The following is a 72,089-nucleotide window of genomic DNA, read 5'->3' as shown; positions in this document are numbered from 1 at the left end:
ATCCATTTCCAAAATTTCAACAATCTTACACAGATCTCAAATCATCACATTTCAGAGATTATACTTTGACTAAGATATAACCCCAAAGCCCTAGAATTCCACAATACATAGATCTCATATTGTTACATTACACACATTAGACAATGTCACTACTAGGATTTAACTGCAAAATCCTATATTTTCATTTTCAACAAACACTTAATAGATTTTAGATTGTTATATCACGCATACTAAACAATTTTAAACTTCACTAGGGTTTAGCTATAACACCCTACATTTCCAAACATCAACATCCTAGAATCTCAGACAAGGACTTCCATTGAATCTTCACACTCATGACCATAAATGACTAAGTCAACACCTATCTAGGAAATCATAACCATACATAAGCATATCTATGTCCAATATCATAAATACATTTGACCTAGACCAACCTGGGACTTCAACCAAAAAGGACATATCCATATAAGCCTTGATTCCATCATCATGCAAATATACATTTCATATCATGTGTTAATAAAACCCAACTTCACAACAATATAAAATAAGAGATAGACACACAAACATATTGATTATATTAGTGTTTGATGAGACAACACACACATACCAAGTAAATCAACTCTAAGACAATATAAGGGTCTTGCTCACACATTCCACCAAACCCTAATGAGCTAGGGTACCAATGTAGAACACACATTCCACCAAACCCTGATGAGCTAGGGTTCCAATGTGGAAACATAGCACACCCTATATTACCAAAACTTCAAAGATTCCAGGATTTTAGATCTTATCATTCCATCCTAACAAGTTAAGATTTCTTGATCATACCAAAATCCCAAACATGAAATCATCAATAAAGTCTTCAACTAGCATTTCACAATATCCTTAAGTAGTTTAGGGTTTCAAATATTCACATTAGCATACCCTTCGGTTAGGGTGTTCCAGAACATTTCTAGGGTTCTACATAGTCAATCAAGAATATGAAGGGGGTGGGTATATTTATCAAGAGATGAATCACCCAAACAAGAATCACTTGTCTTGAGAGATCCTCCTTGCAGTTGTTTTCATAATCAAGACAACAGAGGGAGAAAGGTGATTAGTATTTAATATAATCAAAACTAAATGAGTACATGAGCCCAAAACTGAAAATACATGAGATAGTTATCTTTGATATTTGTTGGGAGCTCCCTCCAAAAATTAAGGGAAACCTATAAAGAATAGAGAAATGTCTTTTCCAAAAGTATGTTAAAAGCCTATAAATTCTAAAACATATAAAACAAGTTATGTAAATCAAATGACTTAATAGCGTAAGTCCCTAATGTCAGATTCTTCAAGCTTGAATTTATTTGAGTCTCCTTCGTTAGTAAAGTTGGCTTGATCTCTTCTTCTCTTCTTATTCTTAGGATTCTCAGGAAAATCACTTTTGTAGTGACCCTTCTTATGACATTGATAGCACTCTGTCTTAGACATGTCAACTTTCTTCCTCGATCCCTTCGATCTCTTTCCTTTATGATGAGGAACATAAGCATTTGATACTCCTTCAGGATTGGCAACCATTGAGATCCTTAATTCTTCTTAACTACATGTAGTCCATAATTCTTCAAAGGTGGGAGCTACTTTCCAACTGTTGAGACCTGAAGCAAATGCACTCCAAGAGGGTGGAAATCCTAATATAGCAATGATCACCAATTATTTGTTTGGAACAATCTCATCGATGGCCACAATATCATCGTTGAGTCTAGATATCTTCATAAAGAAGGCTGCCACAATATCTTCCTTTGTCATATTTGTATTCCTCGGCTCATTCTTCAAACTTGGTACTTGACCAATGTTCTTAATGGTGAACATATTCGACAAGGCTTCATACATCTCCTGAGCATGATCGATGTTAGCTATGAATGGGACATATTTTATTTTATCCCTTCTACCATTAGATTCATAGCCACCAATTCTAGATCCCTAAATTTCGCTTTGTCAACATCACTGGCTTCTTTTGTAGGCTTCTTTACATTTCCTTTAACCAAGTCTAGCACCTTGTTCTTCTCAAGGATTAGGTCAATCCTCTTCTTCCAAGATTTGAAGTTAGATGCTCCTTCAAGCTTGTTCTCGCCCTTGATTGAGTTAGACATCTTTGAATGTAATAGACTCCTTCCCTGAGATAGTGCCTATGAATGGATATGCCTTTTTCTTCTTTCTTCACCAAAGCTCTGATACCATGTTGGAAAATAAAAAAGGCAATAAAGATTTTCTTGATCTTGATAATTACTTGTGATGTTTCTTATTATTATGATTCTTTATATCTTCTTTCTTTAGTTCATCAAGCAATTACCAAAAGCAACAACACATAAAACAATGAACACAAGATGTAGGCACATGCCAGGGCAAAACCCCCTTTGAGGGGAAAACCCAGTCAAAGTAATTCTTCCTTTCAATAGTATTCTTTGAGACTCTTCACCCTAGACCAAGACCAGACCTTCCCTCCACACCAAGTCAGCCTCCAGAAGATTGACCTCTTCCCAACAACTTCGACTATGTAGCAACTTGCAATAGCTAACAACTTCCAGTAGCAGTCCAACTTGAAGACTTTGATCTCCCAATACAAATCACAAAACAAAGAGAGAGCACCACCAAAATTTTGATTTTCCTTGACTCAGACTCACCCAAATTCGCATTCACTTCAGCTTCCTAGCAATAGAATTTCCCATCTACCCACTTAACACTTCTGCTCAGTAGAGAGAATTCGAGCTTGATGAGAAGTGACAATCCAAATGAATTCGATGTGCTTCCTTTTATAGGTTCCTTGTGGGGTCGAATAGGGTATTAGGCTGACTTGAACTTCCCTTAGGCCGACATGGTGTGGAGGTTCCATAATTCATATTTGACTCATTACTAAAACTTTTTACATGATTCAAAAGCCCAAGAAGGGTCTCTTTAAATGTACAATAACTCTATAGACTCAGAATAAATCCTAGAAGTCAATGAGGACTTTGACCTAAAACATGGTGACCCAAGCATGAAACCCATGCTTTAATAAGTCACAATAATAATAATAATAATTCTTTTCTTTATTCTTTTGACAAGTACATTACATAATGACTCAAGTACATTATTGAATACCGAACATAGTTACTTTTTCCAACAAGTGATACCAATGCAGTTGTACCAATAGAAAAGCCCTGGAAATTTTGACATCATTTTTCAATTTCAAATCCTTCATGCATAATAACATTGGGAAAAGGATATAAAAATCATACATTCACACAACTAGTCGAGTAAGAAGAAATGCATCAATCACACCTTGCCAACGACGACTGTAGTGTATCCAGTTGCATCAAAGACATCTGTCCTTTCACAGATCATATGCCTCGTGTTGGCCAACTTAGCAATTCCACTACCATTTTCACTGATGGGTCCATATGCATTGATGGCCAATCCAATTGCAATTGTGCTAAACATGCCCAAAGCAACTACTACAATGCCATGCATAGTAGCCAAACTAAAACTTAAAAAAAAATGCTTACTACAATTAAAAATATATATATATATATATAAGAATAATAACATATTTGTATCCCAAATCCAACCCAAATATAACATTAGTTGTTTCTCCAATCCTACATGAATCAACAACATCTTGGACAAGGCTGCAATGCAAATACAATATAGGCCATCAACAATTTATATAAAAAAATGTCAAAGAAAAGATGGAATTATGCATTGAGTTAATTTCTTACCTATAAGTATTACTTGTGTAGTACTTAGGACCACGTGCTTTGAAATGGTTTAAGAGTCCACATGGTCAAATCTAGTTGGAAACTACCAGCCTTCGTATAATCCATATTCCAGAAGAGGTGGAATGTTAACGTAACAACGGATAATAACGAATGGCAAGAGCTAACGGGCATACTATAGGGCATTAAATGCCCGGCTACATGCACCCCCGTTAGCTCTTTAACACGCGCACGTATTTTTTATTTATCTATCACCGCGCGCGCGTGTTAAAGAGCTAACGGGGGCGCATGTAGCCGGGCATTTAATGCCCTATAGTATGCCCGTTAGCTCTTGCCAAAACGAATTACAAGAAAGTACTAGAAAACAACAAATTTAAGTTAATCGGCCGGCGTCATAAGACTGAAATTGCTTATAATATCCTAATGCTAGAGTATGGTGGCGTTAAGTTGATACCTATATGCATTCTTCGCTTGTGATTTTGATACCCACATTTGATGGACAGACGATCGTACAGTAAAACTAACAACTCATGGCACATTAAAAAAAATTAATAGCTCCCGACGTTACTCTTCCACCCCATCCACGGCACAAATTTCCAACTTGACGTTAGCCCCAGATATCCCAAAAAACCAGAAAAATTAAAAATCCCTAGGTTTAATGTCAACCTAACATTTTTTAATTATGTATGTGGACGAATGCATGCTATATGTCCACAAAGGCCATAGTAAGTTAAGTTTTTTTTTTTTTTTAATTAATACATATTACTCATTTAATTTATATAGTTGTGCCACTTACCTAAAATGGACTAAAATCAAGTAAATACCTAATAGATGTAAATATCTATCTCATGCCACATGAGTAAGTAAAATCAATTTACTCAAGAAGGTAGGGAAGGATTAGTTCTTGGGGCATAAGACTTACCTCATTGTACTCTTGGGTGATATGAGTTTGAATCAAGAGTACAAAATATTTTCATATAATATTAAAAATTAATAATTAATAATTAACAAAACATGTAGTATGGTTGCTTAGTAATGATTAAAAGAAAAGAAAATAATGAAATCTTTGTAAATAGTAAAAATGTCTTAATGCTTATCATTAATTTAAAATCAAGTTAAATTATAATGAAGAATTATGATTTAAAAAAAAAAGTTTAATTATGATAAATCAAGGAATTACAAAGGGATGGAGTTTTGCGGTGCGCGTTGGTTGTGGTCTTGCAGTGATGGTTTACAATTGGATCTAAAGGAATATTGTGGGTGCTAGATACCTTTATAAAATGACAGGACTATAGGCTAAGTTTGGTATCAAGTTTGCAGTTTGTTTTCACCATGTTTATGCTAGCAATTTATGAAAAGTTTATGGTTGAGGTGATAGAAAAATGGTGGATGAGGTGGATTTTTTGTTCGGTCACAATGATTATGCTCCCATATGGACATAGATGCCACCTCATTCTCATAATATGGAGGGTTGGGGGATAACTGGTGCTTCATATTTGGGAGTTAACGTTTCTCTTCAAACTCATGAGGAAATAATGCCAATTGCCTGTCTTTTCCCCTCTAGCTCCTGTAAAAATAGAGTAAGGGGCCATCTCTAGTGTTAGGGTCATAGTTTTTGCTATGTTTTAGCATATCATAACTAATTTCATGTAAATATTTGTTCACAAATGTTCCTCTGGATACATATTTTGGGGGCACCCTTTCAGAGGATTTCCATGGTTTTAAGCAGGTCCTTAATGAGGCAGTGGTGGGTAATATCATTTTTTTCCAATCAAGAATTTATTTTGAGGGTAATATTGAAGAAGGGTTTGGCTATGGGGGTGAACATAAGGTGAGACAATATTCATCCAAGGGTTTTTCTCTAAGGTTTGAAGGGTTTCATTCAAGAAGACCATCTAACTACTTGATTTCTCTAGAAGAGGAAAATGGAAGGTATGTGGAACAAGAAGGGGCTCATGTCGAACATGTGTAAACCTTAAAAGCTCAAGCAAGCCTAGAGGGACAACATCAACCTGAGAAGAAATAGAAAAAAGGAAAGTGTGCGAAGAAGTGCAGTTAGGGGAAGTTATGGAGACATCCAAGAGGGTGGTAGTGGGTTGAGAGGATGGAAATTTTTGGTGGAGCTCTTGCAAGAGTGGACTGAAAAGGATTGGGGGAAGGAGTTGAATGAGCTCCCTAAGGTTAGTACTCTCTCACAAGGATGGTTTATGTTTAAATGAAATTATGTGGAAGTGGCCAATTGGGTTCTCGACAAAACATTATGCATTTATTCTTCACTAGTTCTAATGAAGAGATGGAACCCTCTTTTTGACACCAGCCAAGAGAAATTAGGCTATGCCTCTATGTGGGTAAGAATTCTTAGGTTTCCACCTCATATTTGGTCTTTAGACGTCTTCAAGATTACGGAAAATAAATTAGGATCATTTTGGAGGCTGATAGGTCATAGCAAATCAATAGAAAGATGGTCATTGCAAAGATATTGGTTAACCTAGATTCACATGAAGGGTTATATGTGGAACTAAATATTACATATCAATATTTTTCTCATAAGAAAATATTGGATTATAAAGAAATCCCCTTTTTATGTTATAGATGTCACAAACTGGGTCATGTTCTAAGGGATTTCCCTCTCCCATTTTTAGGAAAGAAAGGTTGAAAGGACCATTGTGAAGGGGAATTTGAGAGTGGGAAGGGGGAAGCCCCAGTAGATGTGTCTTCTGAGACTGCTCAACAAATTTAACAGCAAGATGAGCCAAAGCTTATGAAAATGAATGGGGAAGAAAATTTGAGTTGGGACAGGGTGACATTTTTTAGACAAGCCAACACTCAGGAGGGTGGCCCATCCTCCTCTAGACTATCTTCTCTAGGTATTTTCTCTTATCCTCTCCTCATTTCAAATCTCATTAGCTATTTTTGTTCATTTTCATTGGGTTTGGATCATTTATCATAGTCTCTTTCTTTATCAAGTATTGGCCCCTCCCAGCTATATTTAGGTTCTGTCTCCTATCCTATTCCTCTGCTCCTTCCTACTGCCTACCCCCAATACCTTCGCCGTCAAGGGATATGATGTTTTTCATCATATCCTCTAAGTCATTCAAGGGATATGACATCCTCCGAGTCATTCACATGATATAACCTTTAATACAATAGTAAGAAGAGGGACTTTGTTTCTATTATAGGGGGTTTAGATCCTTCCTCCTCGATCAAGTCTGGGGGCATATCTAGGGAAGAAAATCCAATATCTCAAGGGAAAAAATTTAAATCCAATTTCAATGCAATGCTGGCAGACAAAGGTCTATTGTTGGGGCGCCTAGAGTGACACAAGCCCTGAAATTTGTCCCCTAATGATTTTGCTCTATTTAAATTGTCAAGGTTTGGCTAGCCCCTTCAAAAATCATCCCTGAGGAGACTGATTCAATCTAAACACACTAATATTATATTCCAACAAGAAACTCTAGGGAATGGGGATTCAATTGTCAGGTTGCTGGAATATTTGTTACTAGGCTAATTGTTTTGTGGCATATGATGCAAAAGGGAGATCACGAGTCCTAGTTATTGGCTTTATAAAAATCTATCAAGATTCTTGGCTCCTGGGGATCGGATTTGGTTTTGGGAGTTGATATTTTTTTCTTATGAATTGGGGAAGGAGATAAAAGTGATTAACATTTATGAGCCTTTCCATGATAGGAATGCCTTCTAGGAAAGGTTGATGGCCTGTTCATATATGAAGGCTAAAAGTTTTGTGATAGGGGGAATTTGATTTTCTCTCTTGGTACCTCTAGAATATGCACCCCTCATGCTTATATAGGCCCCTCATCTAACTATTCCAATCATATTATGGAAGAACACAAATTGTGTGATGTGGAATTGATTAAGTATAAACCCTCCTGGAGAAATAGGAAAATGGATGAAGCGATGATAACCAGGAGGATTGATCAGTTCCTTATGGAAGAATATTTATTGGAAATGATCCCTCTTTTTCATCGGCGGGAAGGGGTGGAGGGTGAATTTGACCACCATTCAATTTTCCTTGAAGTGAAAGAGGGATTTAACAAACCAGGGAGCCAAAAATTCAACGTAACATGGTTAAAAAATGAATCTTTCTATAATTTGGTTCTTGAACATTGGATACCTTATAACTCTGACATGAATGTGCTTGTAGTGGATCAATTTTCCGGAAATATCAAAAGGGTGAAAAAGGATATGGTTGAGTAGTCTATCCTTAAAAGACAAAGGGAGGAGGAAGATCTTAAAGTTGTGAAGAAATATCTAGAGTGTCTGGAAGATCCTTGGGGGAGGGGGTTATTTTATAGAGGAATAAAAACATAGGATCATTTAAATAGAGGCTACCAAAAGGAGAATTCTGGATGAAAAGGACGAGACTTGGAGGCAAAAGAGTACAAAAATATGGTTGAAGAGTGTAGAGGAAAATACAAAGTTCTTTCAACAATTTGTCAAAGGTCGTCGATCTCACAATACTATATGGGATTTGGATGATCCAAATGGTGGTAGAGCTACAAAATTTAAAGGTCTTGCAACGATGGGAAAACAACTTTAGTAATCTTTATAACTCTCCCCCTGAAGTGACCATCACTAAAGTTATTTCATTGGATTAATATTTCCCTAGGTTCATGGGTGATGAATACAACCATTGCTTAATGAATCATATGTTTGAGGCTAAATTAAAAAATGTCCTCCATATTTTTTGGAAGCCTTGGTCCCAATGGATGGTCGATAAAATTCTTCACAAGGATATATGAAATATTAGGAGGAGATTATTAGGCCTTCGTGTTGTCATATTTAATACACATTTTTGATCTACAATACCTCATTGTTTTACCAAACTTTCGTGGTCTTCGTCATCATTTTGCATATTGTTGGACTAATTATCTTAAATTCAAGCATGACAAGCTAACTTTATTAATTTCCCTTGTTTTTCAATAATTTAAGAGGAATTATGGGAGATTTTTATTAATAATGGTTCACCCTGTGGTAGGTGAACATTAATAATTGGTCGTTAGTGCGTCAACAACTTGAGAAAGGACTAGACATGATCATATTTTAGCATGTAACAAATTTCTAACTTGATCTTACACTAGCAGTGCAGTTCCTGCTCCTATTTATAGTTCGACATATTGACACACTTCCAGGAGGAAATCGAGAACTTGGTTTTTGTCCACAACAATGTTTTCATGCTCCCATGTGAGTCAAAACATGCACAGGTCGTACGAATGGATTTCTAGAAAATAATTGATGTTTTAGCCAAAATTTGCAACAGTTTTCAAACAACCAACTTCCTCCTTGATTTGCATGCAGATGAGGGCAAATCTAAAAATTCTGGGGCATGGGATTTGTTCCTAGTATGAAAAATTGAGTAAGACACTGGTTGGTTTACAAAATTTTCTATGCTTTGGAAGATACGCAAGGATATTTGAGACCTATTTGTAAAAATAACACGATTTTCCCTATTTCTAAATTATGCCCAGATTTGAAGAAAATGAGAAAAATTATCAATTTCTTCTTGCACCAAGTCTATAATCTCTTCAATTATTTTGTGGTTGTTCCATACCTCCTTTTGATGACAAATTATTATGATAATTTTCCCATTTTTTCTGTACTTGATTTGGCTATGTAATTGTAAAATGTATAAAATCCAAGCCATGACCTGCACCAAGGAAACAATATTATTGAAGCGATATTATTGGATGAGGGTTGCTGGTTTAAACTCTGAGGAATCCTCCTTTTGGGTGTTGGACCTTGAGCATTCGACTCACGATGTAGACGACTGAGCAGTAATTCAATACAAAAAATTCTTGTGCCATGTTCTATGCTTTAATTTTATGTGTTTAATTTCACCTATATGATTTAATCTTTTTATAGCATGCATGAGTTGGTTGGTTGGCCCCACCAATCTAGCTCGTTTCCCTCCCTCCTGTGTATCCATTTAGTTAAGACATTGTTGATGGTGTTGGATTCCACCAAAATACAAGAAGTCTCCCCGATGTGAAGTCTGAATTAGACCTCACACCTTTTGAAGTGGGAGCCCCATCCAAAGTATCGATCCGACCACCATAAATTAAGGTTTTCCTTGGTTTCAATGGATAACATAAGAAAGTATGCACATAACCTTTGAAATCGGTAATCTGACACTGTGAAACACCAATTGCAATGTGTAAAAGGATACCTTCACAAAAGGGGAGACAAAAGTGTGTCTCTAGAAGGAATGTAATAGTACTATCCTAAGAGAGGCACACAAGAGTAGGAAAATATTCGTTAGTTATCTAGGGAAGTAGTTCACATATACACAATGATAATTAAAGCTAATACAACACACATCCAACAAGATAAGCACCAAAGCCAATGAAGTATTTCATTTTCTTTAGTACATATGAACATAACAATATATTGCAAACATCTAAAGAGTTTGTGATGACTCAATGAGATTCTGATAATTAAGTGAAATATGTAAGTACACAGTTATAATGGTTAGCCACTAGATCTAGTAGTGGAACATTAAGTCACTTCTTGCTTCTCCAAGGAATGATATTCTCTCCTATGCTAAGCTAGAGAAGCCAAAGCTAGCTCTCAAAAGTCTAAGCCTCGAAAAATCCCTTTGCTTGAGTTATAAGGTTTCTTTTATAACAAGGGGAATGACCTTTCATATCTCCTATGTCCCTTGAGCTACCCTCATGACTCTTGGACCCCTAAATGACGTTTGAACTTCTATTTGACTCTTTGATCCACATGTGACTTTGCATATTCCACATACGACTCTTGGACTTCCACACCTTTACATTTTGGCATTTTTATTTTGATAATACATTAATACATTCCACATCATGTGACAAGACACATTAACACATATGGCATTATGATGACACTTGTACAAGCCACAACTTGAAAATGATGACATGGAGCTTCATGATGATGTGGCAATGAAAAGCTGCCTCCCTTGTTGCTTTGAATTTGTCTTCTTTATGATATATATTTTCTTATTCTTCATTGTTACCCTATAAAGGGACTTGGATCAACAACGATACCTTCTGAGTTACCCTGCAATGTCTTCATTCTGTTGTAGTCTAGGATCTCTCCATGCCTTCATGATGGTTCTTCTTTATGCTTCTTCTCCTTGGTATCTTTGTTGAGCATCACCTTACCTTGTTGAGGAGGTACACCTGCCAATGAAGTTCACTCATGACAAGGAAAGATCATTCTAGAAATCATCTATTCTATCCCTAATTTTCTCATGGAAGAAGCTACTTGTGATGCACTTGTGTGAGGACTAAAAGGGAGAGGCTTCCTAGAATTATGTAGTTGTGCTCAGCAATGGCTGAAGAAGGCACCACTGCTCACTAAAAATGTGGCATGCACTATAGAGAGGGGCTCTTCAAGGTATAACGCAGTGGGAAAGTGCAAGCGATAATGTGATGAGCTTGCTAATTGAAACCTACGTAGTGTGCAATGTTGAAGGGACAAGGAGACAATGAAAGCACCATTGAAATTCACAATGCCTAAGGGAAGGCCTCATTGTGCACTAGAAATGTGACATGCACTAGGGAGGTAGGGGTTGGACTCAGTGACTACACAGTGAGAGAATCTAGTGGAAAAGGGTTGATGGCTTGCTAACTAAAATTGCAACAAGCACTATAACTGAGAGGAAGGCTTAAGGGAGAGTCTAATGATCTAGGAAAGGCTCCTAGATTGTCCACTAGAACTGCAACATGTGACAAGGAGGTAAGAAAAACAAGGCATGGCACAGTGAGGGGTTCCAGTCAGCAAATAAGGAGAGACTAGGGATTGTAACTGTGACATGCACAGTACTTGAGGGGAAGTCTCCTATGCTAACTGTAGTGGCTAACTATCCACTAGAAATGTGACCTGCACTAACTGGAAGGCTTAATAGAAGAGGATATTGTGTAGTTGGATGAGGAAAGCAATAGAAGTCAAGTCACTTTGCCCATGAAGTGTTCATTGCATTGTGAAGGGAGGACCTTTGCATTGTGTAATTTGATTTACAAGGGGAAGGAAGAGGTACTAGCTATAAACTAGAAGTTCTACATGCACTATGAAAGTAAGAATTGATTAAGGCTCAGTGTAGTCAGTCAGTACAAGAAACAAGGGTTAGGTCTATGCTTTGAAGGTTCTCAATGTGAAATCATACAAGCTAACCTTAAGAAAAACTCAGTGCACATGTCTGGGAGTAAGAAATATCATCAATTAGGCTTACATATAGGTTATTCTCATCACCTAGTGATAGGATCAATGCTATCATAACTTGCATTGGGCAAGAGGACCAAGAAGAGCTCCAGAATGGCTAAGTGTGGGACCAGTAGAGTAAGAGAGGGAAAAACATCTAAACGTGAATCAAACATGGATCATACACGTGAATTCCATCATACATGTGAATTGGATGAGTTTTTTTATGTTTGTAGGCATATTTGAAGATTCCAACAAAGTCATATCTTGAAACTAAGCCTCAAATTCGAATTTCCTCTTCAAACTCTTGAAGGTTGTAGGAAGATTTGAAATCATTATTCAAGCACATTTCATGGGGAATAATCATGGAAGGCTTTATAAGTGTCTTCTATCAAATATTTTAGAGATTTGTGAGAGGATATATAGAGATGTTACTTGCTAGATGTTAACACATGGTTGTAATCACATGATATATTTGTGGATCTCGGAGAGATATATGGATCTAAGAGAGATTTGTGGATCTATATTTTTTAATTAGTTATCTTAGTTTTCATATAAATAGGAGTGCTTTCTCCATTCAAAGGAGAGGAAGGGAGAAGAAATTTAGAATTTGTAATAAGAATATTTAAAGAGATCTTTGTAGCTATGTTTCTTCAAGCCTATTTCATTTAATATGTGATATTATTGTTGGGCATTGGATAATAAAGTGCTCCTTGTGTGTTTCGTGACATGGCCTAACCACCTCTCTTGGATCTGTTAACTCTGGCGATGCGTCTATTTATTAACACGTGCGGGTTTTGGTGTAATGACAATCGTGATTCCAACAAGTGGTATCATAGCTAAAGGTCTTGAGTTTGAATCACACTCGTCTCACGTTGGGGGGAAGATTTTTGAGCATTGGATGATCCAGTGCTCCCCGTGTGTTTCGTGACATGGCTTAACTGCCTCTCGTGGATCCGTTAACTCCGACGATGCATCTGTTTGCTAACACCTGCAAGTTTTGGTGTAACATCAATTATGATTTTAACAATTATTCTAATTTTCAACTTTTATTGTGCCCGTTGAACATTGGAGGGCCCCCTTTTCCAAACATGTTCAGTCTTTCCTTTCTTTGCTTATAGATGTAGATTTCAATCACTTTCATAGATTATATTTACATGCTTTCATAGAATAAGCTTATATACCTTCATATAAATATATTTCAAATGCTTTCTAGATTAAATTTACAAAGCTTTCATATATTAAATTTACTCACTTAAAGCCCACAACGCTTTGGTTCGATGGTGAAGGGTACACTGTTAAGGCATTCCATGCGATAGGTCACAGGTTCCAATCCCCTTGTGCGTACCGACTTACAAAAAAAAATTACTCACTTAAGTTTCAAATGCTTGTCATATTTTAAATTTCTATGCTTTCATAGATCGAATTTATATGCTTTCATAAACTAAGTTTCCATGCTTTCATAGATTAGATTTAATTACATTCATAGATTAAATTTGTAATGCTTTCCTAGATTAAATTTGCAAAGCATTCTTAGATTAATTTTCCAAATTTCCAATGCTTTCCTAGTTTAGATTTCCATTGCTTTGCTAGATTAAAATTTCCTTTCATATCAATTTACATTTGGTAGAATTAGAAATTGAATCCTTGCATATATTTTGATGTGCACTTCATAAGTTTACAAACCTAGATTGATAATTTAATGTAACATAATTTAAAACACAACTAAATTGGTCGATAATTGTTTAAAAAAACCTAGTTTTCCTCTATGACTTAGTAAGACTATCAAGCAACATATGCAATCAGGTCATATAATCTAGAAGTTTAACCTTGAGCTTCCTACATAAAACTCAAAACACTCAACCTTTTGAACTAGCTTATTAAATTAATGTGAAAACTATGTAATTAATATTAAATTAATATAAGAACTATGTAATTAGTAAAATCTAAAATTTAACATAGAAAATAACAAAATTAATTTAAAAACCAATAACAATGGCATCCTATCCTATATTTCAATGCATAACATTTTATGTCTTTAAATAGAGTGAGCTCTCATTAATATGTTTTTGTACACACCATAAAGAATTTTGTTAAGTTTTAAAGAGTTTTGTGAAATTGGAAAAATAAAGTTAGAATCAAATATTTTCTTACTTTACTTGTCTAAGAAATTTATGTTAAATATAAAATTTGAAAAAATCTATTAATAAAATTTAATATAAAATAATAATAATTTAATTTTTATAAAATTAAAATTTATTAACTTATTTAAAATTTCATAATTTTTATTTTTATTTATTTAATTATTTATTTAATAATTAATATATATGAAATGAAAATTGAAAAAAATGGTTTCATGTACTATTAAAATTAGTAACAAAATTGGTATGATAATATTAGATAACAGATAAGAGATTTTATACCAGTAGTTCAATTATAAAAATGAATTATGGTTCAACTTACCATTTTTAAAAAAGATAATCTTGAGGTAAATTACAAATTATTTATAATGAGATAAGTATTACTAATTAAAAATAATAATATTAAAAATTAAAAATTAAAAATTTATTAGTGTTATTTTTATTAATTAAAAGAAAAAAATAAGTTTGATTATGATAATGAATTATAATTAAAAAATTTAAATAGAAAAATTTTGGTAGATTTATAAGTGTATATATCATGTTGTTTGGTATGAAAATTAATTTTTAATTTGATTTTGTTTTTTTCCTTTTAATTATTATTATTGATTTTTTTTTAATATAGATATAGCAACAACACATAGTACAAGACTTTTTTATTCATAATTTTGATGTCATAAGGTACAATGCTTTACTATGTAGGGAGTTGATACACTCCATAAAATATTTGTGATTTTTGGGGGGATAAATCTAATATCCAATTCCTAGCTCTTTCTCATACTATGAACATAACAACTACTCCTCCAAATCCAATCCTCACTTCTATCTTCAATGCAAAAAATGATATTTTTTATTTACATGACTTAATCATTCCACTTTAACATGATTGCTCTTACTAGTACTATTATTTTCTCTCATAAGGTTTATCTTTTGATTGCTATATCTATTTAAAGGACAACCCCATAAGCACTTATTCCTTTGAAATGAAGTTGCATCAAATTTTGAAAATTGTGTCCCTATTGGAATTGGTCCACAAAGGCTATTAGAGGAAACATCTAGGTCGTGAAAAAAATGTAGATTAGAGAATTCTTCAGGAATTGGTCCAATCAAATTATTTTTGGACAAGTCCAACACCTCCAAAGTAGATATGCTACTAAGAGATGTGGGTATTAGCCCTTCCAATTGGTTCCCAGGTAAATTTAGCCATCGCAAGCCGCTCATATTTCCTATGCTTGTAGGGATGTCCCCTATAACATTATTGTTAGATAAGTCAAATACAATGTTTGTAGGTATCATATGTCTTAGTCTAATATGTCCACTTCCTTTCATGTCAACTGATACATGTGAACAAGTTCTTGATACATTCATAGGAACCTCACACATGAAAAGTACTTGACTGCAAATCCAATAAAGTCTTTCAAGATCAAATGGTATTCTTCCATGAAATTTATTGTTGGATAAGTCCAACCATTGCAACTATGTGAATTTTGTTATCCATTTAGGAATAGCACCATTGAGATTATTATAACCAATGTTTAAAATCCTCAAGTCATGAAAAGATGCAAGATAGTCAAGAAGTTCACCTGTTAATCCATTTGCACTCAAATCAAGCAGTTGAATGTTGATACAATGGACCAAAGATGTAGACAAAGTCCCAGAGAAATGATTAGAGTAAGCATAGAAACTATCGAGATAAGTGCAATTGTTGATGCCCCTAGCAATTGGTCCTTTTAGACTATTATTGGCTATATTTAAAGTTTCAAGTAAATTCAAACCACTAATACTATCTGGGATGCTTCCAGAAATATTGTTATTATGTATGTCCAAACTATAAAGATATTTTAGTTTACCTATGCTCTTTGGGATGCTTTCAGAAATATTGTTACTATATATGTCCAGTCTTTGAAGATTTTTAGCTGACCTATACTATGTGGGATACATCCAATTAAATAATTTGAATTTAAATCTATGGATATGAGATATTGAAGATTTCCAATAGACTTAGGAATTTTACCTTTGAGATTGTTGTTTGCCATAGAAAATTCTTCGCTCAAATTACCCAACACATATGGTATGCCCTCCAATTTGTTATTGTATACCTAAAGATACTTTAATTTATGCAACAACCCCAATTCAATTTGGGTATTGTCCCATTCAAATCATTGTAGATCGCGGGACCATAGTTGAGTATAATTGCCAAGAGTCAATGGGATTTGACCATTGAAATTGTTGCGAGAAAGGTAAAGGGAAGAGAGGAGGTTTGTCATTGAACCCAAAGATGAAGAGAGTGTACCACTGAAATTGTTGTAAGAGAAGTAAAGAAAAGATAAGCTTCTCATCCAATCCAAAGAGGAAGGGAGTGGACCACTTAAATTGTTGGCAGAGAGGTTAAGATAAAACAGGCATCTGAGAAAAAGTAGGCTTCTCACAGAGGAAGGGAAGTTTCCCAGCTGATTCCTGATGCCCGGACAAGTCAAGATGCTCCAACTCGGCTAGCCCACCAAACTCTTTTGGTATGGTCCCTGTCAAATTGATATTTGAAATTCCGATCCATTTTAGGTGCTGCAATGAGACAATGATAAGGAGAAGGGGAAAGGGTGCCTCTCAATCCTAAGTCACAAGGAGAAACAGGAACAGGAAGGATTATTGCGACAACTCTTCTGGAGTGTCGCCTGCAGGTAATACCGTACCAGGAACAAACCTCCTTTGAGTTCTCAGCTGTCCAGTTGGACAGCATTCCAAATGGATCGCTTGTGATATGCTTTTTGACAGCGCATCATGAGGAGATGAAGTCTCTTATGATCCATTTCTCCCGCGCCAAAACTCAAACCTCCTTCAAAGCTTAGCAGGTTGTGTTGTTAGCTATGGACAGAGAGCAGGTGTTATATAATAAATTCATAAAGCAATAACACAGAAGAGACGGAGAAATGGACCTGGGTCAGTGGTCTTGGTGAACAGTGATGGCAGATGCCGTGTTGAGGAGGATATGGAAAGTTGAGAGGAAGTTGCCGCATTGACTCAGGTCTTGGAGAAGCGCCGTATTGAGCGGGAGACGAAAAGATGAAAGAATTTGCTGCATTGACTCCCGGTCGTCTTCGCCAGCAGTCTTCGAGAAGATGACAGATGCCACGAGGGAGTTGGAGAAAGACAAAAGGGCGCACTGAGTAACACTGTGGGCGAAGAGAAAGCCTACAAATTTGATTAGGTATGAATAAGTAGAGAAAGAAAATGGGCCGTGTTGACCGGGGATGCAGGGTAGATTGAAAGGGGAAGAACATTTCCGTATTGACTGCCAGTCGTGTTGGAGAAGCGTTGTCATAAGCTGGAGCACGGGTTAAATTTGAAGGGTGCTCTTAGAGAATTTTTGTATGATGGTTTTATTTTTAAATGTTTCATCATATGACTTTTAATTTTTGTATAAGTTTCATTTAATTTTTGTAATTTGCAAAATTTCCATGATGTGTTGTACTAATCAACTCGTGTCATAGCTACACTTTCATTTTAAATTAGTTGATGAAATTTTTTTATAATTTTTCCAAATTGTTGAAATGTTAATCTTTTTTCCTTTTTAAAATGGAAATAAAGAGAAAATAAATGGAAAATATGTATCTACACATCTGTAAATTTTTTATTTCTAAGAAATAACAAAAATATATATTATAAAGTGAATATATATATATATATATATATATATATATTACTCTCACATGAAAATAGTGATTGTAAATATTATTCAATTAAAATTGGAAAAAAAAAAAAAAAATCACACGTTTTCTTCGTCACTCTAAACTTTCTGTCATCCACGGATTTGTTCTATTTATATTAGCGTATAACTTTTTCATGGTAGTGGATAATTATTTTTTTCGAAGAGAAAAATCGTAATCTTTCATTATGAGAGAAAAATTACATGTAGTAGATGCCTGAGGCATATGCGATACCTGTATAATCAGTCTAGTGCTTTGTACATATTTTGCGATAGCAAAAAACATGGCCTTGCCATCCATTTTCAAAAAATAATATTGTCTCTTTTGTAGTAATATATGCAAGTTTCATAGTCTATGTATAACTCAAAAAAAACATCGGTTGTAGCTACAAAGTAGTCTATGGCCGATCCACCCTGAAGTAGTCCTGGTCTATGTATGGTCTGTGGTGATATTGATAGACCTCTGTGCCCAGCTGTTCGCTGATTAACCACATGCCTCGGGGAAGTAATGAGCCCTCCTTGGAAAGCTTGTCAGCATCCTCATTGTATTCCCTGTGTATATGTTGACAAGAGACCATATTAAAACCTGATTTGAGATTAAGCACATCATTTAGAATATTTTGAAGAGATATGGCATGACATTGATTTTTTGCATTGAACCAATTTATGATAATTTGAGAATCTCCAAAGATCTGAACAGAAGTGCAATTATGCGCGAGGGTGAAATGCAACAGGTGTCTGAGAGTAATAAGCTCAACGAAATTGTTTGTTCCTTCACCCAGTCCTAGCTTGACTTTGTAATGGTGCTGTTCTGAGATATATAGGCAAACCCCCCCCCCCCCCCCCCCCCCCACAGCCTTGAGGTTGTGCTGCCCCATCGAAGAAGGCCCATGGCTGGGATTTATCGATAATACCAGGTCCTGATATAGTGTGGGTGGAGGTGGCTCGTCATCAGGGATATCATGGTAAACAGACATTGCCTTTGCAGTAAGCAATTGCCAGTTGACAGGCTGATTCTTGAAGATATGGCGGTTGTGTCCAAGCCAGATGGACCAGCAGAGTATAAGAGGGAGGCACTGGTCTTTTTTCCTTTAATGAGCAGTGATCCAGTTATTCCAGGCATGCAGAAGAGAAGGTCCCTGCCAAGTGTTTCTAATTGAGAGCTGCTGAGTGATGGCTTGCCAGAAATGAGAGACATGTGAACAGTGCAAAAACAAATGTTCATTGGATTCAGATGCCTATTTGCAGAGGACGCACCAGCTCGGCCCATATACAGATCTATGCATAAGCGCCTCTCCCGTGGGGGTTTTGTTGTTTAATACAGACCACATGAATAACCAGGCTCGAGGGGGAGCTTTAAGCTTCCAAAGCTGTTGCCACCAATCATGGGTATGATTGGGCTTTCGGGCCTGTATTAGATGCATGTATCCCAGCTTTGGGCTATATTTCCCGTGCTCAGTAGGGGTCCAAGCTAAGACATCTAGATCCTGATTAAGAATAATATGTGCTTCATGTAGTGCCCCTATGTATGTATCCCAAGATTGCTGCCATTGTGCAGGGATATTCAGATCATGAGCTGATCTCCAGTGTTGTCTAAGAAAGGATCGATGGTCTTGATCTGCAATATGGGCAATCATCTTGACCTCCCTGTGATTAAGGTATTGAATGAGCTCCGGAGGAAGAATGTATCGGTTTCCCCCACCTATCCACAGGTCGACACCAATTCTCACAGAAGAACCATTGTTTATGCGCCATGCTAGATCTGCTCTAATGAAAGGCATAGTCTGTAAGATTGTTTTCCAAACAATGGATATTCCTCCACTAGGCCAGGTATGTTGACGAACCCAATCCAAGATTTGGTGTGGCTAGATGTACTTATGATATGTCACGGTTGTCCAGAGATTGTTAGCAGTAAGGAGAGACCAACTCATCTTTGTTGCTAGTGCTTTTGCAAAATAAGGCAGATCTTTTATCCCCCACCCCCCCCATTTCTTTGGGAGGGCAATGTTTTTCCAGCAAACCCAAGCAAATATTTTACCTTCCTTGTGCCCATTCCAAAGGTATCGGCTACATAGCTGTTGTATACGACAGAGGATTCCCCGGGGGATCCAGGCGAGGGACATCCAGTATACAGGGGTGGCTTCCAGAACAGATTTGATCAGGACAAGTCTCCCTGCTCTAGAGAGTAATCTGTGATTCCAACTTTTTAGCCTCTTTTCCAGCTTGACTACTAACCAGATCCAGTTAGCAATCCTATAGCTGTTGGGTTTTATCCGGAACCCCAAATATTTGAGTCCATCCGAAAGATTGTGGGGAGAGTACTGAAAGTGTAGATTGGCAGATCTAGCTTCATGAGGGGTAGTATGAGACAAAGTGATGGTGGACTTGGTTTGATTCGTTGTCATTCCAGTGGCTTTTTCAAAGAGGCTGAGGATCTCATGGAAGGTGGCTGAATCCTTGACACTGCCATCTAAGAATATCAGGACATCATCTACAAAGAGTAGGTGTGTGAGGTGGAAGAGATCAGACATTTTAAGGCCTTTTAGTCTGCCCGCCCTCTTTGCCGAGGCAATGAGTCTGTTGAGGCCCTCCATCACCAGAAGGAATAAAAGAGGAGACAGGGGACAGCCTTGCCTCAATCCTTGTTCAACATGAAAGAAGTGAGATGTCGAGCCATTGATCAGAATGCTATAGGTGACTGTATTGATACAACAGATGATCCAATTGATGAAATCAATAGGAAAGCCTAAGTGAATGAGAATCATCTTGATAAAGAGCCAACTTACACGATCAAAAGCCTTGGCGAGGTCAATCTTGAGTATAATGCTTTTTAGAGCTTTTGATTTTATAGAGTGAATGGCTTCCTGAGTTGTGCCAATAGCTTCATGAATCTGCCTATTATGGAGGAAAGCAAACTGCTCAGGGGAGATATGGTGGGATAGAATGGGATGAAGCCGATTAGCTATGATTTTGGCAATGATTTTGTATAGAGTATTGCAGAGAGAGATAGGCCGGAAATCATTGAAGGAGTTTGGGGAGTCCGATTTCAGGATAAGAGCTATGAAGGTGGTATTGATGGCCTCATACATTCTCCCTGACATTCTGCACTCTTCTACTACACTGAGGAGATCATTTCCAATGATGTCAAAGAATGCAAGATAAAATTTGATAGGCCATCCATCCGGCCCAGGGCTCTTGTCCTTTTGGAACCACTTGAGAGTTCCTTCCAGCTCTTCTCTAGAGATAGGGGTAGTGATCTTGTCTGCGGAATCTTGATCAACAAATCGGGGGAAGTGCCCAGCTACACGGATGATCTCAGCCAGATTACAACTAGGAGGTTCCTTGAAGAGATGTTGGAAGTGTGCTATGCCCAACTGTGAGAGCTGGTGGAAAGTGTGAGCAGAGCCTCCATCCGGAGTGGGCAGATGCCAGATGGTGTTGGCAGCTTTCCTTCCTTTGGCAAAGTTTTGGAAGTACTTAGTATTGTCATCTCCTGCTTTGAGCCAGATAGCCCGACTCTTTAGCCTCCAGGTTTCCTCCCGTTCCTTTAAAATCTTTTCTCTTTTGTTCTCCAGATCAATCAAATGGGCTTTGTCTTCAGCACTCATAAATCCCCTATTATTGTCATCGGTAAGGTCAGCCAGGTCAGCTTCCACAGAGGAGAGAGTCTGGTTGTCCTTCCATTGTTTGTCTTTGGCCCACTTGATAGTGAGCTTCTTGAGCTGTAGAAGATTTTGGCAGAAACCTTCAGCCTTAGAATGATGCTGAGAAGGTGGGTTTTGTGCCCAATGATTCTTGACCATCTCAATATATCCGGGGTCCTGTAGCCAAACAGAGTTGAACTTGAAGGGTGCCCGAGGTTTGATAGGGGAACGAGTAACTTCCAGGTAGATAGGAGAGTGGTCAGATATGCCTCCTGACCCTACCCATTGCCTATAATGTGTTAAGAGCTGCAACAACTGGTTCTTGATGACAAACCTGTCAAGTCTTCTGGCTAGGGCTGCCTCCCCAACTCTTCTATTCCTCCAAGTAGGCAGAGGCTTTATCATAGGAACATCAATGAGCTGTGCCTGGTCAAGAAGGGTTTCCATGGCTTCTGAGAGAGGATCAACCTGGGCCGCAGAGCCCCAAGACTCGCTGAATCCAATAGAGAAGTTTAGATCCCCTCCTAGTATGAGGTTGTCAACCAAGGACAGGGATAGGTTAAGGAGGTGATTCCAGAAAGCCTCTCTTCCATGGCATGGCCCATAAACATTCATGACCCTGAGATCCATGCCCAAATCGGCAGAGAAGAAATCAATACCCATATAACCCTTGCCTCCCCAGGTTTCCAAGGGTTTAATGGATCGGGGGTTATATCCAATAGCCAGACCTCCAGAACGTCCCGTGGCATCAAGTGCAGTGAAAATCCATCCAGGGCAGATTGACTGTAATGTTTTGGTGACATGATGTGCTTCGCCAAGGGTTTCTTGAAGGAGGATTAAGTCGACTGATTCCACAGTGAAGAGTCTGCGAAGGGCTAGTTTTTTGGGTGAACTAGCCAATCCCCTACAGTTGAAGGAGAGGCATTTCATGGGGGAACCATGTCTAGGGTTTTCTTTGCTCTAAGAACCCGGTCAATTGATGATTGTCTGCCCGAGAGTACCTCAGCCCCAACACGGAGGATTGCATGGGTGAGGTATGATTTGCGTCCTCTAGGTGGTTTGGCCAAAGATGTAGGCAGATTCAGACCCAGGCCTGTGTAAGGAAGAGGATCCCCAGATGGTGTTCTCGATCGGAGGTTATAGGGGTGAGGGGGAGCCGGAGGGGATGAGGGGGGAGTGGGGGAAATCACAGGGAAAGTGGAGGGGGGGCTGGAGGGGATGAGGGTGGAGTGGGGGAAATCACAGGGAGAGTGGACGGGGGGTGTAGAATCGGTCAGATGGTGGGGGGGAGGGGAGCAGAAAATGGATGCCGGGATGGTGCTGACATGTGGATGAGATGTAGAATGATTATGCAGTGCATTAGATGCAGTAACATAAGAAAGAGAAGGGGATGAGGGAAGAGGAGTACCCGCTGATCGAGCTGCTTCTGTTGTTGCCCGTGCTCAAGTCAGTGGAGGGGATGGAGGACCAGAAGATGTACCAGCTTCATGCTGCACTGGCTTGGATGGAGTCGCCTTGTGAGGAGGTTCTGGACCGGACTCTGTGTGATTTCTGCTGATGACAAGAGTTCCTTTATCTTTGCCTATATCTTGCGCTGCAGCTGTCTCCTGGGGTTTTGCTACAAGAGGGCATTCTTTGAATAGATGCCCAACCTTGTGGCATCTGCGACATCTAAATGGCATGCCTTCATAATCCAAGATCTGTACCCGGGTGAAATTTCTCCACTGCAGAGTGATCCTTTCTTCCAATCCCTCCCGAGTGTCCAGGTGCACCAATATACGGGCTAATGAACGATTTTTGGATTGGACAATGGTTTTGTCATAGTCCAGGAACGTGCCAAGGGTGTTGCCGATTTTGATAAACACCTCTTCTGACTAGTACTGCAAGGGTAATCCTGGCAGCCTCACCCATAGGGGCCCTGCTCCGATTTGCTCTCTCTCGGGGTCGAAGAGAGGACTCCATCGCTTGAGTAAAACCAGTGCCATTTCAATATGCCAAAATCGGGCCAGAGCCAAATTAGTGTATTCTTCGTGGGAAAAATGAAGTGCAAACCATCCGCGAGGTAGGGTTTGCACCTCTGGCAGTTGCAGGAAAATCTACCCCCAAATCTCCTTCACCCATTGCCCTAAACGATCTGCAGAGTAGGTTCGACCTCGAACCCTACCCACCAATACTTTGCTGGCACTGTCTGCAATATCCCCCATGGTGAGGCCTTCGCCGAACTTGATAGTGTAATCTTTCCCTGATGCTTTGATACACTTGGTTTTCTTTTTCCCTGTCCGAGGCGCAGTGGGGTGTGCTTGCAAATGGTCTGCCAGGTTGCTTGTCACCGAGGGTGGATTCGCTGCTCTAACCCTAACCACAGGTGTATCGAAACATCCCGAAGGGATCACAGGTTCCTGTGATGAGCCACCAGCTCCTTGTGGATTAACTGCTTGCTGTGAGGGTGTGGCTGTATCCATAGCAGGTCGAGAGCTAGGGTTAGGGTTTTGTGCGAAGCAGAGGTCGGCGGGAGGAGTGGGATCAAAGAGCGGGGATGTGCAGGAGGCGAGGAGGTTGAGGGTAGTGGGTGACAAGGGCGGGCAGTCAAGGCTGGGAGAATCGATGGATAGGATTTCGATGCGAGGGGAGCTGTCGATAGGCCCAGGCAAAGAGACAACCGGCGCTGTTTGCGAGCTGGACGGGGTAGATGTTGCGGCAACCGGGTTCTGAGAAGGGTTATGGAAAATGACCTGTTCGGGGAATGGATCCGGCGTATAATCCACAGCATCGAGATCCATTCCATCCATGGTTAACTGCTGAAAACGACAGGTGCAGGCTAGGACTAGTGTTGGAGGCTGTTGGGTTGACCGCTACGGGCTGCTGCGAGGGTTAACCAGGGTCAGAGGTGGGTGCAGGGGTAGGGCTGCAGAACTCCATTGCTCATTTTTTTTGGTAGTGGATAATTATATATTTTAGAGTAATTGAATTATATATTTCCAAAATTTGATCAATATAAACAAATCAAACAGTTGAATTTTGAAATATCAATAAATTGACTTCTCTTATATCTATGAAAATTAGTAAATCTAGTTAAATTTGCAAAGATGACAGATTTATATTCATTGATTATTAAATCTAATTCTAGAGGTTTCCAATCACCTGCACTGGCTCTGAGAATCGATCCTTAGGCTATGATGGTACGAAACACACATTGTCTTCCACTCTAATGCAACGATCTCCCACAATGCCTGTAAATATTACACACTATAAGATAAATTAACTCGCTTTTTTTACATATTTATTATACAAAGGTAAAATAATATTCACATGGTAATTAATATTTTTCATCTAAATAATGAATTTATTTTCATTGAAAAAAATTCAGAGAAACATAAATTGTCTTGAAATTTGAATAATTTTTTTTATCCAACTTGGGAATTTCAAAAGAGATCCACTTATTAAATATCACAGTTTTCACACTTTACTTACCCATATTCACAATTTCAAAGAAAAATATTTATGATTTTGTAAAAAATTTAATTATATTTTACTAGCAAAGCACCTAATTTCGTCTTTGCTTATGACCTCTTTACACGAATCAAACTAATTATGAAAGCCCGCATGTAGAAATTTACAATGTAGCTGTTGTCAATGATGGTAGAAGAAAAACAGACAAGACACTTCAAAGTCTTATGTACTCAAAATTTATTGAACATCTTAGAATCCTAATAACTGAAGTCATCAATACAAATTATGTGATATAAGTGTTTACTAAAAGAGGCAACTAATTATGAAAGACCGCATGTAGAAATTTACAATGTAGCTATTGTCAATGATGGTAGAAGAAAAACAGACAAGACACTTCAAAGTCTTATGTACTCAAAATTTATTGAACATCTCAGAATCCTAATAAGTGAAGTCATCAATACAAATTATGTGATATAACTGTTTACTAAAAGAGGCAACTGTTGGCGTTGATTTTGCACTAATTTCTGGAGCGTTTCCGGCTACTAGAAAATACCAAGATGGATGAGGTGAAGGCTTCAATGGAAAATGGCGTGTTAACTGTCTTTGTACCCAAGCAGCATGAGCTTAAACCTGAAGTTAGGGCATTGAAATCTTTGGTTAATTGAACACAAAATGTTTGTAAATGGTGTTTGTGTATATAGGTTTAACTTTTATTTAGTGGGTTGTTTTGTTTTGGATTTTTAGAGGGTTTGGGTTTTGAGATGGTACTGTAGAGCCCTTGTGGCAAAGACATGGTAGTCCTAAATGTAAATGGTTGACGGTTTATAATTGTGGAAATAATGAAATAGATGGCCATTTTTACCATCTTTGATTGTAATCAGTTGTATTGCTTTTGCTTGTATGTAATGATCAGGGTGAAATCTCTCTGGTTTTGGTTTTTGATGGATCAATCAGTTGTATTGCTTTTGCTTGTATGTAATGATCAGGGCTTTTGATGGATCATAAATTATGGCAATTAGTTACCATTCTACAACTTCCCTGTCGTTTTAATCTGGTGTACTGATTATTGCTGTAGGTTTCTAAATAAAATTAGTTTCAGAAAGTTGTATTTCTGAATTGACTTTTTGGTTGTTTTAAGTTTATTTTTGGGTGATGAACGCGTAATTCCTAATATATGAATTGGAAAAATCCATTATTTACTGAAATAAAATTTACAGAAAACCTCTTTTTAAATAGAAAGCCAAGCAGACAAGTTAATTTTTCCTACGACCTTGAATTTTATAAATTGATTTTTACTTCTAATCAATAGTCCTTCATTTGTTACAATTGTAAATATTTTTTTTAATAATCCATGTGAATAGCAGAGAAAAGTCCCGCAAGAACAAGCACAAGAAGATTCTGACAAGCACAAGAATATTTTGTTCATATATTAAAATCAAGTTTGATCAAGAATGTAAATATATTCAATGGAGTCATTATTTCAAAATTTTCAGATAAAAAAGCAAAAGAATTTTCAGATAAAAACACAAAAGAATCAAGTGCAAAAACCACCTACCTGTAGCGAAATCTACCGACAAGAAGCTTAAGAACCACTAAACATATTCCTGTTCTCAAACTCTGCGAGTGTTCTGCAATCTATTCTCAAACTGTGATAGCTAAAATGGCTAGAATTTGGAACTTGAATTGGAGTCCGGAAGTTGTGAACATAATTGGTAGGGTGGTAACTACTAGCTGGAAGCCTCGAGGTCACGACTCACCAACCCAATTAATTCATGCTACATGAGATGGCATTCACACTTAAAGCTGAAATTTACCTACATGTAGCGAAATCTACTAGTGAGAAGCTTAAGAACCACTGAACATATTCTTGTTCTCAAACTCTGCGAGTGTTCTGTAATCTGTTCTCAAACTATGATAGCTAAAATGGCTAGAATTTGGAACTTGAATTGGAGTCCAGAAGTTGTGAACATAACTGGTAGGGTGGTAACTACTAGTTGGAAGCCTCGAGGTCATGACTCACCAACCCAATTAATTCATGCTACATGAGATGGCATTCACACTTAAAGCTGAAATTTATTGCGTCGTCCTGCAGGTTTAACTATGTAACACCTTTTCATCATGGGTTCATGGCTTAGGGGAATATTATATATATTTTTTTTGTTTTAATGTTAGGTTAGGCTTTTATCATACCAGTTACTTCCCCTTGTCCATATTTTTATGAAATGTCTACAAATACTGCGCTTTAAAAAATAGTTATACAAAGCTGCGCATACTTTATATAAAGTTAAAGTTGTTCAGCTATCAAAACAATTAATTTTATATCATTACATATGGGATATGGGATTTTTGTTCAACATATCGTATCATAATCTAGATTTTATCATGCGGTAGTTATCAGGCATGCCAATATTATAAAAATAAACAGGGCACAAAAAAAGAAGGAGGCATTTTGGGTCTCTCATTTAGTCAACATTAACTGAAAGCTGAAACAACTATTAAACTCTATCATCACTGCAGTATCCGGTGTATAAAAATAATAATAAAAAAATTAAACTGGTCAATTTTCAATACGCTCGTCAATATGACATTTTCAAAAATTATTGGCCAGTCAGTGATGACGTGTAGATTTGGAAACCAATAGTATTTAACGTGTAAAAACGCAAAAAACGAGTATATGGGTGTCAAATTTAACCCCTGAGCGCGAGATAAAAATATGTCTGAAGTTGCGGTGTTGACCCCCGATCTTCCTAGGCGACAACGGGCAAATTTCACTTCAGCAGTGATTTGTTTATTAAATACAATTAAATCAGTGATTGCTCGAAGAAGTGCAAAGAGAGGCAGATAGGTTTGTTAATTTAGAAAAGTTGTATGAGATACATTTGTAGAAATGTATGTCATATGTTTTGCATTTTTGAAATTAGCAAGGTAAACTTTTGAAGATGAAAAGTCATACATTAGATCCCAACTTTAATTAAAACTAACTATTACCCACACCCTAATTGAAAACTATAAAATTATATTTATGTTTGTTTTAATGTTAATACATTTTAATTTAAAATAAAGCCATTGTGTAGTGGTGTTATAAAGGTACAAGGAGATGCCGATATGTTTTTTAAATGGAAGAACTTGTATTTTAGTTTCCATGATCAAATAAATAACAATTGATATATTAAATTTAAGTTTTTTTAGTGTATTTTTTAATGTCTATAAACTATATTTTTGGTTTCAAATCTCTTCTCAATATTAAGATATAGTATATTAAAGTTTAATTGAAGATTTTATCTTTTGACAATGTTTATTTATAACATCAAATTGTCAAAAAAAACTTATAAAGTTACTTGTGACCTACACATATGAAAAACAATTCAATAACTACATATGTCCATTTTGGCTAGGTTCACTGTGGGTTCACCACCATATCGAATTCTTGATAAACCCTATTGCAAAAATAAGACTCATACCAAAATTACTATGTAGAAAAATTGTGCATATGGTGAGGAACATGGAAAACTTTAAATTTCTATATAAAATAAATTTTATTCAAATTTATTTTGGGAAAAAAATTCTAAAAAGTTGAAATAAAATATTTAATATAAATTTTTAATTATTTACTAAATTCTTGAATCTTTTATATATATATATATATGCTCGCATAACTTTATTCTCATATATTTTCTCGCAATTGATTTGACAATGCTTTACTCTGGTCTTGTAAGCCAAAAATTGATTGTTTGAGGGTTTCGATCTGAAGCATCTAACTTTCCACAAAGCGTTTGATTTTTCTCTTTCAAATTATTTAAATTTTCTTCCATTCCTTCTAGTATGTTGCCTCTCAGTGACAACCCTGATTCAATTCGTTCTTCCTTCTTTATAAGATTGTCATTTTCTTCTGGTACATATTTAATCTCTGACTCGACAACATATAATTTCTTATTGCCTGTGTCATTCTACACACTCAATATATTATTTTCTTCATGCATATTTGATAGTTTGTATTTCATATTCTCAATATCAACTTCTAGTTTGTGAGTTTTTTTCTTTCAACCATTTCATGGTCCTGTTGATACCTTTGAAATTCAAGTCTTAGAGCATCACACTCTTCCTGTGAGCTATGCATCCTTTTCTGCAAGTCTTGAATCTCCATTTCAAGTCCATGGGCCATTTTGCCCGGACCTTGCAAATCCACATCCAATTCATCCTTTTCTTTGTCCAAGATGCCATTGCTTCTTCTAGATTGCTCTACTTGAATGGCCATTGACCTAATCTCAGATTCCAACTCACTATTTCTGGTTTGCAATTCAACAATCTACTCTATAGATTCGATTACATGTAATCTACATGCTGCTTCATTCTTTAGGATTTCATTTTCTTCTTTTAGTTGTAAAATGCCTTCTTGCAACGCGCCAATGTTATGTTCAAGAACGTTATAGTCTTATTGGACTTTATCAAATTCAGTTATATATCTGTAGAAATTTCTCATTTCCCACCCCGGTTTTCAGTTTCACCTTATTTCCCTTGCTCTCTTTCTCTCCTTCTCTCAATCTGCTCATGAAAAAATTAATGACCTTTTCCTCCTTTCCCTCCTTTAATCTAACCATAAATCCAATGGCTGAAATAGATTGAGATCTAGGGCTGAGATTAAATGCTCATTTAAATGTCACTTTCTATTTTTTAATTCACCCCACTTTAATAAAGACCCACTTAGTCATTTATTTCCAAAGTCACTTTTCCTTTCTAATTTTACATTGACTTTATTAAAGTCACTTTTAAATTAGATTTATTAAATTCTTTTGGACACTTTTCCCTAGGCCAAAGATCAAAGCCTTAGGGAACCACCTGTCCTCCGGTACCATATTTCAACAATATCTTTCATTCTCCTACTTTAACACCTGAAAGTCAACGCGAGGCTTTGATGATTTTTTAGATTCTTCGTCTGAACTGCTGATTGAAGACTTGTCATCACTACTGCCATCACCCTTCTTAGAATCATCACTACTTATAGACCCATGGAAGAAATCAAACCCCGCGGATCACTTTTTGCTTTTCACTTTTATGTCGTGTTGAGAACCCGGAGGTGAATCATCATCTAGACCATAGTGCTTTTTAAGATTAGATGGTATGTTTTTTCAAATCTCACCTGTTAGGTGATCATAACACTTTGCCAATGAAAAATACATTTTATAGAATTCTTCAACTTGGTTGACGAGCTTAGATCTTTTTTTGTAGTACATCTTTGCCTTCTTGGAAAATGAATCTGCGTCTTCTTCAACCAATTTCAACATTGTCTTCACATGTTTATCCATGCTTGTAAAACAAAAATGTTGTATGCATCACTTCAATTAACATGAAACATATCAAAGTAAAACCTAAATAAATAAATTGGAGCTGTTTAATTGCATAAATCAACAACAATTCCCAGAATGCATCCCTTCCAAACTCTTCTCACCATTTGGAATTTTTTCGGACTGATATGATTGTCCCACCACCAGGAATTGGACTTTTCATATCCACCTTTGTTCATTTTGCACACTTCTAATCAGTCTAGATGATGATATCAAAGAAACGAATTTGACAAGAATGTGTGCTCTTCAACTAAACAAGTTTCGTTGAATGCATCTTGTCATTTCCTTCACTATAATTCCCCACAATTTACTTGCCACAAATAGAACTACTTGCTTTTAAGTATTTGCATTTGCATTGTTACTTATTCTTTGATGAGAGAAGTGTACCCTTGATTTGACATGCAAAAATTACATAAACCATAGCAAAAGACGAAAGTAAAGCCCTTGTCTTCAAAACTTATATAACCATATATAATTTATTTTTCCAAATAAAAGTTTCATCTTCATTTTCTTCTACATTTCCTTCCACTTTCCCAAAATTATAACATTAAAAAATCAATTTCTATACCAAACCATGTTAGTGTCATCCATGATAATGAAAGTCTTCATTACATGAAATTTCCCAACATTTTCCTTGGGAATTTCTTTTTCCTTTCTTAAAATTATAATATTAAAAAATTAATTTCTATGTCAAACCAAGGCAATGTAATCCATAATACTTAGAAAAATACTTAAATAAAATAAAATTTCATTAAATGAAATTTGGTAATTCTACTTTCTACCAGCCACTTTCCTTCAACTTTCTCAAAATTATAATATTAAAAAATCAATTTCCATGTCAAACTATGCAAGTGTCATCCATAATAACCTAGCCTAACTACCAAGAATGCTTAAACAAAATACTAAGCTAAACGAAATTTCCCACCATTTTGCTTAGCAATTTCCTTCCACTTTCTTAAAATTATAAAATTATAAAATCAATTTCTATGCCACTATCATGGTGACAAGTAACTCTGGCTACCAAGGATGCTTAAACAAAATACCACACTAAACGAAATTCCCCACCATTTTTCTCAGCAATTTCCTTCCAGTTTCTTAAAATTATAGAATCAATTTCTATGTCACTGTCATGGCGACAAGTCACTCTGGGTAACTCTGCTCGCTGAGCGAGATAAGAAACCTAGAAGTCTACCTGATTTAAAAGCGGTTTTGTTCTCAAGTAAGTGTTAAGTATTGAGAAGAAGAAAGAGAGAGCAACAGAACAGAGGCCGAGTGAAGCAGTGGTAACTGGTGGTCACCTGCTGGGAGACACAGCGCAAGAAAGACCGAGTGAAGTAGTGGTAACTTGGGGTCACCTGCTGGGAGACACAGCGCAAGAAAGGCCGAGTGAAGTAGTGGTAACTTGGGTTATCTTCCGGTAGCCAATTTGCACTTGTTCTGAGATCAACCAGAGGATTGTGTAATTCCAAACTGTGGGAGCATGGCATCCTCATCCACCTCGTATGCCAACAAAAACTACAATGTTTATGATATTTTTATTAATCATCGCGGTCCTGATTGCAAGAAACCCTTTGCCACCGATCTCTACAATCGCCTTTGCAAACACGGTCTCAGACCATTTTTGGACATTGAAGAATTGCAAGAGGGAGATGGCTTAACTTGTCAAATCGAAGGCGCTATTCGAACAGCCTCCGTTCACATAGCTATTTTCTCTCCCCGATATGCAGAATCGGTGTGGTGTTTGAAGGAGCTGGTACTGATGTTGGAGTCAAAAGCGACTATCATTCCAGTCTTCCACGGCGTGAAGCCTTCAGATCTTAGGAATAATGGACTGTATGATCGAGCTCTGCACATGCTCCAAGAGAAGAAAACGTTTGACTATCATCAAGATAAAAAGCCACGATACGAGTCTGACACCATTAGAAAATGGAGGCAGGCTCTTTATGATGCTGCTGATATAAGCGGTTTTGAACTCGACAAGTATAATGGGTTAGGCCTCCTACTCTCCCTCATAATCTGGTCTTTAATTTGTTACATTTATTACTTTCTATGTACGCATTTCTTACTGGTAATTGTACTCTTAATCTTCTTCAGTGACGAGCAGCAGCTCCTTGAAAAGGTCGTGGAAGCTCTTCTGCTGGCACGCCTTTCACCAATCTCATCCACATGTAGGTTTTGAAGAAGTAGTTAATCTGTTTTTGAAAACCTGCGATGGATTGCCGTTATCTCTCATGGTGCTTGGGGCGCATATGCATGGTGAGAAACATTTGAAGTATTGGGAAGCCGAATTGCGCAAAATCTCCAAAGTACTTCCCATGGATATCCAAAGCAGGCTCAGAATTAGCTATGACGGTCTGGACGAACAGGAGAAGCACATATTCTTAGACATTGCTTGTTTCTTTCTACACAAAGACAGAGATACAGCGATAAGAATATGGGACGGATCTGGCTGGGAAGGAGAGCTGGGTTTTCGGAATCTACAAAACAGGTGTCTCGTAGAGGTAGGCGACGACAATCAAATAAGAATGCACGACCACCTCAGGGATATGGGGAGAGACCTGGCGGAGAAAGAGCCTCCAGACTGTTGGCGTCGTATTTGGCGTCCAACTGACAACCTTCTTTATCAGCACTCACCTGTACGTATTTTGAAGCTTTAGAGTGTCAATTGTCTGTAAATTTTGAGTTTTTCATCTAATTTGCATAAATATCGATCAATCGTGTTTTAGGTGCGTGGAGTTAGCATTGTTCCGAGTGATGGCCCGGAATGGTCTCCACAACAGTTCAAAAGCCTTGTGGAACTCACGGGCAGGTTGCAGCTTCTTGCGGCAGAAGGTGATTGTGTGGAAAGCATATTGAATGTTGCTCAGCCACCAGAACTAATATGGCTCCGCTGGATTAACTGTCCGTACTCCTCCCTGCCTTCATGGATTTTAATGAAAAATTTAAGAGTTTTACAAATAAAGGGGAAGGAGTTTGAAACAATCTGGACAGATGAATCCCAGGTAATTATTTGATTTTGTTTTCTTGTCTAAAGTTTGCGTTTTTTCTTTGACCTTTACTGTAAAAAATTGCTTGCTCTAGAGATAGACGTCAGAGTATGAAGCCCTGTTTTAAAATGTGAAATTGCAGGGAGTTGGATATTGATGCTCGACTTCTCAATATTCCAAAGTCCATTGGGAGGTTGAATTATCTGGAAAAATTTGTCTTGCAGAACAGATATAATCCGGTTGGTCTGAAAACTTTGCCAGATGAATTTTGTTGTCTGCAGTCCTTGAATTACTTGAAGTTATGGATTTGTTCAGAGATCAAGTCGTTACCAGATTCATTTGGCAATTTAAAGAACCTCCAAACTCTTGACATGTTCTCATGCTCCAAGCTGCAGGGGCTCCCCGATTCCCTTGGCGGCTTGGCGAGCCTCCAAATTCTTTGTTTGCGCAGCTGCTCGCAGCTGCAGCGGCTCCCCGATTCCCTTGGTGGCTTGACGAGCCTCCAAATTCTTGACTTGCGCGGCTGTTCCCAGCTGCATTGGCTCCCCGATTCCCTTGGCGGCTTGGCGAGCCTCCAAATTCTTAACTTGCGCCTCTGCTCCCAGCTGCAGGGGCTCCCCGATTCCCTTGGCGGCTTGGCGAGCCTCCAATCTCTTCTCTTGACCTGCTGCTACCAGCTGCATGGGCTCCCCGATTCCCTTGGCCGCTTGACAAGCCTCGTAACTCTTAACTTGTTCGACTGCTCACATATGCAGAGGCTGCCAGATTCCCTTGGCAACTTGACGAACCTCCAGAGCATTGACTTGTCCGGCTGGGATTTGCATGGCCTCCCCGATTCCTTTGGCAACTTAACGAACCTCCAGAGCATTGACTTGTCCTGCTGCGATTTGCATGGCTTCCCCGATTCCCTTGGCGGCTTGGCGAGCCTCCAAACTCTTTACTTGTGGGGCTGCTCCCAGCTGCAGGGGCTCCCCGATTCCCTTGGCGGCTTGGCGAGCCTCCAAATTCTTGACTTGCGCGGCTGCTCCCAGCTGCAGGGGCTCCCGGATTCCCTTGGCGGCTTGGCGAGCCTCCAAACTCTTGATTTGTCCGGCTGCTCCCACTTGCAGAGGCTCCCAGAGTCCCTTGGCAGCTTGACAAGCCTCCTAACTCTTAGCTTGTTCGGCTGCTCACACATGCAGATGCTGCCAGATTCCCTTGGCAACTTGAGGAACCTCCAGAAGATTGTCTTGTCCGGCTGCTACGATTTGCATGGCTTCCCCGATTCCTTTGGCAACTTAACGAACCTCCAAAGGATTGACTTGTCCAACTGCTCCCGTTTGCAGGGGCTTCCATGTTCCGTTGCCAGTAATTTGAAATATCTGTGCTTTGAAAGCAGATTGTTTGAAATACCGTCCTTCAGTCTTCTGAGGAGCTTGGAGGAATTGGAGCTCGAGAATTGCTACGGAATGAAATTTTTGCCTGATTCCGTTAGAATGTTGACTCGTTTGAGAAAGTTAAAAGTCAAAGAGATGAAAAATCTGGAAGTATTGAAAATAGAGGATTCTCAGCCAAGCCACCCATTCAGAAAAGATGGAGGGAAAATTGAAACATTTGGCAATTCAAGAGACTCTTCGAAGGTATCCTATTCTGGAGATGTTTGCCTCAACCTTGAAGAGGTCGAAATTGTGGATTGTAATGCTCTGTTGGAGGTTGGAGAATTTCCAACATCGCTGAGAACCCTAAAGTTGGACGCTTGTGGCGCATTGAGGAAAGTAGGAGGACTTTCCCGTCTTTCAAAACTTCAAATGTTGAACATTAGCAGGTGCATGGAATTGGAGGAGCTGTCATGTATCGAAGCATTGGTGTCTCTGCGGCGGTTGGCTGCAACACAATGTGGCAAGCTGAAGAGCTTACGGGGGCTGGCGCAATTGAAAGAGCTTCAAGAACTAGATGTCAGTTACTGCTCTGAGTTAGAAGACCTGCCAGGTCTTGAACACCTGATCTCACCGAACACACTTTATGCCTCTGGATGTCCAAAACTGCAGTGGGATGAGGTAGTAGTGGAGGAACTGCGCCAAAGATTGAAGTCAGGAATTTTTTATACATAACGATGGATGGCAAGAATACATAAAGGTATGTCTGTTTTAATATTTTTTGTATAGTCATTGATTACATGAAAGGTCGCCACTCTGTAAGATTGAAATTTTTGTGAATTTATATATACTTCGTTTAACATATTTATTTGTGTAATATAAAGTTATGGTCCATGGACAATTTTTTTATCATAATTTGAATAACTAATTCTTATTATAATGTTTATCATAATTTGAATAACTAATTCTTCACTGTAAACAGTGACATACCTAAACTGCGTTAATCTAGCCCGTACTGAAAAAAAATCCTGGTTTTTACATAGTTTACGTTAATATATTTTTTGATTACGCCACCCGGCGGCGGCATACCGGCTCTAATGCCTTAGGGATGACACAGTGCATCTATGCGTTGGTTGTCAACGCTGCAGGAAGAATGTGAACGGGATTATTGCTCATAGCGGTAGCCACGTGAAATACAGCATGGCAGACTCAGATAAGTGTGAGTAAGCTCTGGTAATCGAGAATATCGGCTTTCAAGAGTTATAAAGGTGAGGATAAATGAAAAGTAATGGCACGTAAAGAAATAACGATTCTATCGGATTAATTAAAATTAGTAATTGCTTTTGAAGGTGTAACGATATGCATAAAGAATGGAAGATTTGCGCGGATAATAAGGCTAAATAAGGCTAATTAAAGAGCTTTTTTCACTTTGTGATTTTAAGATGCTAGAGTAGATTCTAAGATTCTAGAGTATTTTACAATGGACATAAAGAAGGAAAGAAGGATGTTTGTTTTAGAATTTTATTTATTTTATTTTAAGAGTCATTTTTTTGTCCAGTTATTAATTCTAGTTTTTAATCCTTTTACAAATCTATATTGTAATCTACATAGTATCTTTTCGACTATTTTATAGTAATTATAACAGACAAGTCTACTGAGGTGGAGGAATTGTCTAGACGACCACTTTTGGCTAGAATCTGGGCAAAATAATTTCAACAAATCTTGGAGAAGCAATGTTTAAATCATGTTTTTGAAGGTGGCAATGGATTTAACACCATCAAAAACCTCTGGAGCACCCAAAATCTTGAAATTTAACAACTTTAACCTAAATTTACAAAAATCCCTGCTGGAATTTATCAAAATATTGCTAGAATTTTCATGATTTTCAGGGCAAAAAAGCACTCTGGTTAGACTGCAACAATTATAACAATGTCTTTTTTCCTTTCATGATTTTAATGTGACCTAATAATTCTCTAAACATGTCAGGGATTTTTTGTAGATAAATGGCAACAAAGAATTAACGGATGGTGGTCTCTCTCAAGTGAGAGTACCCTTTGGATCCATATTAGAACTTGTTGTCACCCCTATGGCAAAATGGCATGCGTCTTTCCACTGAACTTTCGTAACCTGTGATCCTACATTTCACAGCGAGGCAAAATAATTGTCACAAAAGCACAAGAAACACAAAAAACCATAGGAATGATTTAAGGGCAAGCTAGGGTTATTCCCAAGTTTCAACAATGAAACAAGTTTAATGGAACAAGGTTAATGTAATGCAAATGGAATAAGAGGAAATAGTGCAGAGCAAAGGGAGAATGTCCACAATAATTTTGGTTCCTATATGGAAAAAGAAATTCAAAATGAAGGTCGCTTTTGAAAAGGGCAAAGAATTAAGCATTGAAATGAACATTATTTTATTTAGTTGAAAAAATATCAAATTAAGAACTAAGATTAAAATATATCATTATTTTATTTAATTTATATAATGTATATTTAATTTTTGAGTCGAGAGGCTCATTCTACAGCGCATTATGATGTGTAACGTTGCCGCCCATCATCAAAATTGAATTGAAATTTTGTTGATGGCCACCAAAATAAAAATTCTGAATTTTTTTTAAAATAATAATAATAATAATAACTATACAAAACATTTAAATAATGTCGGTCATAAATAAATTTATACGTGAAGAAATTGGATCCCTCTTGGCTCATGTTAGATCCATATATAAGATGAATCTATGTTGGTGTAAAATCTTTAAATTAACATGCCCAAGTGCACTTAAGAAGCTTCCTCTATTTCAAAATTAAATCACTTTCGCTGCCATTTTTATTCACTATAGCGAATTACCTGCTTTTTTATTCACTGTAGAGAATTACCCCAATAATGGTTAAAGTATACTTGCAAAGAAATGATGCCAACCTTTTACAAAACTCTCCATACCATGAACAAGGATATTCCTTAAAATTCATCCTTCTAATGGTGCGAAATTGCAAGATATTAAAATTAATAAAGCTAACCAATGCCTTATAAGTACAATAATAATTCACTCTTTTATAAATATCCATACATATTATGGATAATATCCAACATATTGTTACATTTCTTAGCACTACCTAGAATGCTAGCAATTAATGGAGGGTAACGGGGTAAAAAGACAGTTCAAAATGATGTTCACAATTCAGTGTCATGTCCCTATGTTTAAACCTTCTACTATATTAACATTTTAATTTCATTTGTGTGCATTAAATGTGTACTAGATAATTTCCATGCATAGTAACTAATTATAAACTACTTCGACCAAAAACTTTACCAATCCAATCCAACACTAAGTGTGATATGAGAGTCACTAATTAGTATCTATAAACTTCTTTTCAAAATATTTTGGCAACTAATTTCAATTGAAAACTTATTTCAATTAAAATAGATACATCAAGGTAGTCAACACAAAATGAACTTGAAATTCTTAAAGTTAGACCAATGTTGAATTACATTGAGGCAACAAAATTCTTAACACATGTCTAACATATCAAACTGGACAGGCCCCATCAACTGAACAATATATATTAGGATACCAATGACAGTTATCCATATCGAACTGAAAACCAACAGTTGTACTACATTACTAACTTGGTTTTTATATAAAACATTGTTCCAAATCCATAGCTTTCATTTCCATGGTGCACATCTCGCCCTCAGCCTGATTTGGTACAAACATCGATCAAATGTTCATAGTTGTTCAAATCCTTTCAACTTTGTTGGATCAGGAATCAATGTGCCTCTTAAAACCTCTAGTTTGGAAAAGTCCATCGAGAATAAATGTGTGAGTACCATACAAAGGGTTAATCCCTTCTTCTTTCAATCTATGCAAGAGCTGCAATGAACCTTGGCTTCTCCCCCATCTTTCATTTTTTATGTTCTTTCCTTCTTTATGTCACTTGTAGAATATTCTAGAATCTGAAGGTCACCCTAGTGAAAGAAACTCTTTAATTAGTCTTATTATCAGCACAAATCTTCCATTCCTTCTCTGTATTGTTGCACCTTTAGAGGCAATTGCTAATTTTATTTATTGTCTTACTAAGATTATTAATAAAAATACCATGATTATTATTTTTTTTAATATGTCAAATTGAATTTTTGACTTTGTCATATTTGGATAGGAGTTATCATATCACTTTTCTTCCATTTAAAATTCACCATTTCAATTGAAAACAATAATAATATAAAATAAAAGTTAAATTACAGTTATAATAAAATTAATAATATAAAATAAAATTGTATATACAATTAAGGGTGTAAATTATTATATCGCTTTTCATTTATTTAAAAAGTGAATTTAAATGGTAATTAAAATTTTAAAATTTTTAATATAATATTAATATTAATACAGATAAAATAGAAATGAAAATATTATTACAATAAAATATAATTTAACAATATATAAAGATTAATGATAAGTCAAAAATAATTAATAAATGAGTAGTTTAACTAACAGATGAAATGGTCATTTTCCAAATATATTTTTAGGTTAATTTTGTTTCAAATAGGATAGAGAGTTTTAAAAATCACAAGCTTAAGTTGTTTAATCTACAAAGATAGAATGTCTCATGGGTTTTTTACGATGTTGAATCCATGTAGGCATTCAAAAGTGTATTTCATACAATAAAAATTCACAATCGTACTAAAAATTGAAATCCCTAATCCTTACCAAAAAATCATTTAATCTATTAGTTAAACTATGCCATTAACAAATGTTATTTATAATAAAATTCACATTAAAAAATCATGAAAATTTATTGAAGTGATGAGGTTAAATTTTTTTTATTTATCTTTCAAATTTTTAGTCTTTTTTAGTGGCACAACAAATATTATAATATTCACCTTTCTAAAGGTTGAAGGTATATAATATAATATCCAATTTGAAGGTCAGAGCCAAGCCAGACACCAAATTAGTGTATGAGACCCCCTTGTTTGTGGGACAAGGGATCCACCACTCCGCAGCCATTTGATTGCTAAAGTTTACGAAGGCATACATACTCTACCCCCCTCTAGTATTGAGCTTATGACCTCCTACGAGGAAACACATGCTCTTACCATTAGGCTCAGTCAAGCTGTATTGACAAAGACTAGACCAATTGAGTTAACTCTCTTCACCCTTTTAAGAGAATGAAGATGTAAGTGGACACACAAATGTACACCTATGTGTATTTGTGCAATTCCACCTTCTCAAGAGAGTGAAGGTGTGGATGCACATACACAAAAGCATCTCTTCACCCCACCATTGACCCTTTCAATTCATTAATAGCATTAGGTGAACACACTAATGCACATCTTCAAACCCGCCATAGGCCCTCCCAGTTCATTAATAGCACTAAGTAAACACACAAATGTCCCCCTAATTCACTAATACCACGTAGTGAACACATAAATACATAATTGTGTTTATTTGTGTAGCTTCACCTTCAAGGGAAAGTGAAGGTGTGGATGAACATACAAATGCAAATCTTCACCCCCCATTGACCCTCTCAATGCATTGTCAATGCATTTAAGGTGTGCATTTGTGGTACTTCACCTTCCAAGGAGAGTAAAAGTGCAGATAAACACACAAACACAAACCTTGAACCTACTCCTAACTCTCCCAATTCAATGGTAGCACATTAATTGTAAGTGAGAGAGATATTTTTATTGTAGAAAAAAATTATAAAATGCACATATGTTAGGCATGTCTATCTACCTAGGCCAATTCACTAAAGGTGAAGATGGGTGATAGACAAATGAAATAACTTAGTACACTTTAAAAGAAAAAGAAAAATAATGCTAGGAATTGATCCAAAACAATGAAATGGAATATAGGTTGGTTCCCTTGACATAAAAATGAAGTTCAATAATGAAAGGATCGTTTCGAACTAATCAATCGTCACGTAGATAAGGTATTCCACTAACTCATGAGCTAATCCTCTATAATTGCAGTTCATCCTCTGTAAAACACTTCCCCTAGTTTTCTTCACCTCTTGTTTAATCAAATTTACTAATGGACCAATCTATGGGCTTTTCTTATGAAGTTATGTGAAGGAGTATTATGGAGTATGGCTACGAGGAGATGTTTTTTCTTTTTTGCGTAAAGTGAGGGGGGAGGGAAAGCAACAAGCATATTCAAACCACAACTAATCTACCATTTTGATAGGAGGGGGCACGAGTCCCTTTAGAGAGTTGACTTGAAAAAAATTCTCATAGATCAAACTTTTGGTAATGGTGGTGCTTAAGAGGATCAATGAAAATATGGAAGCTTCGTTATGGGATTTTTGAGACAAAGGGTCTCTAGAATGCTATTGCATAACTAGGATTGGAAGGGTAAAAGTTCAAGGCCAAGTTATGGTTTCCTTTGGACATTAATTTTGCATTGTTTCTATTATTGTTACAAAGGTTAAATATTTATTTGACAATTTTTTGCAAAATGGAGGAAGATTCTCGACTTTGGATCTAGTGCTAAGACTATATAATGTTGACAAAAAAAACCCTCTTAACTAACACTATATTGGTGGTTCGACATTCTCGTGTATTTTTTAGAGTAGAGATTTCATATCTTTGTCAAACAACTATTATAGAAGTAGCAAGGCAATATTTTTCTTAAATCTTATGATGGTGGTAGATTTTACTATGGATAAATACCTTTGACTCCATGGTGGCCATAAAAATTTATCTAGAACAATCTCAAGGGGTCTCTATTGCCCAATAACAACTTATATTTGAGGGAAAACAATTACAAGATTTCCAAAACTAATTTATTACAATATTCATATAAATATTACAATAATTTTAGTGATCTATTTGCATAAACGGGTGTTGAAATTACGGTTGGTCCACATCCAAATCAATTTATTACAAGGACACAACTTACTCCAAGGGTTCTCCAACAAAACAATCTTTGATCATACTAAATTCTTATATTGTTGAGAAATTGCACAAGATGTTGGCTCCAAAGATCAAATATTCTAAAGTAAATGAATACCTTCTAACCCTTAAATATGATGTCAAAATAAATCAGTTTAATGTACTCCACCTATGATTAAAGATGTGTACTCAATCCATTCAAATTAAAACCTATCATTGTGATTTTTTTTTGTATTTCCAAAAATTTATTTGTAATCTAATTTCATGCTTCCTATAATAAAAATAAAAATATTAGTTTTATTAACATTTCTCTAATAAAATTTAAGTTATATAATATAAGTGTTACAATTATATAATGTAAGCATTTCAATAAAAATTATATATAAATATAATCCTATGATAATAATAAAAATATTAAAAAGTAATGTTTAAATTTTTTAAGTTACATAATATAAGTGTTAAGTTATATAGTGTAAGCATTTGAATAGGAATTATATATAAATATAATTCTATGATAATAATAAAAATATTAAAAATTAATGTTTAAAATTTTCATAATTATTTAGGAAATATATAAAAATATTACCAAATAATGATATATATAATCCCGGAGTTTTTCTTGATCGGAATTTCAAAGTAGCTTTTTGAAATTGGGAATTTTAGACTAGTAGGATGGATAGGTTGAACACAAAGTAGGTAAAGATTGAAATCGTGTTGCTGTAAAATTTACACATATGAATACCATATAAATACAAATAAAAATCCACATAATCACTTTTGGTGTATATCTTAGCGCCCTCAGGTAGGTTTGACCCATTCAGGTGTTCAGTCTCGTTTATTTATTTGGAACTAGGCATTTCTTGGTCACCCTATTATGGTAGCTTAGCGAATAAATTTCGCTAACATATTATGACCTCGTTAAAATATAAAATAAATTTATTTTCCTTTGCATTAGCTTTGTCGAGAAAGACTGGGTAAATTTATTTTTTGACATTAATTTTATTTTTCTATGTTTTTATAGAATTTAAAAATAATTATGATTTGATAATTTTAAGGTTATTTTAATTAGTTAAAATTTTATTGGTAAAAATTTTTTACTATTGAGAGGTTATTCGTTCAATTCTCTTGACACTTTCATAGTTAGACTCCATGGTTAAGCCGTTCAATTTTCTAGACATTCAGACTTTATAGTTGAGTTGAGACTCCATCGTTGAGCTGACGATAAATGATCTCTTTGGATAAATTTCCCTGATACAAATATTCTTGAATGTAGTGATCATTAATTTCCAAACTATATAATATTTTTATTAAATAATCCATTAAATTATTATTTTTTAATTTCTTTGGATAGATTTGCCTGATACAAATATTCTTGAATGTAATGATGATTGATTTCCAACTATATAATGTTTTTATTAAATAATCCATTAAATTAATTTTTTTAAATAAATGTGATTTTTTAAATTTTTATTTATTAAAATTTTTAATTAGTAAAAAAATATTTATGAAATATAAATTTTTAAAATTGTAATTCTATTTTTAAAACTTCAAAAGTAATATAGAAATTTTTAAAAATATTACGCAGCAACTTTCATATATTATTATCTACTTTTATTTAGTAGAAAAAATTATTTTCGCGTAATATTTTAATTTTAATGTATTCAATTTTACATCTTTTATTTTAATATTTTATGAGAACAAATATTTTTTTAATTTCATTAATATTATAATTTTCCTTTCAATAAGTTTTCATTTACATTTTTTCAATTTAATATTGGTTTATTTTCTCAATATTTTATTTAGGGTTTATTTATTTATTTAAATTTTATATTTAATAAAAATTAATAACTTATCAACTATTTTTAAATACTTACTTTATTAACAATCGTATATCTTTCAGTCTTTTCTTTAATTTTATAATTCATCGGTTTTCATCTCATCACATTACACATAAGTCAAATACATAATATAAATACTTTAATTAATTATCGTTCACCTAAACTTGAATAACACCTTCACCTTTAAATATATATTTATAAAACATTATGCCAATCTTCACAAGGACACTTTGATTCTCATTTATAATGCTTTATTTTCACTCACACATATAAATGATGGGTTTGCTCCTCTTCTAATCTATGGATGAAGTTATACATATTGACGAAGGACACGAGAAAACATTTTGAGATTTATGTACTAGACTTACATATCAAAAGCATATGAAATTTATGCCCTTTTCTAGTTCCTTTGCAACATGTTATTCCATATATCATATATCTTTGTGATGATATTGTTTTTGTGCTTCCATCTTTAACAATCCTTTGTAAAATGCCATTTATTTCTGCGATGGAATGTTGGGTTACGTTTAATTAGATATATAGTTGAAATTTTGATGAACATCGTATCTGAATTTCAGATTTTGTTTGCTATATTTGCGGAGATATGATCTAAGGAAATTAGGGTTTTTGCAGGTTCCCGAATTTCATCTCAAATAGGTGATCTGGGTAAAATCGTCATAACATTCTCTCTGCGCATCAGATGGAAATTTCATAAAATGTGACAGAAAGAGGACAGGCTCTAGTTTGTTAGGTATCATTTTTAGGGCAGAAGGTCAAAACAGTGACACGTGGTACTTCATACAAGCTCGCTCTACTAAACTAGTATATAATTTGGTCATCATGGTTGATTGAGAATAACACTTTCTTGAAGAATCCAATCTCAATCCGACCTGTGGGGTTGGAAAGAGGACTCAGAATTCTACAATAAGACGAAATTGCAAAAGTTGGAGATCTGAAATTACAGAGTTACAATGGTTTAAATATCGAGCTCCTAAAACAAAGAAAAAGAGATATGAGGAATTTTGATGGCAAGGATCCGGTAACTTGGATACTACAGATGGAGCAATATTTTGATCTACACGATGTGAAACTGTTATAAAAGGTACGTATTGCATCTTTATATATAGAACCAAATCAGTTTGCATGGTATAGAGGGCTTTGTTTTCATAAACCACTTATCACCTGGTCAATTTTGACAGAGGAAATGATAACACATTATGAGGATACAAGGAGCAACACCTTCTTTAGCTAATTGATAAATCTCAAAAAAACGGGTTCAATGACAGAGCACATTGATAACTTCCAAAAATTGAATATAAGGGTAAATGACATTCCAAAGAAGGAGAGGATTGATGCCTTCATAAGGACTCTAAAGGATAACATTCAATAAGAGGTTCGTCTTTGTAAACTTGATTCATTGGAGAAGGCATTGAGGTTGGCAAGAAAAATTAAAAGAAAAATTATGGCAACAAGGAATCCGACCACGCATAACTATAAATATGGAAGTGTTATTGCTCCTAGCCTCCCACAACCTACAAGGTTGACAACACAACAATTGGAAGAAAAAATAGCAAAATGGATTTGTTAGAGTTGTGATAGCAAATACACAAAAGGTCATAAGTGTTCTAAGAAGAAATTATTTTACATAGATTGTGAAGAGGAGGAAGAAAATGATCAAGAAACGTCAAAAGAAGAGGGTATACACTAGGAACCAACCCCAGAGAAAAAAGAAATGAATTTGACCATATCTTGTAGTGCATTGGCAAGGATTACCACTCCTCAAACTCTCAAGATAGATGGAAAAACGAAGATAGTGAACAAATGTTTGGAAGGATATCTTTGTTGCTTTGTATCTGATAAACAAACACAATGGGTCAAGTGGTTACCTCTGGTTGAATGATGGTATAACACTTCAGCAAAAATGACCCCATTTATGGCACTTTATGGATATCATACACCATCCATCACATCATCTTTAAGAGAAAATTCTAAGGTTCAAGAAATGGAAGATCACATCAAGCATCAACAACAATTTCTCCAACTCTTAAAGGATAACCTCACTTTGGTGCAGAATCAAATGAAACAACAGACAGATCAACATCGCAGCGAAAATAGTTTTGATGTAGGTGACTAAGTATTTTTATGGATACAACCATACACACAAATGTACCTCAAGAAAGCTAAGAAGGATAATAAATTATCACCCAAGTACTATGGTCCTTACAAGGTGTTGCAAAAGATTTGTACTATGGCATACAAATTGGAGCTTCCTGCATCTTCCCAAGTGCACCCAATTTTCCATGTTTCATGCTTAAAGAAGGTTAACAGTTCAAACAATATTGTCAAAACTTGATGAGGAAGGAAAAAACATATTGGAACCTGAAGCAGTCATGGAAATAAGAACCTGACAGCAATGAAATCGATCAATTCTAGAGTATCTCATCAAGTGGAAGAACTTAACCGCTGAAGATTCCGCATGGAAGGATGAGAATTTTATACAGAAGAATCCATAACTACTCAAGCATTGAGGACAACACTTTTTTCAAGGAGAGGAGCATGTTAGGGCAACCCCCTTATTGTATTGTTGTGCCCATGTAGTCCCCATATTGTTATTATTGTTCCCCATAGAAGCCCACTATTTTTATTATTGTGCCCTTACATTATTATTTTTATGTTGGCTATGATTATATTGTGACCCCTTAGACTCTTATATATAGAAAGGCGGTCTTGTCATTTGTATCATCCAAGAATTGTTCATTTGTGTAATGTAAAGGAGGTTTCCCGCTCGAAGAGGTTGATTTTCAAGTCGATATATCTTTTCTATCTTTTTGTGAGCTGGTTGCATAATATAATTGCATCCCTTTCAGCAAGATAAATTTCTTAAAAGAATGCACAATGTTAATACCATACATTTAATGACAAAGTAATTAATATTGTATATGCTTAGATATATACACTTATAAAAATTATTCAAATTGGAACCAAACAATAATATTCTATGTGATATAGGATTGAAGACCAAATGAAACTGCTAAAGTTGCAAGTGGCTCCATATCTAAACCATTATTGGCAGGTTGTAAAAAAATACTAATAATTCTCAAAGATACATGTGCACTAGAAGATTGTATAAATCTCTCTGCTCTTGCAAAAAACAACTCGAATAAGAGGTAAATAATCTAACTACACTGGAATAGATGGCGCTGAATCAAAATATAAAGGAAGTTGATGAGCGACTACACAAATTGAAGGGTGAGGCTACACAGTTCATAGGACTTGTAGATTCCAGTTGTCAACTATGGAATTCCTTGCAGCAAGTGTCAAAGGTTTAGGAAAGAGAGAATGTTAGAAAGCCAAGTTTCTGACAAGTAAAAGAGCATGAACACACTATCGCACTTTGCCAGAGCATCAAGCATTACCCAAATGACTGAACTCAATAAATATATTGTGGCTGGTAGTGAAGAACAAGAATAATTAATAAGTAAAGAGACCTATACTCATGTGGAGAACAAATTGTTGTTAGCATCGATTGAACACACAACCCTATAGCTTTTTGCCTGTTTCTCCTCACTCCATATGCAATATACAAAAGAGTGGATAGATTGATCACTGAATAAGATACACAATTAATGTAAATTCATTATAACTGATTCTGAATAAGAGATGGCTTAGTGTGATTTTATTGTAGCTGATTAATCCATCTCTTTGGCAATACTAGATTTTGTATGATATGACTAATTTTTTACTTTTTCCATACCACTGACAGTTTGAACCATTGTCTTGTTGCATTTGGTAGATGATGAGTATTTTTGGTTAACTTTTGTTTTAGAGTTATCACAAACCATAATATTATTATGTGTAGGGAACATGCACGCGATATTGGTGGGTGACAATTCACGCAGAAAGAAACCCATAGTTCAATAAACAATAATGCACATAAACCTCCCCGATGGGGATGTGCATCGTGATAGGCACGTGGGAGACGGATGAGCATGAGGTTGTATGGAGCCAAGTATCACGCGACTCCAATCAATTGGAATGACACGTGGTAATGGTAAAATAAGCGACCACCCCAAGTGGTGCAAGATAAGATGAAGCATGAAGAAGGTGGCTAAGATTTATAAAAGCTGCAAATTCATTGTCTTGTGTTACATTTTTATGTTGGGTATGGAAGTGTGGGTTAAAGGGAATGAGGCAATTAAGTGTGCACAAGACTTTCACCTGTGCATGCCTACTAGTTTATGCTTAAATGCAGTGAGAGGAATTAGTGGAGGGCGGTATGTGGCTCTTGTGTGCTTGGTCCTTGTGAAGGTGAGAACAGTTTGGGATCTTAGGGACTGGGACTGCAACTATGTTCCAAAGGGTGTCACCGTTAAATTCTGCATACAAACGAGTTTGTACTACTCGAGAGGTAATTGTTGTTTTGGTGTTAACATTCTAATACGCCATTTCAGTCTCCCCTCCCTTTCTTTTTGGTGGTTTCTAGCTATTATGTAGTACCAGACCCCCTAAACCAACCTCCCTTATGGAGACATTGTCGCTCAGAAGTGGCAGGGAGGAGAGTGGAAAATCCAGGGTTGGAGTGTTGGTGCCTTTTGGGTTCGACACATCTAGTTGAAGGCGTTCTCTTGGAGAATTGGGGTGAAGGGGATCAAAATTGGTGGGCAAGGCGCATTAGTTCTCTATGCGTTTGCAAGGTGGGAGTGGCCCCTCTTCAAGGTAGGACTAGAGGATAGAGTGGGCCTACTACACAAAAATTGGAATGGATTTTCATCATGTTGAGAGAACGAGGGAGGGATCAACGTGGAGTTGACCATTGCAATCATCCTTGGGACAGGGCTAAGCGAATAGAGGAGCGAGAAGAGGAGGGTGTAGCTCTAGAGGGGGAGGTAGTCCAGGACCATGCCTCATCACTAGGGAGTATGGTGCAACCTCTGCCCTTGGTATCAATTGATGAACGATTGTGCGATATCCATGCAGGGTTGGACATTCTATATGAGCAAAGTTATGATGATGGAATTGAGATTGTAGCCTAAGTAAATGACTTGCAATTCTCTCAGGGATAAACTCTAGAATGCCTCGCTTCAGTTCGACGTAGCCAACGTACGTCCTGTGAAAGGTTGCGGTGTAGGAGCATTCAACTTCCAAGTCAAAATTTATTTTCACTAGACTATGGTTCATTTATTTACCAAGGGAGTTGGCTCCGTAATTAAATGTAATTAATTAATTATTTGTATTTCCCTATGTTTCTAAGGATTTCTAGAAAAATATGTAATTAGGAAAGAAATTGTAATAAGATCTATTCCTTAGGATAGATCTCAAGAATATTTGAGTGAGTTGGAGAGATTTGAGGGTAGTTGGATTCCTTGAAAGATTGGTGGATCTAGAAATCCTAGAATAGAGGTTTAGGTGAGGATTCTATGGATCTGAACTGAATTAGTTCAGAATCCTATTTTATATAAATGTAATCAATTTCATAATAGCTAGGAGTGGAGAGAGAGGTGTGTGATAGAGGAGAGAGTTTGAGAGGGTTTGAAGGCCAAGTAAGGCAACAAAACCAAGAGACATTTATTATTGTATCAGGCCTGAGGGGCTTCCTATATATATATATATATATATATATATATATATATATATATATATATATATATATATATATATATATAGTGAGAATACCTAGCTTGGAGTATCTTGTGTCATGATGTATTTTTGGATATGTGTGTTATATTAAATTCAGTGTTTTGTAGACATTATAGAAATTTCACCTGTAGAACAAACCAAAATATGCAATGTCCTAAATCATAATACTTGTTCTACTTCTACAAAACATTAAGCGGAAGCATAATTGAATTCATGAGCAACAACAAGTAGAAACATGCATAATTGATCAAGAGAAATAATCACACATAACACAAGATATATCCAGGGGAGAGCACCAGCATAAAACCCCAACCATGTATTATCAATCAAGTGGAAATCCTCTTCACAATACAAAAAGAATTAGCTCTCAAGCTATTCAATTCTCAATGAACTATGAAGATATGAAGATATATCTCATGAACCAACCAAGCCCTATTTATATAGGCTTTACCTATGGTCATTACGTAGTTTGCTTAGGAAATAATAGCAAAATCATATGCTATTAATTCCAACATACCAAAATTAACCAATGGTCCAACTACGCAATCCTTGAGGACACTAGTTCCTCAACCATGCAAAAACTACTTACTAGAAATAGTCAAGCATCTGATAGTACATTGTCCCACATCTAATCTCAACTGGGTCTCTGACAAAACTGACATGCAACAATAATATCCATGAGTGAATCCTTAGTTATCTAAAATAATAGTTGTCACATGCATGCAAGCATTAACAAACTATATTTTATTATTTTACCAACTTGTTAAAATAATCTAACTGGACTTGACTAGTTAGAACTAAGTCAATTGATTCTCTCATTATAGAACTCATACTTATTCCCTCAACCAATGGAGAAAATTAAGGATAAATTCCTCAATTAATAGGACAACTCATGTGCATGCTCACAAAGACTTCAAATTCGAATTTCCTTAACTAATTAACTCAACTGAATTAATTAATTAATATTTCCAACTACTGTTAAGACCAAAATTAATTTTACTTCCTATAGATAGACTAGGGACTGTTATAAATAGGAAGGGACCCAGAAATGCTATTTTTAGAACTTTCTATTTTTAGCAGTTTCACCTCTCACCCAATGTGGCCAATGACCTCACTAGACAAACTGCTATTTTTAGCAGGTCTATTTTTAGCACATTCTAAATTTAACATTTCTTGTTGCACATTTTTCAACAAACATGAGCAAAGCTTAGGAGGATCAACGTTATAGCAATTGTCACAACTAGGAAACTAGCATTTGAATGAATGGGAAAGTTAAGGAGGATCAATGCATAGCAGCTTCAATTTCATAATGGTTGTAGGATCAAAGTAGAACAGAGGAAGCGTATGAGGAGGTTGGAGAGAGAGCCAAAGGTCTCATTGAAGTGAGAACCATTTTCATAAATAAAGGAGTGAGCAAGTTAATCAGGATCACCGAGGAATAGGAATATTGGTTGAGGACATTATTAGAGTGACCCAGAGGAAAGAATAAGCCCAGGAGAGATAGGTGTTGATCATTGATCAACGAAGGATCAATGATCCATTAATTGGAGGAGTTGAAATCCAAAGGAGGAGTCAAGCATAAAGGAGTGAGTTGAGCACAACGGAGAGGTGCAGCATTTAGTGTTTTTTTTAAGTTCTGATGGAAGTCCATTAATAGACATCACTAAGAGATGGTATTTGATGGTGCCAGGAGACAGGAGTAACAACGTTGGGACAAAAGCCCGGAAGCCCATAACATTTACAAATTTCCATTTTTTAAAATCCTCAGGCACCAGGTATTTGACAATTGATAAAAACAGTGAGAGACGGGAACTTTTCCGTTGCCTGGAACAATCAGGCCTATAAGAAATTTTAATTGAGAGTCAGGCACACAAGTGGTCTAGCCCAAAAGATAAGAGGTAGAAGATTTCATTACTAGTGGCCTATTGTTGTTTACTTAAATTGAAGGGATGGGCATGCAACATATACACAAGTCTTCACCCATTGCTACCTCGTCGAATTATGATGATTAGGGTGGTGATCCTTCTCGTATTACATCTCCACCTACTCAAGATGTCCATATATATACAATGCATTTTTTTTTTCATGTTGATGTACATAAATTATATGTTGGTGTTGATGTGTGTATTGTTAGGTCATGTTAGATATGTTCATTTAATGTGCTAGCAAGTAGATGTGTATGTGATAGCAGTTATTTGACATGAGATGTATATTTGAGGATGTGTGTGGTGATGATGTTAGATTACAATGCTTGTGTTTTGTTAGATGTGATCATGATGATGATGCCCTGTTAGGTTATTAGATTTGTATGCTAGCTAATGGCGTTTATATGTTCTAGAGGTGTATATAATTAAATGATGTTAGCGAATTTGAATGTGTATTTTAGATGATGTCTATATTTGTTAGACGATTATCATCATGGCGTTTATTTTTATGAAATAATATTTATTATAGATTGTGTATTGGTGAAGTTATATCAAAATTTTATATATGAAATTACATGCAAAACGACCTACTTTAAAAAATATGCAAGGATATTTTTATAAATTACAAAGTTTAGTATGGTTGAAACTATAATTGTAAAATTACCATAAATATTTTCTATTGCTTAGATAGTTCATTCATATTCATTCTAACCTAATTAGTAAAATATTTCAATACTCACAAGGAAAAAATAATTAAAGGTAAAATAATTTAGTTAGTTCTTAATAAGATGAAAATGTGTTACTCATTCAAATTTTAATATAAATTATTAATAATAATAAATTATTCAAAAATACTATTTAAACATTGAAAAATTACATATGGTATATATAGAGACAAAAAACCATTGTAGATCCATCTTAATCACAGATTTATTAAGCAGTAAAAGAGATTAAATCTTTTGGCATGTACTTCTTTTTTTAAGTTTTGCATTCTTAAAAAAGATTTTCATATAATGAGATTTGATCCCTCTTGGATCTTCATAGATTAGTTATTAAGATGGATCTATACTGGTTTATAAAATTCAATCTATTGTTAAATTTAAAAAAAATAATCAAGAAATATTATTTTTTCCACATACTTTTAATGAGATAGTCACTAAAATTCATGTTTTCACATTTCTCCTAGCTAATACATCACTTTACAATGACAAAGACATGTCTACTTTAAATAATTTACTTATAAATACATAAAATAGATATTTATTTTACATAATTTAAATAGGAAAGAAAATGCATCACCAAGTCTATTAGAAACTCAAACAAATGCCTCTTAATCACCATCACATTATTTATTATTTAATTCTTAGCCATAAAATATTTATTAATTCAACTTTTATTTATAATTACCATCGAAAAGAAAAGTCAAAACTATTCCATTATCCATTAAGAAAAATTAAAACCTCCCATGCATCCATGTAAACCCATTTGTTTCTCTTATGTTCCATAAAAATATGTAATCAAGATTTTACACATGCACATAAGACCTCCTTTTATTTTACATAATGTTGCAAGAAATGGAATTTAAATACAGTAAACATGAGTTTACCTCTCCGTTGACGGTGATGGATACCGCCAACATACAAGGGATCTCTCCGATATGAATTCCCAATTAGGCCTCACACTGATTGGTGTATGAGTCCCATCTGGAATATGACCCGAACGTTGTTTACTTAAATATATGCCTTGGCTTTAGCTGTTAGCATGAGAGAGAAGTGAACACGTGCTTTTGAATGAGCAAGTGAGGTAGCCTTGTGAATGTTCGATTGTAGATGTATCAAGGTTCTTTTACTACGGGGGGAATAAAGTGAGCCTCTAATAGAAAAGTAATAGTACTACCCTAATGGAGACACACATGAACGAGAAAGGCTCGTCTAAAATCAAGCAAAATAGTTCACATAGATGTGACGATCAATGTAAACAATACAACACATTTCCAATAAGTTAAGCACCAAAGTCACCAAAATAGTTCAATTACTCCAGTACATGTGAAACAAAACATGAATCATAAACATCCAAAGAGTAGTTTTAGAAACATCCACAATCCATGTGTGAAAATTTGTTAGCCTGAAAGGCTTCAATATTATGAAAAAATTCAAAGATACATAAATATAATAGCTCCAGTAGTGGAACATTGGAGCCATTACTTTCTCCCCAAAAGTACTAAGTCTCCCTCTCTAATTCCTTATGGGAGAAGCCAAGGTTAAAAGTCCTTTACATGAGTAATGAGGATCCTTTTATAACTTGAGGCATGACCTTTCACATCCCTATGACTCTTGACTCTCCAACTCCTATTGACCTTTGGACTTCTACAACCTTTCGACTTCCAAATGACTTTTGGAATTACATATGACTCTTGGTATTACATGTCTTTTAGACTTCCATGATTATTGGAATTCCAGTTATTTGTCTTTTTAATGATTGCATGATTACATCATAACTTCCACATAATCATATGATGAAGATATGATATTTAAATATCCTTGATGACTAAAATTAATAGTGACTAATGGCATGGAATTTATTCAATGGTGAAATAGTTGCCACTTGTGTCTTTGTTCTTCATGCAGCTTCCGATCATTGATTTCTTCACCCTCTAAAGGGTCTTCAATATCATGGAGTCTTCAGAGTGATTTGATCATCAATATTTCATTGTGTTGTTTGTTCTTTGATACTTCCTTTGTTTTCCTTCTTTGCCTGATCTTCCTCATGCATGCTTTCCATGCTATTCATGGAATATGTGCATCTTCAATCACTCATGACAAGAAACTATAGCCTGAAAATATCCTATTCCAACATGTTTTATGTAGATTTTTTTCATGCCTTAGCAGTGCACTTGAAAGGAACAAGAAGAGCTTCTAGGCACAAGGGTGCACTTCGAAAGGCTGAAGGGTTGAAGGGAATAGGATTTTGGGCTTCGGTATGTGCTCATGCGCTCATGAGAGGGAGGCAATCAAGGCATGGCGCATGGCGCAAGTACGAAGGATGAAGGAGGAGGCTTCGGGCTTCCCAAGTGCATTGTGCGCTCAAGGAGTAGAAGTAAGGTGCAGGGTGGACTTCTGAAGGCAAAAGGAGGAGGCTTCATGCCTTCAAGGTGCACTCATGTGCTCAGAAGGCCTTGGAAGGAACAAGGTGCAAGTCTAAACGTTGAAAGATGAAGCTTCGTGTCTTCGAAGTGCACTCATGTGCTCAAAGGGTCAATAGGGTGCCTAGCGCATTGTGGAAGGTTGAAGGGTCGAGACTAAGGCCTCTGGGGTGCGTTCATGCACTCTAGGAGAGTGCACTTCTTTGAGTCGAAGGAATACGCTCAACGAAACACTTGGTTTTAGTTCAGAACAAGGAAGGGGAAAGGGATTAAGCAGTGCACTTTGCGCTCTTGGAGGGTGCATGGTGAAATTTTAAACAATCAAGGATTTTAGCTCGAGGCTCGAGAGTGTGATTTTTCATTCCTAGCCTCGTAGGGTTCATTTTACAATCGAAATTTGTCTAAGTATGGGATATAGTGCAATGGGAAAACACGGTGAGTTCAAAAATAAAACCATGTGAGACACTTACCAACTCATCGAGAAAACTTAGAAAAGCTTGAACAAGGATAAATATACATAAGAATGACAATTCACATACATTCCCCAAGTACAACAGATGAAGTGTGTATGATTGCGACCAAAAGTGTCGTTTTACAACAACAAACAACAACAAAGATGTTACGACCATGAAATGCACTAAAGATGTTCTAATCAATGCGATGACACTTGAGAACACTCAAGAAAACTTGAAACATATAAAATGAAATGAAAAGAGACTAGAAGACCAAGGAGACACTAGATATGGTTGTAAAGTCGGCTCCAAAACTTGAATGTAGTGAAATTTTTGGAGGGTATTGTAGCAGTGAGAACACTTAGCGACACACGGAGTGAACTTCAACTTCTCTGTCTAGGAATATCTTTTTAGTTAAAGGGTCAGACCTTTAGGAAGTATTGATTCAACAATTAGAATGGCTTGTTTTCCCCCTTTCAACCCGATTATACACATAGTGCCTCACTTTCTTCTACTTGGTTGAACACACAAAAGGTACACCATATCACAATTGTTTTAATTCGGGAAAGGGCAATGTGCACATCAGGTTTATGATATTCAGAGTATGATTTTTCATCTCTGGTGTTGCTCTGGTTCTATTATTCCTAGACATTGCCCCGACAAAGTCACTTTAGGAGCACAATAGTTGCTTTGCTTCCAACAAGCCTAGACGGTACCTCGGTCAAGTCGTTTTCTTCACCTCCCTACATAGGAATCCTTTCTCTTATTTCACCCTTTATTTATTTATTTAATAGGATTGTGCATTGACAATTATTATTCTCAACGGGCGGAAGAGGGATCCTGACTTCTTGAGAGTAGAGTAGGTTTCCCCTTAGAGAAGTAATTTTAAGACCTATGATATAAGTTTGCTTGCTTTAGATTTCCCCCTTATCCTTTCTCTACTAGATTAGACACGCATTAACACACAAGTAGATTTAAACCAAGTTGAGTAGTTTTGATACTTGCATCAGCATGGATGTAATAGGTTCCTTAAAGGATCTCCTTTTGGATGTATCGTATTTTCCATCTAGACTTAACTCAACCAATGGAATGTTCCCAAACAAAGAAGGAGAACAAATAGAAAGCCAAGCGTTATGGTTATCACATTTCTCTTTTATTCCACCACAAAGTCCTTTTATGCCATGCACTTTTACATAGGGTCTTATTTATATACATCAACCAAGAAACACGACAAGATGGGACAGGAATAACATAACACACATATGACCAACATATACAAAAAGAAAACAAAAGAACAGGTTGTACAGGAAGCACAACTTGTAGCTGTTATTGAAAATAATGTTTCAGATCTCGACCATTTACGGGAAGGGGGTCAATCCTTCTGTCTAAGGGTTTCAGCTTGAATGCATTATGACTGAGCTTTTCTTAGATGGTGAATGGGCCAATCCAAAAAATTTGGAACTTCGCGTGTTTTCCTTTCTCTTTGTGAGGTTTATCCCACTTCAGTACTAGGTCACCCACATCGAAACTCTTTTCCCCTGTGGATTTATTATCAATCTAGCACTTAACATGGTTTTGGTGAACAACAAATATCTCTTTGGCTTTGAGCCTTTCTTCCTCAAGTTTGAGTAAAGTGTCTATCCTTCTCTGAACCAGAAGGCAAGGTCTACCTTGGGACTCTTGGGAGAGTTGTAAGGCTAGGAGATACAGGTTTGGGGGCAAGATAATGTCTTTACCATAAACCAAAAGGTATGATGATTTCTTAAGGGAAGGCGTAGGAGTTATACGGTCATCCCATAACGCATTGGTCAAAGTGTTGTGCTAGTTCGTTTTCTCAGAGAAGATGGTTTTCTTGATTATGTAGATAAGATTTTTATTCATTGATCCAGCCACACTATTTCCCTGTTCGTAATAATTAGATGCATGCTTTAATACAATCCCATTTTCTAATGTGAATTCATAAACTTTAAATGATGAAAATTAAGTCACATAATAAAAGGCAAGTGACTTTGGAATTCCAAACCTGGTTATAATGTTTTGTCACAAAAAGTGGATGACTTACTGGTCATTTACTTGTCTCAAGGTAACTTATTCTGACGATTGAGTACAGTAGTCTATCGCTGTTAAAATATATTGGTGTTGCTTTGACGAGTGAGGAAAAATTTCACCGATAACATCTAAGCCCCACTATTGGAAAGGTACCTCAACTACTACTAGTAGCAGTGGAGCGGCTTGCCTGTGATCTTGATTGGCACGTCTCCAACAATCTGGGAACTTGCGAACATAAGAATGAGCATCTTTAAATAGAGTGGGACAATAGTAATCAACCCTCATGAATTTATGCACTATAGTTTCACCCACATAGTGACCACCTACCGGTCCATTATGAAAGTCTCTAAGTACCTTCTTTGTATCCTATGGCTCAAGGCATCTTAGCAAGACACCATTGTGGTGCTTTCTGAAAATCACTCCATGAACTAGTTGGTAGGATAGAGATTTTAAACGAATTTCCATCTTTTGTTTATTTGATACGCGCGTGGGAAAGGTTTCATGCTCTACAAATTATCATAGGTCAGAATACCATGGCACTATAGACGTGGACTGAGGAACATGTTCAATATTGTACATTTCTATCTCCTACTCCCAACCTGAAAGATATTTCTTGGGAGCATCTCTTTCTTTGGTTGCTAGCTTATAGAGGCCATGACCCTTTATGGTATGAACTGGTTTAAATTCCAGATCATATTCTTGTAAGAAGGTCATCCAATTTTCCCTCTTCTCACCTAGCTCCTATTTCATGAAGAGTATTCTCACTCCTGGATGAGGCACAAATATGATCGTGTGAGCTTTTAAAATATAGGACTTGAAATACTTAACTGCTTTGTATAAAACATATGATTGTGTGTCAATGGAAGGATAATTTAATTTTGACCCCGGTAGGCTAGCGCTAATAAAATAAATAGGTTGCTCATTTCCTTCAATATCCTTTAAGTCAATACGACCGCAATTGACAAATCCAAAGCGAATGTATAAAGCAGGAAATATTTGCCATAGTCTGTTTGATTTGAGCGAAAGCATCCTTTTCCCGTTTATCCCATTTATATGTTTCATATTTCGTAATCATCTCCTGTAAAGGCTTAACTATCAGGAAATTGTTCTTTCCTAAGAAAGACTGCATAGCCTTCTTGTTCTCGAGGAACGAGATATGTGTAATAGCTTTGACCCTCTTGGGATCAACTTTAATTCCACTCTTTGCAATGATGTGCCATAAGAGAGTCCCTTCTGACACACCAAAGGCACTTTTCTTGGGATTTAGAGAAATCCCATACTTTTGACACCGCTCAAATATTTCTTTTAGATGACATACATGATATGATCTTCTTTTTGAAAAACACAATGGTGACATCCAAATAAAAAACTACACTCTGACCAATAAGGCCATGGAAAGTGATGTCCATCGCTCTTTGAAATGTAGCACCAATGTTGATAATCCCAAATGACATTATATTGAAAGAAATTGTTCCCCATTTGTTAGGGTCCCACCCTAACCCCCTTATTTATGTCATGGGATCACGTCATAGTCAAGAGTCAATAAAGCCCATATTAATAATTGTAAGTGGTTAACCCGCAGTTAATGTTGGGACCACAGTTAGTTGCAAATGGGCGGTAGTATTAGTTAGAGTCAATAAAGCCCATATTAATAATTGTAAGTGGTTAACCCGCAGTTAATGACGGGACCACAGTTAGTTGCAAATGGGCGGTAGTATTAGATAGATATTGCATGTATGAGTCATATATAAAGGATAGAGACTCCCTGCGAGGAGCATTGTGTCTTGTTTTGTAATCGAGCTCTGCTCTATTGGAGGTTGCCCCCTCGAAGAGGCCTGTGAACATTTCTCTCTGGATAATAAAATCATTGCTATTCTGTGCTCTGGGTATATTTTCTTCGCATATTTTGTGTCTCGATATCTTTTCTTCGCTATTTCTATGTCTGGGTCTCGCTTTGCAGGTTAAGAAGCATAACACCATTTGGCCCTCAAGGTAGTTTTCAGTCGATCGGGTTCCTCTACTAACACTTGATTGTAACCAGAGAAACCATCTAGTAGTGAGAAATCTACACATAACCTTATTTCAGTGGACTTATTTCTAACTGGGACCAAATTTGAAACCTAAGTGGAGTGTTTGAATTTAAAAATGATCAAAGCATCCAACAACTTTCTCAATTTGTTTTGGATGAGGGGTTCCATCGTTGGATGGACTTTCCTTAGTTTTTCTGGAAAGGTTTTACCCCTTCCTTTATGGGAATCACGTGTTGGACAATATGAGTGTCATATGTCTTTAAATCATCATATGTACATGCAAACACATCATGCTATTGTTTTAATAAATAGACGTATGCCTGTCATTCTTGTGGAGAACAACATGTACCGATGTTCACATATTTCAGACCTTCTTGAGTTCCTAGATTGACTTGTTCAGATGATAACTTTGAACTCTGAATCTTTGTATTGATTGATCCTCTAAATCGGTTATGTAGGTCATATAACTTCTCCAGGGACACCACACCTTTAGGAATAGTGTTTCCTTTCATTGCATTAGATGCCTCCTACAAAGCCTTATCGTGCTCATCCTCTTCTATGGAAACATCTTTGAATACAACATTAGCCATAAAGTGTAGTATCTGTTGGTCATCATTGAAAACCTAAAATTTAGTGACATTATTAGGTAGCGATGGTTTATATATAATCTCAATAGAAAAATAATTCCTCAATGACGATATCCTAGTGGCTGCATTTGTTAATGCATTTGTTACAACATTTCTAAGCCTAGGAACATAAATAATATTAAAATATTTAAAATAAGTAATTAAACGCCATACCTCTTGCTAGTATTTTTTAAGATTCAGTGAAACACAATGGATAATATCATGTACCTAACAAGTGACTACCTATGAGTCACCAATTACCTTGAGAAACTCTACCTTCAAATTGACGACTTTCTTTAACCCAAGTATGAGTGTTTCATATCTGGTAGTATTATTGGCACACTCGAACTCCAAATGACATGAAAAGATATGCTTCTTATTACATGGGTCAATATGTATGCAACCAACTCTAGAGTCATCCTACATATTTGAACCATCAAAATATAAAGTCCAAATATTATTAACCACAAAGTTGCTTCCTATACTATTATTACTATTAATATGTACATCTATATTACTGGATCCATTTGCACCAACTGGAGAACAAGGAGCTCCAACTATGTATCTGGTGGTACGGGTGATGGATGCATTTGATAACACCTATGGTCAATTTCAAGGAAACAATTTCCAAAGATTAGGTCGTTAAAGGCAATAGGCTCATTATGGCCCTCAAGTGGTGTCATAGTGTGTTTCATGTATGGATCACTTTCCACTCAAATCTGATTATTTCTTCCCTTGTAAGGAAGCCATAAATGTGACTAATCTGTAGCAAAATACCCTTGTAATTTTCTAGACGAGACATTGATTAGGAGTACGCCATAGGCTTTAGAGATGTCCACAATTACAATATTTATACATTGGTGAACTTGGTGATCGGATGATAATCAAATGAGAACATTCCTAAGTTCACTAATAGCTTGGAGAAGAGATATGTCCAGCTGAATGATTTGTGCATCAGTTTTATTCCATTCAGAATTTATTTTCTTGGCAACAGATAGTGGCATTACATTCACAAATGCAGCAAAATCAAATAAACAATTATGGACATTGTAATTAAAAATTTCAAATGTTAATAAAAATGGAGGGAAAAGAGTGTTAGTGTCTAATGTTACAACATTAACTACAAATTCAAGGGAACCAAAAGACTTACCAGACACCTTTTGAGAGGAAGAATCTTTGTCATCTTGGAAAAGGTTTTGAAAATATCCGTGGAGCATGTACACTTCAATCCGCTTTCACTTAACCTCTATCACATAACTATTAGTAATTTTGATAGGTTATTATCTTTATAGATGTCAAACTGGCAATTATAGTTATTTTATTCTTGTAACTTTATATACCTTGGCTATACATTGACTGGTCAAAAGCATTCGATGCTTAAAAGAAATTATATGGAACATCAATTCTACGTGTCAATCCCATAGTAAAAATGTCTTTGACCATTCGTCGCATCTAAGAAGATATTATTTTGTGATCTATCCTCCAACTCATGCCTCCTTAGATACTTGCAAAAATACTATAACTCAATTATATCATTGTAAGCATAGTACCACTCTAGCACTCTCTCGAATAATATTCATCACATTTTTGTTGGGCTTGAATTTGTCACATATACCATAGATTAGATATATTTAGCCTAAAATTTAATTCCAATTCAATTTAACCTTTAGCTTATATCAAACTATGTCCATAATGGTTTTATTCTTCTATATGAAAACACAATTATGTTGAGGTGTATATATAGTTATCCATTATCTTTAGAATCCAAGATCATTATAATAGCTATGAAATTCCCAAACAATAATCCAAGTAAAACTTCATAAAGAAACCTATGGAATGCTTCATCACTTCTATGGATGGTGCACCCTAATAAACTTGTAACTATACATTAGTGCACCTCACCTTCAAGGATTGAATCAAGCACATGTTGATAAAGAACTAACTTAACTGCCCAAGAATATTAGTGATACATAGTTGATCTAACGGATAATGCCAAAAATTTTAGGCCGATAGGCCTTCCTTTGAAAGAGACTTTCGTCGTCTCTTTGTTCCTCATGCTGACACCTGGCGGAATGGGCAATTTGCTTTGTATTTGTTCAGGCTTGATTATCACGCTGACACCTGGCGGAGTGGTTTCTGCAGCCGATTTTACAGTCAGTTGTTACCCATTTTACGTCGGAGTTCCAGTACACCACTTGGGTGCAGCACAATCCCAAGTCCAGGTGCATACACCTGTCTGCACAAACTCACTCCTCCCTCTGCATTCGATAGGGTTTAGAGGTCTGTTCTCTGAGGTTCGTTGCCGCAGCTCCTCTTTTCTTCCTCTCTTGATTTTCTTGTTTGCCGACATCGACATTTCTTGTTATTCTTCAGCAGAGATGGCCTTCTCGTCTGTCTCCGTGACGGTGCTGATGCTCTCTGTCGCCTTCCTGTTGATTAATCTCTTCGCACCTTCCGCCAATGCAGAGGCTCCCGCTCCTGCTCCCTCGTCCGACGGTAAGATCTCGGCCTTTTATTCTTTCTTTTTTTCTGCTTTTTCCGACATTAAAGTTCTGTTCGGTTCGGTTCATTAGGGGATTCGTCACGGGATTTATAACAGGATTGAAGGAATGTATCTTGATGTTGCAGGCACCGCCATCGACCAAGGGATAGCATAAGTGCTCATGTTCCTGGCGCTGGCTTTGACCTACCTCATCCATCCCCTGGACGCCTTCCCTTACAATCTTTTCTGAGCTGCTGGAGATCCGTTATCCGTTTCTTGACAGAGACTATCAGTTTCTTGACAGAGACGAAAGAAAGGGCCTGGATTTGTATAATAGATGGAATTTGAGCATCGGATTTACGTTAGATGACGATGTCGTGCCTGGCAGATCCGAAGGGTTTATTTTTGGCTGCTATTTGATTTTTCTATTACTATTTGTTTTAGGTATTTGGCAATCTTTCTGATTTTTGACAGACACTCTGTAATCTTCACAATTTTTTGGCTCTGTGAATGCTATACTAAGTCTTTCGGACTGCTTTTGCTCCATTCTTGTTTAATATGATTGGGTGATTTTACTAATCCGCTAAATGTGGCGGTTATTTATGGGGTGTTGCTTCATGAGTTTTCCTATGCGGTATCTCAACTTAAAATGCAGCTTGGCACTAATTTGATCAAATTGTCAATGTTTTTGTGGCAAGAGGAAGCAAACAATTTATCGGCAGATAGGTTTCTTGGGATAGTGGGGAGTTTCGAAACTTTGAAGGAACTTGACATTGGACTTTGGCCATCGCTTGAAAAGATGTTGGTTCCTTTCTACAAGCTACTCGAGAGACTTCCCAATCTCGAGCGTTTGGAGGTTCGTTGCATGTCTATTCGGGTAAGGAATTCATTTTTATGCTAATTTCTTCTTACTCTTATTCTCATTATGCATGTATAATGTTAAAGCCTTGCTTCCCATGGTATGATGACAATATGGAGTCCAAAGCTGTGTTGTGAATTTATGTGCATCGTGGGCAAACTGAAATCTTTATTTATGTGCATCGTTGGTGTGCATCAGCAAAGGCTAGGGCTAAAATCTCATCTAGGGCAGAGTTGACTGATATGCTTTCTAATTTAATGCAGGAGCTAGCTAGAGATCCAGTACCAGCACGCTTAAGCATTCCGTTGATTAATCTTCAATTCTTAGGGGTAGATTTAGTTCAATTAGATGATAGGGAAATCGTCGTGGTAGGTTGCTTGCTTCAGAGCACTCCTGCTCTTAAAATTATGGACTTCAGCTTACCAGAGGAATATGCGAAGACACAGTATATAAAGTTTTTGGAAAGGATATCGGAATTGGGGAGAGCTTCCACGCAGACAAGGATACACAAAGAGTGGTACCATAGGAGCCGCTGAAAGATACTCACTTCAGTAACCGTTGATTAAACATATAATAATGGAAGATACATATTCATATATTTTATTTTACAGTGTTCAAATGTATTTCAGAGGAATTTCCTTCTCGAGGTTTACTGTTTGAACAATTGATGGTATTCACTGTGTAGGCTTTCGTAAATCACAGTATTATATATCGAATGGACATGATTTTCAGACATCGATAACAATTGTATCAGCGTGAATATAATTGTAATTTAGGCGTTCAAAGCTTTGACTAAGAAGAATTTGTTAAACACAATGGGCATTAATACTAAAAAAAAAATTCTATTATTCTTCATCCTACAGTATTAGATGAGAAACCCAGCTTGTGTTAGACTGAGGTGCCATAAATGGACAAGTTCCTCATTCTCATGTTATCCATGATGATGAACCAGCCCATAGATGGATAAATTTTACATTATCTTGGAGTTTCAAGTTACCAGCTGCTTGTGTGCAGTGTCTCAAGTATTGTAATTTCTTTTATTACACTAAAATATGGAATGTATTGTAATTTCTTTTATTACACTAAAATATGGAATGTATTGTAATTTCTTTTATTACACTAAAATATGGACTGCTTTTGCTCCATTCTTGTTTAATATGATTGGGTGATTTTACTAATCCGCTAAATGTGGCGGTTATTTCATTTCCTTTTTCTTTTTCTCACTAAACTGGATCTGCTATGCTGAAGTGCACTTCTGTAATCTAATGTTTAATTGTTAGCGAAAGAGATTAGTAAGCTTAACACTGTGGTTCTGCAAAATTAACTGTAAATCAATTGAACTGGAGGGTTAGTAAAGGGTTATTGTTGCATCAGATACACTAACTAAACTGTGAGTTAAATGCATTAAGTTTTAAAGGTTTCAACTTACTTTCAAGTGTTTTCTAAATTAAATTTTGATTATTTTAAACTTGTCTAACCTCCCTGGAATGTTACCATGCTCATCTCTAAACACCCCCTGCCCCGCAAGGCCTATATTGCCCTTGGATCTCCTATCAAAACAGAATTTACTCAATGCAGAGCGACTCCAAGTCTGGATGCAGCCTGCCATTTATGCAAAAACTACTTTCCTGAATTGTAGAAGATTTTATAAGTAATTTTGAGATGATAATATATTAAGTTTGACTGAAGAAATGAAATAATTGACCTCGTTGACAATGTATAGTGTTTTACAAAGTGGGCATGTCAATTGCGAGGACTTTTGCTTGTTGTACTGTTAATAATTATAAAATCATTCATAATGGTTTCTTTGACTAGAATTGTTGTGTAAAATTCTTCTCTGTTGTGGAATCAGGGATAGGTGCTACTTTGAACGCAGGCAAACCCAAGAAGGGTTCGATAGTAGCAGTATTTGTCCTGGGGGCTGTTGGGCTTGCTGTAAGTACTAATAACAAGTGCCCTCTTTATGTTCCACTGTATGCATATTAGTATATGTTGCAGTTTTAAAGTCCTCAAACCTTTTTCTAGGGACTATTCTGTTCACTTCCCCTACCTGCATTTTCATTGGGACCAATATGATGAGGGTAGAGTTTAATTATATGTTAGCCTTCTGACCCGAGTTTAACTACACAGGCTTGTGAAGGTGCAAGAATTGCAGGAGCTGCTCGAATAATTGGAATCGATTTCAATAATGAGAGATATGAACGAAATAATTGTATATTTCCCACTTCCGTTATTGGAAAATCTGTGTACATATGTTGATATGTTGACTTGTAGAATTGCCTTTTTAACCCTTTCTTGTAATATTTCCTTTCTCAGCAAAACAATTTGGAGTAACGGAATTTATAAACCCTAAAGAGTACGAAAAACCTATTCAGCAGGTACGTTGAGCTGCCCAAAATGATCATCAAACTCTCTCCCAGATCAGAGTATTGGTTGCTTTTGATTAGTGTGGTACTTTAGTACTTAGGTGGGGGAGATTTTAAGTTTTCGCATGGAGTGCACTCATTCACCATCCATTCAAAGCAGTGTAGACTCTTAATTTCCAAACACTTATAAAAAATGTTTACAGGTAATTGCGGAAAAAACTGATGGAGGGGTGGACTGCAGCGTCGAATGCACAGGGAGTATTGAGGCCATGGTTCAAGCTTTGGAATGCTGCCATGATGTACTAGCTCTTGGTTTCCTTTGGTTTAAGATACATCAATCATTTCAATTCTAAGCTGTAGCTTTAAAGTTTAAACTGATTGCTTCGATTTAATTAAGAAAATGCAGGCAATGCATATGTTTGATATCAGAGTTCTGTTTTTGCAGGGTTGGGGTGTAGCCGTTTTAACAGGGGTCCCTCGTTCAAACGCAGTCTTTAAAACGAATCCTGTAAACTTTCTGAGCGAGAAAACGTTGAAAGGAACCTTCTTTGGAAATTATAAGCCTCGTACTGATTTGCCAGACCTTGTAGAGATGTATTTGAATGGGGTAAGACTTCATAACATAGTTGTAACAGCTTATTCAAACCATAATTGTAGATAATACTGTGTGGTCATATTTCCCAGTTGTTTTTTTTTGTCCGTACCATGACGGGAGCAATCTATGCTTATCATATCTAATTAGAGTTATAATTACAGTTTTAATCTTTCCTTCCTTGATTGTTAAATTTGCAGGAGCTTGAACTGGATAAATTTGTTACAGACAAGGTTTCTTTTGCTGACATCAACAAGGCATTTGATCACATGCTTAAAGGAGAGGGTCTGAGAACTGTAATTAAAGTCATCCAAGATTAGTGACAAATATGAACACAGTTGGAATATCTCCAATGTTATGAAGGCATGCTGAACTATTTCAAACTGTTATGTGATTAATGTCGTGGCTTTTATGTGTAACTATGGTATGCAATTAAAGTCCTGGAAAGCATGTAAACAGTTATAATAATTTTAGGGTAAGTATGATGTTTAAGTTTTGACACTGCTTCCAAAACAGCCATCCAAAAGGTCATTACTATAATAGCTTGATTAGAAATAGATTGAATGAGAAGGTCCAGATGGGGTATTCAATCATCTCCATCCATCTGTTCTGCATCCTCAGTGCTTACTTGAACAATATATCAGCCTTCATATTTATCCCTTACAGACATGCTGAAAAGATAATGACATGGAATTTTTCCTTGCTTCTCTGATTCCGTCCAATGATGGGCCAGCTGCAAATTTTCCTGATTGAAATTTCCATTTGACCTCTCTGCAATGTGTTTGGAATCTCTTATCACCTGTAGACAATTTAAACCTTTCTCTATTGCTATTTTCAGAATCTACCAAAAAGCATAAAGTTCTGCTCTGTTGTTTGATCCACCTCCTACAGCTCTGCTTTGAAACTGATCTCGTAATTGTCTCTTAAAGTAATGCCTCATGATCCACAATAGCTGGGATTACCTTGACAAGCCTCGTTGAAATAACTCCACACTATTGTTATATATATATCTGGGGATCTTAGTATTATTTGTTTCTTTTCCTTTAAAGGTGGTTGTGTCCCTTAATATGCATATCTATTCTTGTGTCAAACTTGATTAGGAATAACATCTTTGTTTTGAATTCTTTTCATTTCTTGCTAGCCAAATAGCTTAAGTCACTGTACAAGGACAGTCTGATGCCCACATGTAGTTAATACAGAATGTATTTTGAAAACTAGGATTTAGCTTTGTAGTGCTTGAATCATCATTTCATGTTGGTTTTCATTTGTTAGTAGCCAGATCATTTGTCTTACAATATGATTGTAATATCTTTTGTTTCTCTTACAATATGATTGTAATATCTTTTGTTTCTCTTCTGTGGGAAATTTTGTACAGGAGTTCAAACAATGTATATAAATAGAAAGATGCAGAAAATGACAGTCAAATTTTGTACTCAGAATTATGACAAGAAAGCCCCTGCTGGGTTTGTGAGGAAAGAGAGCTTCAACACCAGTTCTGTCTCCAACCGCCAAGATGATCAGTACGCTACTAACATGTTTAGTGAAGAATTTCTGCTATTCTCTTGTAATCTATAGGCCCCCAAAGCTCCTCATAGATGAGAATATTTGCAGGATGTTAATATTGTTGTAAGTTTGTAGTAGTTGTGGAATGACTTACTTTTGTGCTGCTTCTCATCTTCAACAACAAGAGTTTCTGTGGTGAATAAGCAGAATCCATGTCCTGCCTTGTGAAGCAGCTCTCCACTGTGATAGCGTTCTTTGTAATGTCTCTGATAAATCCTTTAGACTTCTATTTCATTCTGTAATATGATGGGATTCACTCTACAAGATTAGGGGATTCACTCTACAGAGTCCATGTCATACCTTCTGAATCAGCTCTCCACTTATGTTAATTTTCTCTGTAATGACCCTAATAAATCCTATATAATGAGATTTCATTTTGTAATATGATGGGATTTCACTCTACAAGATTGGTTTCAGTTTTACTTGTATTGTGGTATATGAAATTTCTCAGTTTTACTTGTAATAGGATGGGATTTCATTCTGTAATATCATGGGATTTCCCTCTGCAATATTTGCTACTAAATTTTACAATTCCAAATTAATAATCCTATCGGCCTCTCTTTGTACCTTTTGGGACAATTGCTAGTATATTCACAACCACTATCATTTCATCTTCATGTTTCATCCACATAGACATTCAACTATACCCCGAAATATATAAATATTTTGAATTGTTGTATCTTCTTTCAAGTATAAAATAAATTCATATATTCTTATTTTACTTCTAATTTAATATTAGAAATTAATTTATATTTTAAATAAATGTAATATGTATCAACTAACTAATAGGGATTAGAATGCACAAAAACAAATCTATTCTTAAAATAACATGCATTTCCTTTAAAATACCACTTGCAAAATTGTATAAAATATGTACTTATTTTACGTATCTCTAATCTCTATATTTCTAATAATCCATGCACCACATTTAATATAAAATATCTTACATGTTCAAATGTTCATAACCCAAATTCCACATTTTTCTTATTACTTTACATATGCTTGATTTATGGTTGGTGAATAACCTAAAAAGATTGTATTATTAGGCCCTTATCAAACTATGGAGTAATTTTATTTTTCTTTGCATTAAATTTCCTTCCCTTTATATTGTCTTGTATTTTTTTTATTAGTCTTTGCCTCATAAGGACTATAGCATGTGTCTCGCGGTCAAAGTGTGTTGATTCTGCATTATTTTGCTGTGTTTTTGCAATTTTAATCAAATTTTCGAGAAAATGTTGAATATTTCTATTTCTACGTAAATTCAAAAAAAAAATCTAATCTATGGAAATCTTATTTCTAATTTTCAATTAGTTGAGTGAGTTGTGACGGGACATAATTCCCCTATGGAGGGTAATTTATTTTATGTATTTTCAAGTGTCTGGCAAATCATTTTAAAATAAGAAAAAAGCTTAACTTTCTGAGTAGTCATTCCATCGATGAGTGCTCTGACACTAACATTTACGCAATGCTCTAAGAATTTGTGAAATTTTTCATAAGCAAAAATGGCTAACTAATTGATTAATATGTAGTGTTGTGTAGGAGGGTATTTGCGGAGATAAGGGAGTGCAGAGAAGCACTTATGTTGTTGCAGATGGATGGTTGGATAGATGTAGAGCAACTAGATATAGCAAGTTTGTAGGGACGGGGGTATAGCAAGTTTTGCAATGTTTTATATGTTTGCATACATTTTTGTATACCTTCTTCTATAGCAAAAAAAACTACAAAAGTTGTTTCTATATCTTTACAACATATAACTATGGAAGTGCATTACTATGACCTGAGATGCAATTTAAGAACTAGTATTGTGTAGGAAGGTGTGTAGGAGAACTGTGTGGAGGGAGAATGCATGTGGAAGTGCGAAACATTTTTGTTGTTGGTTATGCGAAGTGCAGGCATGGACAACAAAGACTGATTGTGTGTAGATACTTATCATGCAATATTAAATGCATTTGTGAATTAAATATTTATCAAGCAATTTTCAATGAAACGTTTTCTTAATGTGTGTCAATAAGAAGTGTTGTACGCGAGAGCAAGTGTGTGGAGCAAGGAACAGGTGCAGTTGTGTGCAATTACAGAAGAAGTAGAATGGAACCTTTTTCCATACATCAGTATTATGCACAACTTCCCTCTCACCTCCACACTCTATATGGAAATTGTTTGTTGATACATTGTCCCAAGTGATTAATATTATAATAATAGTTTAATATAATAACATATAATATAGAGACTATACTAATGCTTTATTTTGAGAATTTGTGAAAATTTTCATAAGCGAAAACAACTAACTAATTGATTAATATGTAATGTTTTGTGGGAGGGTGGTGTGCAAAATAAATGTGCAAGGAAGTTTATGCAGCGGTGTACAACATATTCCAAAAGAGACTTTTTGTTCATTACTCCATGTAGTTGTTTCTTCAAATCCACATGGTAGGTAATTCTAAATCAAATTTGGTCCTTTTTTTTGTTTATGGACATCGACATAGTGGTGGGGACAAGCTCAGTCATCAAGTGTGTTTGTTAATACAGTGTGTCGAGTGATTAATATGTAGTTTTGTAAGACAGTGTGATGTGTGGAAGATATGTGTTGGGAATTTTATGTGGATGTACAGAATGTTATAAAAGAGACTTTTTGTTCCTTGTTTCATGCAGTTGTTTCTTCAAAACCGGGTGCTAGGGAATTTGTAAATCAAATTTGGTCTAGCGTTTTTTATTTCTTTCTTTTCTTTTTTGCAATTCAGTATCAAATAAAAAAAATGGACATTGCCATCAAGTTGATTTGTGGTAGAGGTAATTGATTATGTTTTTGCAAATTTCCCTTACGCAGTTTTCTCTTTACAGTTATTGATGAAATTCTCTAAGTTAAATGTCATGATGGAAAATAATACATATTTAATATGCAATTTTGAATACTATTGTGCAAATTTAATGTGTTTTAACCTAACATGTAGTTTGGGTGGCTTCGATTGTTTAAAAACTAGTATTGTGCAAAAGGAAGGTGTGTGGGAGAATTGTGAGGAGAGAGAATGCGTGCAGAAGTGCGGAACATTGCAACAAAAATATTTTGTTTGTTATTGCACACAATTATTCTTGGGCACAAATCACAATTTAAAAATTCGTTTCATTTGCAATTTTAACAAGTAATGTGTTCGCAGTTGTGTTGGTCAGGTGTTCATCATGCATTTTTTTCTACATGCACGTTGCCAACACATACTTTGTTATTTCTCAAGGGGGCTTTTTCATATGGTTTTTTCTAAAGTCCCTTTCTACGTGCTTTGCTAAGTTTTCATTATGCTAGTTGTCAGAATCGATAACGAACAATTATGTGTGTTTTGCTTGTTAACATAAGAAATATGCACATGAACTATTTTTGAAGATGGGGACTCTTTTTACAATATCTTTATAAGGCACATTGTGGTTTCTTTGTTCTTTGATCCTAAATTTGGTTGTTACAGGAAAATTTTCCAGGAATCAATGTCGATAAATGCATATTCTATTAATGTGTATATTTTCTATTATCTTATGGCTTTATCGTGTATAGTTATACCATGTTTTTCGTTTCCCTAAATGTGGTGTATGTTGTGCTTATCATGGAGCAATATCCCATGGTGAATTTAGAACATGTTTGAAGCATTACTGCTAAAGAATTAATGGAGAGGTGTTTGTTTGCTATAAAAAAAGAGATCGTATGGATGCAATTCTAAGGAAACCTAATCTATTTTGTTTAAATAATTTTGCATCTGTCATAGGAGATTGCCTATTTGATACTATGTGAACTTTATTGTAGTTTAGATACACATCAACATAATTGCGTGAAGGAGCAATAGAACATTTTATAAATTGTTTAGATGAATGGAACATTGAAGCAATATTGTCTTACAAACGTGAATTGAACATAGATGCATTGATATAGATGCATGGTATAAATAGCCCAAATGTTTACCTGGAAAGGATGACAAAATCAGCTTCAACTTCTATGGTTGTGGAAGAAGGAGGACTATGGGGGGACATATTTTGGCTAAAAATTTCAATAAGGCCTTTGTCAAAGACAACAATGAAAAGATATTTTCATTTTAATTCAAATTTATGCAAAGAAAGTTATGACATATTGTTCCATGAGGAAAATCAAATTGTCATACATTTTGAACCACTTGTGTGCAAGAAAGAATGTTAATAAGAACATATCATGAACATATAATGAATATAAGATACGAAAAAACATAACATAGATGGATGCAAATAGAAAAAATCCTGAGTAGACCTATGTTTGAGAGATTTTCCATATTCAAAAGTATTTACGGTGAAAGTTGTTTTGAAATAATATGGTAATTGACAGGGAATGAATATGACATTTGTTATTTACAACACATAATTTCATAGACTTTTCCCAATGCAATTATGCATAATTATTTGTTTGCATTATATTGCATAGAAAATTACATGAACGAAATGCAATTATGCAATTCCCTAGAATAGTAGATTGGCATAGATATGTTATAACATTAGCAATGCCATATGAAAAGGGGAAGATAGATGGTGATATTTTTCTTTATGATTGGATATGGTATATCTTAAATATAACAATATACATATGATTTGATGATACGTTTACTAGGGTAGATAAATTTTTTGCATTCGAAAAGGACACAACGTTATTCCATGTTATGCAATTTGGAATGAATGTAGGTCATTTGCATTATGAACCTCTCAAAGAAATACTACAAGAGAAAAACATTTTACATGGTATTAAAGAAATTAACAAAGAGCAATATATATAATACTCCTATAAAAGACATAGTGAGGATAATGTGAATGGATTTGAAAACATGAACATAGATGAAGATATCATAGAACTTGACATAGAGCTTATCAATGCAAACAAGAGATCGCGACTATCATTGCATCAACTCAAAAAACATATAAGAAAAAATGACATTTTTTAAACAAGTTTAGTTAAAAAACCATGCAAGTGATTGAATTTTCATATGAACATTAATCATTTTCATTTTTAATCTTTGAAAGAGACAAAAAGAGGAAAAAAAATTACGTGATATTGAAATAGGTAAGGAAAAGTAACATGCAGAAGAACCATATAA

At 35.9% G+C, this 72,089-nt stretch overlaps 3 protein-coding genes across 4 annotated transcripts; all 3 read left to right on the top strand.

Annotated features, from left to right (window-relative positions):
• The first annotated feature begins 31,684 nt into the window (after nt 1-31,684).
• LOC149206736 (uncharacterized) lies at nt 31,685-61,707 on the top strand. Its single transcript, XM_089397783.1, is given in 6 exon segments — nt 31,685-32,193; nt 32,309-32,840; nt 32,931-33,206; nt 33,308-35,259; nt 35,695-35,765; nt 61,235-61,707. Coding segments are annotated over 6 exon segments (3,813 nt in total).
• LOC149206735 (uncharacterized) lies at nt 61,403-63,330 on the top strand. 2 transcript variants are annotated; one of them, XM_089393788.1, is made up of 3 exons: nt 61,403-61,630; nt 61,763-62,493; nt 62,739-63,330. In XM_089393788.1, exons 2-3 carry the CDS (start codon nt 62,266-62,268, stop codon nt 63,009-63,011), a joined length of 501 nt encoding a protein of 166 aa, XP_089249914.1. In that variant the 5' UTR covers nt 61,403-61,630; nt 61,763-62,265; the 3' UTR covers nt 63,012-63,330. The 2 variants fall into 2 exon arrangements, with proteins under 2 accessions (XP_089249914.1, XP_089249915.1); XM_089393789.1 differs by having other exon boundaries at nt 61,708-62,493.
• Nucleotides 63,331-64,784: 1,454 nt separating this feature from the next.
• LOC149206734 (alcohol dehydrogenase-like) lies at nt 64,785-66,089 on the top strand. Its single transcript, XM_089395553.1, has 4 exons — nt 64,785-64,853; nt 65,045-65,140; nt 65,287-65,448; nt 65,634-66,089. The coding sequence occupies exons 2-4, from the start codon at nt 65,111-65,113 to the stop codon at nt 65,751-65,753; spliced, it is 312 nt and encodes a 103-aa protein (XP_089251679.1). The 5' UTR covers nt 64,785-64,853; nt 65,045-65,110; the 3' UTR covers nt 65,754-66,089.
• The last annotated feature ends 6,000 nt before the right edge of the window (nt 66,090-72,089 follow it).

This window comes from Pinus tabuliformis, chromosome 1_2 (assembly GCF_031772625.1).
Source record: "Pinus tabuliformis cultivar Carrire ecotype Pingquan chromosome 1_2, CPIR1, whole genome shotgun sequence".
NCBI classification, from domain to species: Eukaryota; Viridiplantae; Streptophyta; class Pinopsida; order Pinales; family Pinaceae; genus Pinus; species Pinus tabuliformis.
This window is presented reverse-complemented; position numbering and strand designations above follow the sequence as displayed.

Bases quoted from the DNA above. Each gene is read 5' to 3' on its own strand.
- LOC149206735 (XM_089393788.1), top strand. From the start codon at position 62,266: ATGCAGCTTGGCACTAATTTGATCAAATTGTCAATGTTTTTGTGGCAA. The intron at 62,494-62,738 runs GTAAGGAATTCA...AATTTAATGCAG, and splicing joins TTCGTTGCATGTCTATTCGG to GAGCTAGCTAGAGATCCAGT.
- LOC149206734 (XM_089395553.1), top strand. From the start codon at position 65,111: ATGGTTCAAGCTTTGGAATGCTGCCATGAT. The intron at 65,141-65,286 runs GTACTAGCTCTT...CTGTTTTTGCAG, and splicing joins CTTTGGAATGCTGCCATGAT to GGTTGGGGTGTAGCCGTTTT. The intron at 65,449-65,633 runs GTAAGACTTCAT...TTAAATTTGCAG, and splicing joins TAGAGATGTATTTGAATGGG to GAGCTTGAACTGGATAAATT.